The sequence below is a fragment of the Pongo abelii genome, chromosome 14, assembly GCF_028885655.2.
Source record: "Pongo abelii isolate AG06213 chromosome 14, NHGRI_mPonAbe1-v2.0_pri, whole genome shotgun sequence".
Classification (NCBI taxonomy): Eukaryota; Metazoa; Chordata; class Mammalia; order Primates; family Hominidae; genus Pongo; species Pongo abelii.
The window spans coordinates 100553117-100625205 of NC_071999.2; the positions used below are offsets into that span (position 1 = coordinate 100553117).

General features: G+C 40.3%; 1 protein-coding gene across 2 annotated transcripts; it reads right to left on the minus strand.

Annotated features, from left to right (window-relative positions):
* Positions 1-8279: 8279 nt before the first annotated feature.
* On the minus strand, positions 8280-49467 carry DCT (dopachrome tautomerase). 2 transcript variants are annotated; one of them, XM_002824362.5, is made up of 8 exons: positions 48865-49467; positions 38605-38904; positions 36423-36523; positions 35518-35684; positions 31913-32092; positions 29983-30118; positions 14230-14431; positions 8280-10871 (listed from the first exon to the last, which is right to left on the minus strand). In XM_002824362.5, exons 1-8 carry the CDS (start codon positions 49157-49159, stop codon positions 10693-10695), a joined length of 1560 nt encoding a protein of 519 aa, XP_002824408.3. In that variant the 5' UTR covers positions 49160-49467; the 3' UTR covers positions 8280-10692. The 2 variants fall into 2 exon arrangements, with proteins under 2 accessions (XP_002824408.3, XP_054385127.2); XM_054529152.2 differs by lacking the exon at positions 31913-32092.
* Positions 49468-72089: the final 22622 nt, after the last annotated feature.

A 72089-nucleotide genomic window follows, 5' to 3' on the forward strand; every position in this document is an offset into this window, starting at 1 on the left:
GAGATCTTGATGCCAACTGGAACCACCTGTACCTCAGTGACCCACCTGAGCACCAAAAAAATCACACAGGTTCTTCTGCCATGAATGAAAGAGCAATGAGCTTACAGAGCTAAGTCCCACTTAGCTTTTCAAATATCCTTACACACTGTGAAGAGCCTATATTTGAGTTCTGAAGCCAGGATTTCTTGTCTTGATCCATGAAATTTAACCTGCTGCACTGGATTTACCTACCAGGTATTCCAAAAAGATTTTACGAATAATAGCAACGTTTATAAAAGAAGAAATGCAAGTAGCCAACAAGCCAACAAACACATGAAAAAATGCTCAACATCACTAATCATTAGAGAAATGCAAATTAAAACCATACTAAGATATCACCTTACACTAATCAGAATGGATATATTCGAGATGGAGTCTCGCTCTGTCACCCGGGGTGGAGTGCAGTGGTGCGATCTCAGCTCACCGCAACCTCCACCTCCCAGGCTCAAGCAATTCTCCTCCCTCAGCCTCCCGAGTAGCTGGTTTTACAGGTACCCCCCACCATGACCAGCTAATTTTTTTTTTTTTTTTTTTTTTTTTTAGTAGAAAAGGGGTTTCACCATGTTGGCCAGGCTGGTCTTGAACTCCTGACCTCAAGTGATCTGCCTGCCTTGGCCTCCCAAAGTGCTGGAACTACAGCAGAATGGCTATTATCAAAAAGCCACACAACAACGATGTTGACTTGGATGTGGAGGAAAAGGAACACTTGTACGCTGCTGGTGGAAATGTAAATTAGTTCAACCTCTATGGAAAACATAGAGTATGAGAATATCTCAAAGAATTAAAAATAGAACTACTATTCAACCCAGCAATCTCACTACTCGGCATCTACCCAAAGGAAAAGAAAGCCTATAAAAAAGACACCTGCACTCAGATGTTTACCACAGCACTATTCACAATAGCAAAGTCATGGAACTAACTAAGAGTCCACCAGTGGTGGGTTGGATAAAGAAAAGGTGGTACATGGCCAGGGGCGGTGGCTCACACCTGTAATCCCAGCATTTTGGGAGGCCGAGGTAGGCAGATCACAAGGTCAGGAGATCGAGACCATCCTGGCTAACATGGTGAAACCCCGTCTCTACTAAAAATACAAAAACAACAACAAAAAATTAGCCGGGCATGGTGGCAGGCTCCTGTAGTCCCAGCTACTCAGGAGGCTGAGGCAGGAGAATGGCGTGAACCCAGGAGGCGGAGCTTGCAGTGAGCTGAGATCGTGCCACTGCACTCCAGCCTGGGTGACAGAGCGAGACTCTGTATCGGAAAAAAAAAAAAGAAAAGAAAAGGTGGTACATACACACCATGGAATACTATGCAGACATAAAAAAACAATGAAGCATGTTCTTTGCAGCAACATGGGTGGAACTGGAGACTATTATCCTAAGTGAGCTCAGAAGCAGAATATCAAATATCATATATTCTCACTTATAAGTGGGAGCTAAACAATGGGCACACATGGACATGAAGGAGGAGATAACAGATACTGGGAATCCAAAAGGAGGAGAGTGGAAGGGGAGGGAGGGTTGAAAAGTTACCCATTGGGTACAATGTTTAATATATGGGTGATGGGTACACCAGAAGCCCAGTCCTCGCCATTACACATGTAATATTCATATAACAAACAAGCATGTGTAACCCCAGATCTAAAACTTGAAAAAAAACCTAAATATTATTGAGCAACTTCTCTGTTTCAAGCTGAATCCCAAAATTCATATGTTAAAGTCCCAACCCCCAGTACCTCAGAAAGGAACCATATTTGGAGCCAGGACCTTTAAAGAGGAGAGTAAGTTAAAATGAGGCCGTTAGGATGGGTCCTAATCCAACCTGGCCAGTGCCCTTGTGAGAAGAGGAAAGTTGGACACACAAAAAGACCCCAGGCATGTGCAGATGCGCAGAGGAATGACTGAAGAGGCAGCAAAAGCATGACTACCTGCAAGCTAAGAAGAAAGGCCTCAGGAGAAACCAACCCTACCAATACCTTGATCTTGGATTTCCAGCCTCCAAACTGTGACAAATACATTTCCGTTGTTTAAACCACTCCATCTAATGACAGGCACTGTTCTGAAGAAGTTACATAGATTAACTCAATTCATTCTAACAACAGCCTCTGTGTGTGTGTAAATGGAACAAAAGGGGCATCAACATCCTTCTGCAGACAGGGCAACTAAAGTCCAGAGCAGTTAGAAAATACAAGTTAAAGAAAAATTACATGCTAAATAAATGATTGAGCTAGAATTTAAATGCCCGTTCTCTGTCTGCCTCCAGAGGCCATGCTGAACCACTACATGCTCCTGTTTCTGTATATTGCTGGCATCCTTCACTATGAATTGCTACATCACTCCGTTTCTTGCAATCTTTAAAGAACAAAGAAAAAAAATTTTTTTACTCACTTAAAAACCTGGAATATGGTATCTACAAATAAATAAGCAAGCAAGCCAATGCTTCTGTTTCCTCATATTCTTTTTAAATTCTCTGAAGATGAGTTCATTAGTTAAGATTATTTATCTTGTAAGAGAAACCCCCAACTCAAACTGGTCTAAATTAATTTTTTTAAGTGGCTACTTCTAAATTAAATTAAATTATTTAATAAGTGGCCACTATAAATCCTCTAGCAGGTAAGATGGCTGTTACATTTCCAGCCTTCGCATCTTCACATCATGTGACTCAGGGGTGAGATCTGGTCTTTGGGCCTCATTTCTCAGAACCCTCAGCAAAAGTGCCTTTCCATTATTTGGCTTTCGGTTTCACATTCATGGTTGAGACACCACGGCCAAGGGTCTGGAATAGAGTAATTTGTTTAAGACGTTAGATTCCCATCCAAATCACAGAGCTGAGGATCTCAGGATGGAGATGGAAGGAACTTCCCAAAGCCTTGTTGGAGGTTGCCAGAGGCTGGTGGGAGAAGGCATGGGGAGGGAGTTACCATTTAATGGGTACTGTTAAAGCGAACTAAATATGGCCTGAGAAGGACTGCGTACTTCTATATTTGAGTCCTTGTGGACAAACCTAACCTAGCTTAATAGGAAGACGAGATTGAAAACCTAACTTAGGAGTATGCAGCCTGTAACAATAGGTGAGTGTTGGCCAATTCTAGCAGCCATACTTCAGCCACTCATAGACTGCTGAGTGTTCAAACTGTGTTCAAATAAGGCAAATGCCAACCTGTAACCAATCCAGCTGTCTCTGTACCTCACTTCCAATGCTTGTACGTTGCTTTCCTTTTTTTGTCTATAAATTTTTTCTGACCATGAGGCACCCCTGGAGTCTTTCTGAATCTGCTGTGATTCTGGGGGCTGCCCGATTCACGAATGGTTAATTCTTCTTTTTGCTCAATTAAATTCCATCAAATTTAATTTGTCTGAAGTTTTCTTTTAACAGTACAGAGTTCTATTTGCGATGATGAAAAAGTTCTGGAAACATGGTGGTAACGGTTGTACAATATTGTAAACTTGCTGAATGCCACTCAATTGTACACTTCAAAAAGGTTCAGATGGCAAATTTTATGTTACATTTCTCTTACCACGAAAAAAAAAAAGCAAGAAATGAAAAGGAAAAGGAAAAAGAAAAAACTCCTAACATGTTTCACTTCCATGTCGGCTGAGGCCTATTCATATTTTATTCCCAAAGTGCCCCTTTATCATTGAAAATATCCCTTGAGAGCCCTCCCTGACCACAGACTCAGTGCTCGCTTCTACAGAGAAAATTACAGTTACGTCAGAGTGTGCTGAAACTAACTTGTCACTGGGCTCAGGAAAGACCATGTTATTGCTGGGAGCCAAGAACCCTTATCTTAGACTTCCAGAGATTTCCTACAGGGAGGTCAAGTCACTTATTGGTGGTTCAAGTAGAAAAAAATAGAGTGGGCTTTTTGATATTAATATTTTCTGGTGGCATTTTTAGTGTTCATTGGAAGGAACAAGTTCTAGTCGGGTAAGCTGACAGACATAAACAGGGAAGGAGCTGCCGCACCTAGAGAAGGATTTGTTTTCTCCTGGGACTGTGTATAGATAAGCACACACCCAGAAGCCTGGGCAAACCCAGAGAGCAGCAGGGGGGTTACCTGCTGACAAGTACAGCAAGGGTGAGCGGATTGCCCTATGATAAAAGCCGCTCAACTGCATCATCTCTCCAGCAAGGGGAAACCAGCTCTAAGGCAGCCATCTAGTTGCAAGGTGAGTTCACTGTGATTGCATGTTGTGAGTAGCTGTTGCTTAAAAACAATGAATTTACACCCATTACTCCCAGCGTCAACTTCAGAATGATTTTTATCACGCCTGCTTTTGTGCAGCTAAGCTGCAAAATGTGCGCTGTGACAGACTGAAGCAGATAAAGAACAAATTTGCATGTTACTGGGTTGCAAGAGCCCTTTGATTGTCGGAGAGGCCTGATAATGCTGTCAAGAGCTCGGCGGACTGAGCGGCAGCCGAGACGCACCAGATCTGCACTAAGTGTAGCTGACAGCAAATGATTTAGAGTCAGCACGAAATCAAAGGGTTGGAAATATCTCAAGTAAAAATGTTAAAAACACAAAGAAGCCTGCATCTTGATAAGAGGACATCAGTGAGGAGAGATATGCACAGAAAGAAAGAAAATGACCTTGAGTTTATAAAAATGCTACATGTCTCAGAATTGTAAAATGCCTAAAATGAAAAAGAAAATGGGCAGTTCAAATCAGACTTCAAGCTAGGAAAGCCTGAAAGTTGTGTGCTTGCCACAGTTGAAGAAGAGAAAAAGAAGCAATAGCTAACTGCATGGATTATTATAGAGATTACGTTTCTGTTTTCAAGACCAGTCATTTGCTCGTACAAATGAGCCTAATGACTTAAAGCACCAACACATACATGTTTCTGCTGTGTACACCTCCTTGATGTGAAACGCAAGACTCGAAATACAAAAATAATTTTAGGAAGGAAAAACTGATTGGTGGCAATAATCAAGACAAATCTTGCTATTTGAAAAAACAAAAATACTGGAAATGAAACCTTAAGTAGTATTATTAAATAATAATATCAGGCTGGGGCACGCTGGCTCACACCTATATTTCTAGCACTTTGGGAGGTCCAGACAAGTGGATCACCTGAGGTTGGGAGTTGGAGACCAGCCTGGCCAACATGGCAAAACCCCATCTCTACTTAAAGTACAAAAATTAGTGTGGCATGGTGGTGTGCACCTGTAGTCCCAGCTACCCAGGAGGCTGAGGCTGGAGAATCACTCGAACCCAGGAGGCGGAGGCTGCAGTGAGTCAAGATCTCACCACTGCACTCCAGCCTGGGCAACAGAGTGAGACTCCATCTCAAAAAATAAGAATAATAATTTAAAATAATAATACATTTGCTGCATTGGAAAATAGGTCTTCAGCAAAGTATGCTATATAGTGTATCATCAATAGGGAGTAAGCTAATGGTTCTTCTCAAGGAAAGACTGCATCTTCTGTCAGCATTTGATGTGTTTCAAATCAAACTCTTCAGTTTCTTCACGTATGTTTTTCCCTTTCCTTTCTCTCCATAAAAACAGTGACTATCACCAGGTCTGTAATCTTCTTCCAGAGAGAACCACCAGAAAAGAATAGCAGGTAGACATAGCTGGAAAATCGAAGCCCCAATTTTCTGACAAACAAAACTAGCCAGAATAAGCAAATAAATTACATGTGCAAGTCTTTCTCTTTAATCTTTACCTGTGCATTTCCCTAGAGAGGAAAGGTTTATAAAAACTAGAAAGAGGCCATGTTTTCTTTATCATTTGAGTTTATCAATCACCTAATATAAAGCCACCATGGGCTCCCAGTTTTGAAAAGTGAATTTTCCACACTAAAGGACATCTTCAGACACTGCTCACACCCACACCTGAGTTCAAATATTTATAGTTTTAATATATTGATCCAACATTTGTTTTAAAAAACTTTCCCCAAATTTTTCTTGATGACGGTTTTTAATAGAAAAAATAAGTTTCCCCAATTTCCAGCTGCAATGTGATCATACAAATAATATTTAACGAAATTATATTCTGTGTGTGTTTGCCAAGCCTAAAAGTGTTTTTGCCCAGTGGCCTGAAATATTCCTCTAAACTTTTCTGGCTTACTGGTAAACATTTAACATTTCAAAATAGATTAAACAGGGAGTTGTGAGAGCCTACGTAGGAAACTGTTTCTTTCTAAATATTGTGCTTTATCTGTTCTGATTTCTGAATTCATGGCAAATCTTCCACTCTGGGTAGACAATCAACCACTCTGGGTAGACAATCAACCATGGTAGAGGAAAATAGCTTTAAGAACTTTACTACATTGTGCAATTTTCTAATAAAACACAAGAGGGCAGGTTTTGCTTTATTGTAAGCCTAATTCCACTTCCCTGGTAATCAAGATCGGCCATTGGGCTGATTGCAAATTCAGAAACCCTCAATAACATACAAAGTGAAGCAATAATCAGGGTGCATAACTCTGGCAGTGAAATCTGTTGTTTTAATAAAGAAGGCCAAGCTCAAGCATCTCTACTTAGCATTATTTACAACCAGTACAATTATACTTGGGAGGTACTGTGATAGTTTTAGTTTGTTCATAAAATGCCAAAAGAGCAGAAAATGGCTAACAGAATGACCAAATTCAGTCCTATTAGATTTAAGAAGTCTGACTAAAGTTGATGGGGCAAATAACATAAGTGGGTCAATGGTTTCTATCAAACATGCAGCTGTGGTGAAAATTATACAGAGCGTGCAAGTATTGAATAGGAACCTTTTAACTTTGTTTTGTTTTAGAAAACTTTAACTTCTAGTTCACAGTATTCTTGTGTATGGCTTTCAAGATTTCATTTAATGACCTGCCAAAGCAGAATTAAATTCATACGGGCTTTTTTCAGCTTGAACTGCTGTTACGGCTAAAGTCAAAGTATTGTCATCTTTGGAGAGTTTCTAAAGCAATTGCTGCTTGAGTCCATCAGTGCGAGAGAGGCATTGGTTTGCCCGACTAAATAATTCGCCCACTAACTCCTTCCACTGAAACAAAGCTTTTAGGATATCAGACAGTGGAGGATCCTAAAGTGGCATGTGTGAGGACTTAGAGGAGAGGTGGGTGGAAATCTTAACTTCCTATCCTAGTCCCTAAAAATGGTAAAATTAAGGCCTGCCAATAGTAGGAAGAAGATACATCTAGAAAGAAAATACACCTGAAGAGTGTCTCCTTGTGTTAGGTTGCATACAGTATAACTCTACCTAGCATATGTGCAATTCAAAATCTGAAGGATAGGTTGTATGGTAACTTCATGGCAGGGATGGATCTTATGTTTTATCCAGTACATCTTAAAACAGATGGCAGAAGCTCTGAATGAAACGTTCTACTTTGAGGTTAGTTTATTCATTCACTTATTCATTCAAAGAATATTTATAAAGTACTCAGGATAAGTAAGGCACTATAGAAATAGGAAGAGCTTCAACCTTAGATTTTTGCCATTGCATTAGAGAAAGTAATTACCTCCTACTAGGGGTGAATTGGTTCATTTATGCACGTATATCAACCACCAACATTCTCTGAGTACTTAAGGCAAGGTGCTTTGATATAATGACTGTGTAGCTGTACAGAGGGATGTACAACCTGACCTTTAACTTCAAGTCTAGATGTGGAAGCAAACCTCACATAACCATTACCACATTGCTTCTAACTTTCTTCTTCTGGGGGTCTCCAACAAATTGACCCATCTTGAAGGCTTATCTGGGAGATTACCAAGTTAGCTGCTGCAGGACCTCTCTTCCCTGGTGGGTCACTTGAAGCAGCCACCTGCTTCCACCCCAGGATTAGTCACTAGACTGTGGGCATATCAAAAGTAACTTCATCTGAGGAAAGGCTGGCTCTCCTTTTCCTACCTGTTCAATACAGATTCAGAAAATAGCAATTGTTTGGAAACTCACCAGAAAATAGCATATCAGTTTAAGAGATTATTTTTCAGACTGAGGTTGTTATTATATATTTTACATGTATATATATTTCAATATACATGCCGAGTGCCCAAAAGATGGGAATTGATGCACACTACTTAAAAAACTATAATCCTCAAAAGACAAACAATAATCTGCAAAACAACATTTATTTTTAGTTTCCTTTTTAGTAAGTTTTCTACTTAATAATGAGATTAAAACTAGTCATTAAAAGTATTATAATTAACAATGTTAAATCCTAAGCAAGATACAAATGTCAATTTTAGAATTAGAAGGGAATTTAATGCACAAAGGAAAGATGTTATTGCATTTTATCCCATTTCTGAATGTTAGCTTTATAAAAAGCATTTCTATTAAAATCATACATGCAGTTTTTCTAATACTGAAGATATAAGCAGTAAAGTGATCTGGTCATTTTCTTCAAGGTTGAATTCTTCCCCCTATCATTGAGAAATATAACCCACAGTATTTGGTGACATTTTCTGAGTTTATTTGCATGATATTCAATGTAAGTAAATACCAACTTTTTATTCTATTGGTTTAGCCTACCTTAATATTTGTTAAAATGTATTCATAATTGATTTATTGTAAGGTCAGAAAATGCTAGAAAATTGTATTTCTCTTATATGAACTACAAAATTAGGAAATTCTCTCAGGAAGACATTATAAAACATAACAGTTATAAAAAGTTGCCCACACTATAGATAAAAGCAGCTAAGTATAATCGATTACTATTTTTTCCTACCTAAGACAGATCTGCTTTAACCAAGTCTTATGAGAATATGATATATGAGAATTCTGATATACCTGACAGATAAGCTAGAGGTGGTTATTTGCTTTATGAAATTATTCGTAATAGTTCACTTATAAAAAGTAACTTCTCCTGGTGCTTTTAACATAATTGATTTATACATAACTTTTCAGAAATATATGTACCATGCACAATTATATCTTCATTTTAATAAATTTCTCTTTTTGCTTAAAACCAAGATTTAAAAATGTGTTCCCCAACTATCCTGAGCTCAGAGCATAAACCTTCCAGAGTGGAGCATGTGAAAGACACAGTGCTGTATTTTCCATGAATATTGTTAATGGCAGGAACTGAGAGGTATGCATGTGGCTGAGGCTAAAAAGCCCAAGCAGGGCTTTACCCCCATGAAGGACTCTGGGCTATCTTGATCTTCACCACTGAGCCTGCTCTCAGATGCACCTGTAACCTTATGAGATTCAAATTCAGTTCCAACTGGGTTTTGTCCATTTCTCTGGCTTTAGCAGTCCTATTGCATGGGGTAAACTGGTTTTTGGTGAGTCTTGCACCCTCTAGGACCCCTTATGTTGAAGGCAGCTCCAGGGACCTCTTAACACCCATTCTTTACAGACATTCATTCCAGTAGAGAGGGGCCTGGACAGACAAGCCATGCCCTAGAACTTCAGTCTCACTCCTGATGCACAGAAACCAGATATGAGCAGATGAAAGTTGCCTGGAAATCTCAAAAGCCATTAACTTCTCTGAAGTGGGGTCCATCATGATAAGTCAAAACATCGTAGTAAAGATTACCTAATTCTTATTTCTCATGATCTGATGATTGCATAGCAGAATATAGCCACTTAATTCTGAATTGCCATGTTTTGTACAGATGGTTTGCTTTCAAATGATACGACTTAATTGATCAGCATTCATAAGTAACTGTGAGTATATGGGAACATTAGTGAATCTAACATCAATGCTTAAAAATAAGCCCAGTGCATTATGTGGGAATAATTTTTCATCTGAGGCTACCTAGTAAAGAAATTGGTTGAGGATCAGCCAAAGAGACCTCAGAGTAATGGGACTCAAGTCAAATTATCTCATGTTCAGGTTTATAGCCTCACCCGCCTTCAGTCAGCCTTCCTTGGAAAGAGTAAATCTGTATTTGTTAATAGGTTTACAGTAGTATATCAACTAACCAGGAAACTCTATAATTTTATTATCTTCTCTATTTATCACTATAGAATCAATGTGTATCCAGCTATTGAATCCTGTAATATAGGTCTACTGTTTAAAACTGCAGATTTTAAGTAAAATCCGTAAAATCTAATTTACACAATAGAGCGGAATTGATCCTTCATTTAGTCATTTTCCATCCTGTAAAGAAAACAAGGCTTATTCTCATCTTCTAAGCTGGAGAGGAAAAAGATAGAGAAAAGAAGAAAAAGAAGCTCAAGGAAGATAATCAGGAGGGTGCCTAGAAGCAGAGATGTTTATAGCTAAAAGGGATCTTGGAGATTCATTTAGCACCTACCACCTCCCACCTCCATGGCATTACCAATAAAGACACTGGGGCTAAGAAAGATTGATGCATGGTCTTGCCCAGGTCTCACATTGCACTGACCTGCAAATTTAAATGACTCCCCTGGATCAATGTTTTGGGATTTTGTTTTTTTAAATGCTTTCAGAAAAGGAGGAGGCTTAATCAATATGGGGGGGGGGTTATTATTAGATATCACAAATTGTCAGGTCTATCTTTATTTGAAGGTAGAGGTAGCCTCAAGCACTTTAGTTTGGGTTTGTTAAACAAGCAAGCAAAGTGGAAACTACAGCTAAGCATCTTCTGAATGAGATCATCATCACTATAGAAGAACCTATGTCAAAGATCTTCAACTCAAGAAGGAACAGTGAGGATTAGTTCCTTTATTGTCAGGGTCAGAACTATTGCTTGGCCAGCTTCTTCTCTTAGGTAAGGCACGAGCACCCTAGGCTTCTTCCGTGTATCTCTTGCTGCTTAAATGTGTCTCCATTAGGGGTGTATATCCTTTTCGAAGTCTTCTATATTGAAGAAAAGCCAGCAGCACAAAAAGACCAACTAAAGCCACCAGCGTTCCCATGACTAGCGAGAGGGTTGTGGGCCAACCTGGAGTTTCTTCAACTGAAACTAAAGCAGAAGAGAAGGGTCTACAATCAGGATTTTCATCAGCTGAATACTTTCAGAAGAGAAAAAGAGCAAGCGCACTTGCCTTTCACATGCTTTTTTGTTGATAAAGCAAAACTACTAGTGCTAGACTAAAATTTGTCTTCTCTTTTCTCACCATTTATCATATCCACAATTGTTCTTCTTGGGGAAGTCGGAACTGGCATCCCATTACTTAAATACAGCTTATTGCATTTTAAAAATTTGTTACGATAAATGCTTATGCAGAAGAAACCCTCTAAGGAAGAAGGTAACTACTTTTGTGAGTTAGAAACTCATTTGTAAAAGTGCGTGCTAAAATGGCATCTGGGGAGCGGCAAAATATACAACCCTCGGGAAGAGAAATCCTGCTATTGTCTCTACCTTTTTTATAGAATGATAAACCTGTGAGAGGGATCAGACTGGCTATTACACCAGGAGACATTCAATAACCAAGCAGATGATATTTATACCCATTCAAATAGTTGTGAATAAAATGTAAATCTCCCACATGATAAATCCAATCTTCTACTCTCATGTATTTTATAAGCACTATTCCACAAAATCAGTGGATTTCATTTTTTGGTTTTTTTTTTTAGATGGAGTCTCACTCTGTCACCCAGGCTGGAGTACAGTGGCGTGATCTCGGCTCACTGCAACTCTACCTCCTGGGTTCAAGCGATTCTCCTGCCTCAGCCTCCCGAGTAGCTGGGATTACAGGCACCCACCACCATGCTCAGATAACTTTCGTATTTTTAGTAGAGACAGGGTTTCGCCACGTTGGACAGGCTGGTCTCAAACTGCTGACTGCAGGTGATCCACCTGTCTCGGCCTCCCAAAGTGCTGGGATTACAGGTGTGAGCCACTGCACCTGGTCGAATTTCATTTTTAATATACATAGGCCTATTTGTCATTTATTTTAAAAAGTATATTCTTCTTGGCCAACTGTTCTTAAATTCAGCTCCTCTGAATTTGTTCTATACCTTACACTCACCTAAATATAAGATTATCTTTCTAGTCCTCTTTCTGCAATCCCATGGGAGGTCCTGACCTGTCCTGATGGGATTCCTCCAAGAGGGTTTTGATCTGTCTCCTCCTGCTTCAACCCAGCAGCACCTATTGCCAACTTCATCTTCTTAAAACACAGATATTTTGATTCTGCCATTTCTTTGTTCAAGACCAAAAAATAGTTGCCTTTTGCTTTTTTCCAAATCCTCTTAGTTTTTTTAAAAATTATGTTTTAGAAATTGTGGTAACATACATGTAACATAAATTTGACCACCCTGACCATTTTTAAATATGCAGTGCAGTGGCATTAAGTACATTCACATTGTTGTGTAACCATCGCCACCATCCATTCTCAGAATCTTTATATCTTGCAAAACTGATACATTGTGCCCACCAAACAGTAACTCCCTATTCTCCCCTCCCAACCCCTCGTAACCAGGGGTCTCTATGAATTTGACTATCTCATAGTCTAAATGGAGTCATGCAATATTTGTTCTTATGTCTGGCTTATTAAACTTAGCTTAATGTCCTCAAAGTTCATCCATGTTGTGGCATGTATCAGAATCTCCTTCCTTTTTGAGGCTGAATAATATTCCACTGTATGTATATACCGCATTTTGTTTATTCATTCATCCACTGATGGACACTTGGGTTGCGTCTACCTTTTGGCTATTGTAAATAATGCTGCTATGAACATGGGTGTGAAAATATCTCTGCTAAACCTTGCTTTCAGTTCTTTTAGGCATACCGGAAGTGTAATTGCTGGGTCATATGGTAATTATTTGTTCCATTTTTTTGAGGAATCCCCATTCTGTTTTCCACAGTGGCTGCACCATTTTACATTCCCACCAGCAATGCACAAGGATTCCAATTTCTCTATAGCCTCAGCAACACTTACTATTTTCTATTTTTTTGATAGCAGTCATCCCAATGGGTATGAGGTGGTATCTTATTGGGGTTTCTGCCTGGCATCTAAGGCCCTCTGTACCTAGGCTCTTTCATAAATTTGAACTTAATTCAAGGTAATCCTCTGCCCAAGCATCCCACTACAACCAGGCTTGAAAGACTCAGGTCAAAGAGAGAGAGACTGAGCTCTGAAATCATCTTGATTGCTTTCTAGGCTGAGACTTTAGGTAAATAGGCTGTGTGATTTTTCACCTTCTTGATTAATATTTTTTTAATTTTTGTTGTTGTTGTTGTTTTGTTTTTGTTTTTTTTGTTTTTTGTTTTTTTTTAACAGGGTCTCACTCTGTGGCCCAGACTGGAGTGCAGTGGCACAAACAGGGCTCACTGTAGCCTCTACATCCTGGGCTCAAGCGATTCTTCCACCTCAGCCCCCCGAGTGGCTGAAACTACAGGCATGCACCACTATGCCCAGCTAATATTATTTGAATTTTAGCAGAGATAGGTCTCAGTATGTTGCCAGGCTCCTAAGATTCTTTAAATGGTGTGTGGAGCCATACTGGGGCCTGGGCCAAAAAGAAAAACATGTGCCCTGTATATACTTATCAAAATATCCTCCCATATGTTGAACCAAGTGGGAAACGTTAATAAGAAATCTACAATCTTAAAACATGACTTTAAAAACAGTAACTAATGAAACATACACAGAGTCCCATGTAACCCAATCTGTTGGTAGACCAATCAATGTCAACCCTCATGAACCTATCCATCACGGGTGGTATAGGCTAAATTGGAAATGACTGATTCAGTTATAAGATGACGTGGGTGAGCAAAATAAACAAGTCTGCCTTTATTTAAAATTTTGATGGTGTATTATTCATGGTTAATTTTTTGCATTAACTTTGATTTTCCAAAATTTTGTATTATATTATTACTTACCTTGATTACTGAGTTTTCTGGCCTCCCCTTGAATTTTGTGCTCAAGGCAAATGTTGTACTTTCCTCACCCTAATCCCAGCCCTGCCCTCAAGGAATAATCTCTAAATCTAGCTAGTACCCGTACAGTGTGGCTAGTTCATTTTTATTTCATTGGTTAGAAATTTCAAAGAACCATAGGGAGGTTTTTATTAATCCAATTAATTCAGAGAGAATTGTCAAGTCAGGTGTAGAAGTAGATAGTTCATTTAATAAGATCTATTTAAAACTTTCAGTTTTCTAAAACAAGAGTCAGCTCATTAGTCCCTTTCTGATGTTTAATTGGTAGTTTAAAGGCTCATTTTGCTAAATACATACCTGCTAGAAAAATAGTCAATAAACTTAACTAGACCTGAAAGCTTCAGTAAAAGGTCTTGGTTTACATTACAAAGAAAGAAAGAAAGCTAGGTCCTTTAGAAGATGAATGAATCACCCATTTGGAAGTTGTGTTAGTTACCTGACAGATCGATGGCATAGCTGTAGCCAAGTTGGTCTGCAGTTAAAAAGAGTTCTTCATTAGTCACTGGAGGGAAGAAAGGAACCATGTTGTACATCCGATTGTGACCAATAGGGGCCAGCTCCTGAGGCCAGGCATCTGCAGGAGGATTAAATCTTTTCATCCACTCATCAAAGATGGCGTCAGTAAAGGAATGAAGAACCTGCAAAACAGTTGGACACAGCGTTTAACATAAATCAATCTGTTCCAATCACACCAACCTGACTGTTGCTTTCTCTAAAGTGGAATAACTTCTTCTTGACATGGGAACTTCTGTATACCCATGTGTGAAATATTCCCTTCTGTATACCACCATAAGAAAGCCCAAATCAACTCATATAGAGTGACTACGATGGTGAGGATCAAGATTTCAGGAAGAAAAACAGTTAAGTTTTCAATGATGTATGAATCTCTCTCTCCAAGCAGGATTATAAACCACTTTGTCAAGTGAGCAAATGAAAGTTCATGTTGGATTTAACATTGGTTGCAGATTGAACGTTTGAGGCCTTCAACATATATGTGTTAATTATGAAATTCAGAAAAAGGCAAGTATGATAAGATATATGTTCTAGTATTGAGATGATTTGGTTTAACAGGAGAGAAAGAAAAAGTTGTGTTTACAGGTTGAGTATCTGAAATCTGAAAATTTAAAATCTAAAATCCCCCCAAACCTGAAACTTTTTGAGTGCCAACATAACACTTGAAGGAAATGCTCATTGGAGCATTTTTGGATTTTTTGGATTTGGGATGCTCAACTGGTATAATGCAAGTATTCCAAAATCTGAAAAAATTCAAAATCCCGAACACTTCTGGTCCCAAGCATTTCAGATAAGTGATACTCAATCTGTATCAATATTATAATATAAAGGAACAGTAAATTTTTCTTACCAGGAATACTCTTCTATCTACTCATTTCATAAACTCTCAGTTGAATTCTTGCTGTTATGCCAGCAAAAGAAAGTCTAAAAATGTAATGTACGAAGTGCTCATTTACATTTTCTCAAGGAAGCCGTTAAAGTCCTTTTAAAATATCGCAATTACTATATGTTTTGAAATATTAACAGCACAATTTCCACATTGATAGCCCTGATTTTGTAACATGATACAAGTTTGAGAGTTCAGTCCCACTTTGATGGCAGTTGTTAGAGTTCCTTGCTCCTTCCTGATGGTAAGTTCAAGGAGCTCAGGGGCAGAGTCCTTTTATCATTCCCCCTGGATCCCCAGAGCCTGTCACCCCAGGGTGTCTCACATGGAGAAAGAGAGGTACTTATTTCAGTAAATACTTATTCAATGTATTCATTCCTCCATTCACCACTGTACCCTGTACCTCATTTATAGCACTGATTAAATGATACTATAACTTGTTATTTATGTATCTATGTCCCCTAACAAGATCCTATCTCCTTAAGGTATAAGATAAGGACTTTTCACCTTTAAAGTCTCAGGCTTAGCACACAACCTGGACGGAGTTGATGTTTACTAAGTATGTGTTGGCTGATGACAGTGTCACGCAGACACTTTATGCATACAGTGCAAAGCTTAGCATACAACCTGGACAGAGTCAATATTTACTAAGTATGTGTTGGCCGATGACAGTGTCATGCAGCTTTATTTACACAAACAGTTTGTGCAATAAACAGAGTGTCTAGGGATATACAAAAATATATTTTCCAAAGAAGGCCACACAATGTTTGTTTCTTGACTAACGTGCTTTTCTAGAATCTTGCCACTCCCTCATTGAAGTCTGGCTTCAACTGGTCTTCCCTTGAAACTTGGTGCGTTTCTGACTCTTTTATGACCAATAAAATGCAGCAGAAGTGACATTTTGTGACTTTCAAGGTTAAATCATAAAGTGTATTGCAGTTCCTATCTTGTGCCTGAGCCCTGAACCATCAAATAAGCAGTCCAGCTGTCCTGAGGCAGCCATGCCGTGAGAAAGCCCAAACCAACTCGTATAGAGTGACCATGATGGTGAGGCTCAAGATTTCAGGAAGAAAAACAGATGGAGGGCCAGTCCACAGGTGTCCCAACACCTATCACCATCTGACTGCAACTGCACTTGAAGATGCTAAGCTAGAACTGCCTAGTCAAGCCCTTCCAAAATTCCTGACCCACAGAAATGGTAAGAAATGAAATGGTCACCTTCAAGCCACTGAGTGTTTGGGTAATCGTAATCTGTTATGCAGAAATAGATAAGCACAACAAAGGAAAAAAGCCTGAGTAGGGCCTCACAGGCTCATGGTTACCAGCATGTGTAGGGAAGGGAGTTCCTTGGTCCCCTTCTCTTTTCTCTTGAGACACAAAATTTAATAGAAATTTTGTTTGTAGTTCTTACATTCTCAGTGTGAGCCAAATTGGGACCCGCTGTCCCATGCAGAAGTGGCCCATTCCTGGAGGCAGGGGAGAAAGTGTGGGGGGTGGGGGTGAAATGGAAAGAGCCCCATTCTTCCTCAGTGTTGGGGGGCTAGAGATGCCACCCCCTTCTCCTGGCCCCCTCTGGGTTCCAGGAAGGAGAAAAGATGGAATGTCAGTCCTAAGACTTCTCCTCCACACTGCTGCCCCCTGGGTGGGAGGGTAGCTAAGAGATCCAGACAGAGAATGAGAAGGCAGAGGTGGTGAAAGGGGGGTAGTGATGCAGCTTGAGATGAATAAAACACAGCCTGCGGAGCTGATGATCCAGGATTGAAGAGGTCTGTAAACCTCAACAGTGGACACCAATAACATGCCATTGAGAAGGTAGGGAAGATAATATATATTAGGCACCTAGCACACAGCATCTTTCTTGTAGGAAATGGTTATTTAATGGTTGCTGTCACTATGACTATACCATCAGTACTACTATTATTTTAACTTGGGACAAGGACTTATGGAAGAAGAATGAAGGAATTTGCATTTTGCAGGCAGGTGGGGCCTGCAAGCACCTCTGAAATCACACACACTATACATACAGCCAATGAGGAGCTGGGCATTTAGGAATGCATGTGGCACATGCCTAGCACTTTTTGATAAGTAAATTAGTGAATATTTATTGGTGTTTGCTCAATTACCCATAATGACATATTGAATCCTCAAAGCAGCCTGATTTGGTGGATATTATTTGTTTGCTCAGGCCACTGTAACAAAGTACTACAGACTGGGTGGCTTAGACAACAGGCATTTGTCTTACGGGTGGAGACCGTGTCTCACTTCTAGGCAGCTGGAAGTCCAACACCAAGATGTCAGCGGGGCTGGTTTCTTCTAAGCACTGTGAGGGAAAATCTGTTCCAGACCTCACTCCTACCTTCTCAGGCCTTGCTGACAATCTTTGACATTCCTTGCCTTGTAGATCTCTATCTTCATCCTCATGTAGTGTTCTCCCTGTGTGCAGGTGCCTATATCCAAATTTTCCCTTTTTATAGGGACACCACTCACACTAGATTAGGGACCTACTCTACTCCAGTATGACATTTTATGTTAATAAACTATATCTGCAACTATCCTATTTCCAAACAAGGTGACATTCTGAGTTATTAGCTATTAGGACTTTGACATATGAATTTTGCGGGGGACAATTCAACCCATACATTATTACCATTTTATAGATGGGGAATAAAAGGCACAAAAGTGTTAAGTGATTTGCCTAAGGTCACACAGCTAATATATGGTAGAGTAAGAATTTGAACCCAGGAAGTCTGGTTCTAAAGTGAGAGTTCTTAATCCACATACTCCACTTCCCCTACACCAGCAGTCCCCAACCTTTTTGGCACCAGGGACTGGTTTTCGAGGAAGACAATCTTCACGGACCAGGGAGTGGTGGATGGAAAGGGAGATGGTTTTAGGATGAAATTGTTCCACCTTGGATGATCAGGCATTAGTTAGATTCTCATAAGCAGTGTGCAACCTAGAGCCCTCTCAGGCGCAGTTCATGATAGGGTTTGCACTCTTATGAGAATCTAATGCTGCTGATCTGACAGGAGGCAGAGCTCAAGTGATAATGCTCAATTGCCTACACCATCCACCTGCTGTGTGGCCCAGTTCCTGAGAGGCCACAGACCAGTACGGGTCCATGGCCCAGGGGTTGGGAACCCCTGCTTTACACCACCACACTGTAGTACAACCTTCAGGACCAACTAGAATAAGAAAAATTGATTTTGAAGGCATATTCTCCAATTTTAACAATGCAGAAAGAGTATAGTTTGACCTATGAGTCCTAAACTAATCATGAACTTTTAGATACTGTCTGAGTTCAAGTCAGGGATCAAATTGTGATGACAGAAAGAGACAAGAGACTATCAGGACATAAAGAAGATGCAGAATCAGTGCTGTAAGAGGCAAATGACTTATAGAAAGTATCAGAATTCACCAAGGGAAAAATGTAAATAATAAAGGAGAAGACAAAACTCTAAGGCAATTAATAATCTGGAGAGATTAAAAAATAGGGGAAAATAATAAGGAGTAATTGAAATTGTAGCTCTCAGGAGGGCTATAACACATACAATAAATGCTCTAGTAAGGCTGCACACAGTGGCTCATGCCTGTAATCCCAGCACTTTGGGAAGCTGAGGCAAGAGGATCACGTGAGCCCAGGAGTTCGAGACCAGCCCCGGCAACAGAGTGAGACCCCATTTCTACAAAAATTTAAAAATTAGCTAGGTGTGATAGTGTGTGCCTGTGGTCCCAGCTACTTGAGGCTGAGATGGGAGGATCGCTTGAGCCCTGGAACTCAAGGCTGCAGTGAGCTATGATTGTGCCACTGCACTCCAGCCTGAGTGACAGAGCGAGATACTGTCTCAACAAAAACAACAACAACAAAGCTCTAGTAAGAACTATATACACAGTATCCAAATTATAGAATGTAAGTTTTTTTTGAAAAGACTGGTATGTGCTGAGAAAATGCAAAGAATCCAATGAACAAAATGCTACAAGCAATAACATATCTACAAGCTAAAAAGAGAAGTAGTAGCATCTACGGAATAGGTAGTTTTGTTAAAATTGTGGGCATTATTTCTCAATAAGATACCTTGAATTGCTCTTGAGAAACTAATTGTATCTTTGTTAAATACAAGTTAAAAATGAGCTCAGTTAGTATCTCTGTAAAGGGTCAAATGTCATTTGAGGGTAGGAAGCAAAAGCAGAAGTTAAATGAAAGTGTATCATTGGGCCGGGCATGGTGGCCCATGCCTGTAATCCCAGCACTTTGCGAGACCGAGGTGGGAGGATCACTTGAGGTCAAGAGTTTGAGACCAGCCTAGCCAATATGGTGAAACCCCATCTCTACCAAAAATACAAAACATTAGCTGGGCGTGGTGGCGTGCACCTGTGATCCCAGCTATTCGGGAGGCTGAGACAGAAGAATCACTTGAACTCGGAAGGCCAAGGCTGCAATGAGCGGAGATCACACCATTGCACTCCAGCCTGGACCACAGAGTGAGACTCCATCTCAAAAAATAAATAAATAATAAATAAATAAATTTGTATCATTGATGCCTTTCATCTGCTCAAGGGCTACATAGCTATGTTTTGGTATTAGAAATTGAGTACTTCAGAAATGAGGTTCCAAATTTTGGCATATAAACCTATTCTGTCTTGTTCCAACAAAATGAGGATAGGTACAGAAAAGGAAAAAAAAAAAACAACACTAAATTGCAAAGTAGAGGCCATATTGAAAAAAAAATGTGATTACACGGGCTTTCAAGGTAAAGATTTTTAATGTAACCCGTGCAGGAGAAAGTAATCAACCAACAAATATTGTACCTGCAGGCATAAAGAAAATAAAATACAAGAAAGTGTGCATTCTTTTTTCAAGATCATTGGAGGATAAAGTTACTATCAAAGGGCCTTAGCTTACATGACTATAAATTCAGATTCCCACCACACAGATGAAATAAGAAAAGTTTCTGCATCTGGAGAAAGAACCATGGAAATATGAGGCCGGCTGCAAAGATGTGTGTACATCATTAAAGACCAGCACAGTGTAGCTTTCACCACTTGAGTTTGTGTGTTACTGCCCAGAAGGCATCCTTTGTCATCAGACTGGATCCTATTATGGTGACATGCTATTGCTGTGGTCCTCTGAGAGTCAGAACTAAGTGACAATTCAAATGTGATCACTTAAAAGCCACATGACAGATATAAGTACACACTGACTTGTATAATAGCCTTGTATACTATATGTGTGTAAAAATGTATGCAATATACATTGTATACAAGCTCTAACAGCACACATACAAAAAAAAAATCAAGAGAATTAGAAATGCTGATTCTAAACCCTTGAGGAGAAAAAGCTTCTTCTTCAAGAATTAAACTCTGAACAGATGCAGAGGACTACAGAAAGACTCTGCTAGGTCAACTTTAAAAGAAATGATCAGTTCAACATGCATCATAAGCTGACATTACGGATTGGAGAAAGAGAACCAAGGTGATGCTAGAAGAGATTCTAGACAGAGACTAAACTACCTCTCAGGCCATTCTTGACTAAACAATCATGAAAACTCTAGGAGAGAGGAGCTCATCTCAATGCTAGAACCATCTTAGATTTGTATGCAAGTTGTGGTTTGTCATTATATTCACATTTTATCAGAATGAACTGGATGTAATTCATAGGTTTAGTTCTTCTCAATATAGGATGCGTTTATCCTTATAAATTCTAGAGTTGAAGAGAACCCATTCAGGTGACATTTAGCACCTGTGAAATTAAAGAAAACAAGCCAGCCCCCAGCCTAGTCCATAGAAACCCTGCCACCCTGGGGAACCAGAGAGGGGTCCAGCCACCCTCTCTGATACCTCAGCTCTTATAAAACTCATCAAGATGTTATGCCACTTAGGAGGTAGTAACTGTGTACCTGCTATTTAAAAACTAGTATTAAATAAGTAAATGTGACATTTAAAAAGCATAAATACATGCTCACAACAAAAGCAATGACTATCATTTCAAAAGCCATGCCAAATTAGTCAAATCTGTCCTTCACCAATTAGTGTTAATTCCTATTAATATGATCTAATGGGACTTAATTTCCTCAGCTATAATGAATGCAATTGTGAAGAGACTGAGTTAAGAATTGTCTAAACTGACAAAAGGCAAAATTATAGTTGAAAGATTGAACACGGGGAGATTTTTGAATAGGAAACTTTTCTTATAAATCTCTGCTCAGCCACTTACTGATTGGTGTGACCTTGACACATTTCTTAGCCTCTCTAAACTTTATTTTCCCTGTGTTTAAAACAAGGAGAGTAGTTTACTATATACAGATTTGTTCATTTAAGAGGTGAGCGTTGCATGACATCTCGCATAGGGGCCATCACAGAACAGATGTACAATAATAGGACATTCTCCTCACAAAAATGTACAGAACATCTACTAAGTGTCAGGTACTGTTCTAGAAGTTGAATATATTTTCAGTGATCACATTCATTTTCCATAAACTAATAAAACCTACAAAATACATCTTTACATGACCAGATTATTAGGTTTTCCAGGAAAATAAAATATTAAAAGAGAATGTTGTATTTTGTTACTCACATAGAGAACAAATTACTTTCACTAATTCTGACTTTTTGGAATATTTAGGGTTATTTTTTTCTTTTTCCAGAAGTCATGATCACAAACAAAAGTTATGAACAGACAGATCACAGAAAAGGAGGTGCAAATGGATTTTTTCTTTTTGAATGTCTGAAAAGATGCCGGACTTCACTTTTTTTTTATTTTTGTTTGAGACAGAGTTTTGCTCTTGTCACCCAGGCTGCAGTGCAATGGCATGATCTTGGCTCACTGTAACCTCCACCTCCTGGGTTCAAGTGATTCTCCTGCCTCAGCCTCCAAAGTAGCTGGAACTACAGGTGCCTAACACCATACCTGGCTAATTTTTGTATTTTTAGTAGAGACAAGGTTTCACCATGTTGGCCAGGCTGGTCTTGAACTCCTGACCTCATGTTACCCATCCACCTCAGCCTCCCAAAGTGCTGGGATCACAGGCGTGAGCCACTGCGTCTGGCCTGGACTTCACTCATAAGAAGAGAAATGCAAATTAAAACTTGCTAAAATACCTTTTCACCTATCACATTGACAAAGATGAAAAAGCGTGATGACACAGGGACAAAGAGCATAATGAGAGGGAATGATGGGGGAACTGTGGCTCTGACACATAGGTGACACAGAGGTATTAGGAGGGAATATTGTCCAAACTTCTAGAGGCAATTCTGTAACATTTATCAAATTTCAAATGCATTTTACCCTTTAAGCCAGGGATTCTATTCTCTTTACTTACCTTACATGTTCAAGGACGTTTGTTGTAGCATTGTAAAGCAAAAGATTAGAAATCACCTAAATGTCCATTAACAGACAATAGTTTAAAATCTTAAATTTAAAATTAAAATAATACATTTCAGGATAAATCCATGCAACAGAATACTATACAGCTATAAAAAAAGAATAAGAACGCCCTTCGGAACTGAAATGATTTGAAATAAGTTTAAAAAAAAAGTGGGGGGAAGGCAAAGGGACAGAGGGGTCTATAATATGCTATCATGTAGATAAATATATAAATATATTTGTGTATTTATAAAATATATCTGGAAAATTAGAAAAAAATGTATTGTTTTCTGGAAGATGGTAGTGAAAATATGAACTTCATTTCATAGATTTTATATTTTGAATATTTTATGTGCACTAAGATTTTAAGGTGAAAAAATTTAGAAAACTATGCAACAACCTAAAAATTAAATAAATTAAGTGATAATGGGATATTATATGTAATAGGTGCCTTATACAGATGGTCCTCTGTATCCAATTATAAGTAATCTAGACATGATCTAGAGTATACAGAAGGATGTGCGTACCTTATATGCAAATATAATGCCATTTTATATAAGGCACTTGAGTAGTCACAGATTTTGGTACCCATGGTAGGGGGTCCTGGAACTAATTCCCTCAAGATATTGAGGGATGACTATAATTGCAACTGCATAAAACATATGAGAATATGAAAAGAAATAAGCAAAAAAATTGAGATGGAATTACAGGCATTTAAAAACTTTTTTCACCAACATTTCTGTAATTATAAATAATATAAAAATCATAAAACCACTAAAAATAAAAATTTCACATACAACGTTATTTTAATTTTTAAAAATATTAGTCTAATTATGATTTTTCTTATTTAAAGTAAAGCAAAATGGATCTATCTTTAAATGCTTCACTCTTGGGAAGAAAACACCAATGCCCTATTGATATGGTTTGGCTGTGTCCCCACCCAAATCTCATCTTGAATTGTAGCTCCCACAGTTCCCACATGTTGTGGGAGGGACCTGGTGGGATGTAATTGAATCATGGGGGTGGGTCTTTCCCATGCTGTTCTCATGATAGTGAATAAGTCTCATGAGATCTGATGGTTTTATAAATGAGAGTTTTCCTACACAAGTTCTCTCCTGTCTGCCACCATGTAAGATGTGCCTCTCGCCTTCCACCATGATCGTGAGACCTCCCCAGCCACATGGAACTGTAAGTCCATTAAACCTCTTTTTCTCTATAAATTACTCAGTCTCGGATATGTCTTTATCAGCAGCGTGAAAACAGACTGATACACCTATCCTTCTTTTTTTAAATTTCAACTAAACTCACTCTAACTCAGAATTATTTATACCTGTAATTGTGAGCTTTTGATTTCACTAACTTTGTTGTAGCCTAGAACAGCAGACTCAGAAGGGCTCTTTCTTACAGGGTTAATTTACGGTAGTCCATCAGCTATGTGTGGTTTTAGAAATTCATTTTCTCCTCCTGCACATTTCTAAATTAATGAACCCATTTTATACACTGATTAGTAATAAGACTACTGTATGTTGTATTCCATTTAGAATGTCAACGTACAAGGTAGAAAACAGGCATGAGCTGTTTAGTATTAATTATGGAACCTATGGACCCCCCAGTCACTGAGGAATTGAAGGAACTTAGAACTCACCAAATGTACTTTCTAAAAGGATAACATCCAAGTATACTCTTAAGAATAGTATCTTTAGGAATTGGGAAGGAAATTACCACTATGTAACATAGTTTCTTTCTTGGCATTTAAATAACTTTACAGTCTGTTCATTTCCTTTTTTTTCTCTTTTCTGGACTATATCTAAATTTAATATTGAAGACAGCACTTAGCATTTCTCTGGCCTAATCTTATTTTCCATGATAAATGTGTGCATTTGCCTCAATTACCTTACGAATTACTAGAGATTGCTTCAGAGTTTTTCCTGCACTTTAATGTTCTGCCTTCTTTTGCTCATTATTGTGATCACATACAATTTTGTAGCTCTATTGCTTGAAGAGATTTCACAAAAAAAAATTTTAATAAATGTCATATGCAATATATTTGCAAGAATTACCTCGTGAATTTGAAATTCCAGAAGCTATAACTCTGTTAACTGAAATACTTTAACCTGGATCTCAATATGTGAAAAATCATTTAAGGCTGAATTGGCTTCAGCATAAAACTCTTTGAAAATAGCCTAAAGTAATTGTGAGTTCTGGAACTAGGGCCAAAACATTATTCATTCTGTGCCTTTAAAGAAAGACCGTGGCTTTTTGTTTATTTATATGTGTATTACACATACTACTAAAGAAAAATAAAATTTTAACATTAAGTACATTAAAAACAACAAAGACAAAGATGATTAAATGTCTTCTATCTCTGAACCACGTTGAGTCAGGGGATTTCTCACCCATCAAGTCACAATGTGAGCTTCCACCCTAAAGCAGAAGGAGAGATATGACTAAAGGGAAATCCCTACTACAGGCCAGATATGGTGGCTCACCCAGGGTTTTGGGAGGCCAAGGTGGGAGGATTGCTTGAGGCTAGGAGTTCTGAGACCAGCCTAGGCAACATAGTAAGACCTCATCTCTACAAAAATAAAAAATTTAAAAAGCTGGGCATGATGGTACGTGGCTATAGTCCTAGCTACTTGGGAGGCTGAGGCAGGAGGATCACTTGAGCCCAGAAGTTCGAGGCAGCTGTGAGCTATGATCACGCCACTGCATTTCAGCCTGGGCAACGGAGAGAGACTGTCTCTTAAAGAGAGAGAGAGAAATTCCTACTATCCTTACCACAAACTAATACAAAGAAGAAAAGTGAATCCTTTACACCACAGGTTGATAAATTAAAGCCTGAGGGCCAAATAGAGCCTACAACCTGTTTTTGTAAATAAAGTTTTATTGGAACACCACATTCATTTGTTTATGCATGATCTATGGCTGATTTCATGCTACAGGGGCAGAGTTCAGTAGTTACAACAGAGAACATCTGGCCTCCAAAGCCCAGAATATTGGCTACCTGGCTATTTACAGAAAAATGTTGCCAACTTCTGTCCACTTAGTGGGCTTGTTCAAAAGAAGGAGATAAGGTTTAGCAATCCTGGAGACTTGGGATGCAGAAAATCAAATTACTAGCATCACTTTTAATAGTAGAGAAAGAGTTGGGGTATAATCCTTAATTTATCAGAGGATTCCGCTGTTCTACTTATAATATATTGGAGTACTGGATAAGGAGTATTGTGACATTTTTCCTTATGAATATGAATTGTGTGTATAAATTGTACAGTTGACAATGTATGCTTTAATAAATACTTAGAGGCGTGTAGTATAGATAAATAGATGTACAGATATATGGCTGAGAAAGAAGACACCAGAAATGCTTGGCATAAGCTATGGCTGAGACGATAGCCAGAAAAAATGATCTGAACTATCAAGTTAGAATCATTGAACAAAGCAGGCACTCTAGAGAAAAGCAAAGATCGCTGTGGCAGCGTCACAGATAATGGCTGGGACCATTAATTCAGACTTCTGACAACCCCTTCATTTATTGCTACTATGCAAAGATGAGGAAAGAAACATTTTTTAAAAGGAAAGAACAACTCTACCAACTAATTCCGTCTCAGGATTTCTTGAAGCTCGCCTGACTATGCTTTAGTCTATCTAGGAGCCCCAGAAAGCTACTTCACACCCATCAGGCAAGCTTAGAGTCATTGAAAGCTATACCTTTACTCTCCCTCTTCATAGCTCCTTTTTTTGTACCCTAGGTTGAGTAACAATAATAAATCACCTGTGAAATACTTCTGACTTTGTGCTTATTAATAAAATGTCTTAGGGCATGACTGTCTGCTTTGGAGAACAAGATAAGAAATATTAATTAAGGTTTGAAAATCTAAACCTAACATATGGTTCTCTAATTCTGACCATTATAAAACATATTATTATTTTTATGATAACATTTGTATTATACTTGACGGGCTCTAGACTGGCTTCCTATTGTCCTAATCTACTAAGAGTCACTTCACTGAGAACAACATTTTCACCACCAGATCAGGTCAAGAGACCCACACTTTGCAGAGTGGGAAGCAGAAGCTCCATGTGGTTCAATTACATTCCCAAGATTGCCCTGGTCTGTATCAAGTAAAACTGATTGACTTGTAATCAGTCATGAAGCCTCCCAAAAGTCCAGAAAAACAAACTTCTGACTGGGTGCATTGGCTCACGCCTATAATCTCAGCACTTTGAGAGGCCGAGGCCCGAGGATCACTTGAGGTCATGAGTTCAAGACCAGCCTGACCAACATGGCGAAACCTTGTCTCTACTCAAAATACGAAAATTAGCCAGGTGCAGTGGCACGTGCCTGTAATCCCAGCTACTCGGGAGGCTGAGGCAGGAGAATCACTTAAACCCAGGAGGCGGAGGTTGCAGTGGGCCAAAATCATACCACTGCATTCCAGCCTGGGTGACAGAGCGAGACTCCGTCTCAAAAAGAAAAAAGAAAAGAAAAACAAACTTCTATAAACTGATGGTTTGATGATGCATTATAAATGCTATATATGGACTGAATTGTGTTCCCCCCAAAATCCATATGTTGAAGCCTTAACCCACAATGTGACTATATTTGGAGATAGAGCCTAGAAAGAGGTAATTAAGGTTTAATGAGGTCAGAACAGTAGGGCCCTGGATTAGTGTTATCACAAAGAGAGGCATCAGAGAGTTTATTCTCTCTCTCCCTCCACTATATGAGGACGCAGCTAGAAGGCTCAGGAAGAGAGTCTTCATCAGGAACCAAATCAGCTGGCATCTTGGTCTTAGACCTCCTGGCCTCTAGAACTGTGGGATATAAATTTCTGTTGTTTAAGCCATCCAATCTGTGGTCTTTCGTTATGGCAGCCTGAGTAGACTAAGACACATTGCTAAGATTAACATTAAGGTGAGGAAAATTCTAGAAAAAAAAAAACAGAGAGTTTTTGGATACCATACAATCTAACTGGATAACAATATAAACTCAAAATACTGGCAAAATAAAAAAGGAGAAGAGGTGAAATTTCTTCTTGTAATTGCTCCAAAACTATCTATTCAAGCCATACAACTCAGAAGACACACAGACAGGGTTAAAATAGACGATGGTGAGTTGAGTATCTGTAAAGCAGGAGCACTGTTGGGGATTGGCTGCTGAAACATGAATGTGTATGTTGTCTAAATCTCTTACGACAACTTGAGTGACCTGTACTTAGAAAAGTAGCCCCTGACATTCAAGAGCTGGCCTGGCGCTATCAACCAGGCCTTGATGTCCCCCTATCAGACATAAACAATTTCGTAGAACATCGACAGCAGACAAGGCCACTCTGCGACCACGACGGATCAGGACAAAAACAAGAAAACCCCATAATGTCTGAACACAGACAAATTATGAACATTGTCCAAGACGCAAGATGCATGACATCCCCTTTCCCGGCTAATATGAGCATCTGCTGCTCTTTTACCAGTTATGGCTTTAACCTCAGTCTAGTCTGCCCCATATACAGATATAATTACTCTATCAAGATACCCAATCATAGAATCAGGAAGTATACCCCTGCTTCCTGACAACATCTGATTCAGAGCAAAGCTTCCAAAAGTCCTCCCCAAATCACCTAGCACAAGCCCAAATCCCTTCTATCTTTTCCAACACCCACTGGCTGAGACTCTCCACAGTCCTCCATTCTCTCCCTGCAAGGAGTAACAGATCAATGTATTCAACTACACTGTGTTCCTAGAGGGCACAGACTGGAGAGCATTGACTATGGTAGCTGAACAGTGTGGCCCTGACTTGTACTTCCCATTTTGTTTGTCTTAGAAAAGTTCACCAGGGGATGAACATACTTTAAAAACTAAAGGCTGGGCCCAGTGGCTCACGTCTGTAATCCCAGCAGTTTGGGAGGCTGAGGCAGGCAGATCAGGAGGTCAGGAGTTCGAGACCAGCCTGGCCAATATGGTGAAACCTTGTCTCTAGTAAAAATACAAAAATTAACCGGGCGTAGTGGTATGCACCTCTAGTCCCAGCTACTTGGGAGGCTGAAGCAGAAGAATCGCTTGAACCCGGGAGGCAGAGGTTGCAGTGAGCCGAGATAGCGCCACTGCACTCCAGCCTGGGCAATGGAGCAAGACTCCATCTCAAAGAAAACAAAACAAAAAACACTAAAAAAGCTCAGAATTGTAAAACTTATACAATCCTTTGTCAAATTTTATTCAGTTTGTTTTTGTTTTTGAAACAGGGTCTCACCCTGTTATGCAGGCTGGGGTGCAGGGGCATGATCATGGCTCACTGCAGCCTCAACCTGCCAGGCTCAAGTGATCCTCCCACCACAGCCTCCCAAGTAGCTGGGACCACAGGTGCATGCTACCATGCCCAGCTAATTTATAAAGTTTTTTTCGTAGAGAAAAGGTCTCACAATGTTGCCCAGGCTGGTCTCAAACTCCTAGGCACAAGTGATCCTCCTGCCTCAGCCTTCCAAAGTGCTGAGATTACAGTCATGAGCCACCATGCCTGGCAGTTTTCTTTTGTTTTAAAGTGAGACAGAAATCAAACTGATATACCAAAGGAGTTCATCACACTGAAATTTAAACAACTGTGAGCCTCCTGCACAGTCAACAGCAATCCTATTTACTGTCTGTATATTACATGTCAGAGGTATGAATCAGATTAACAAATTAAATTGCCTCAAATGTAAGTTTTTGTATTAATGCCATCGGTGAAGGCATTTGTCATTTTTTGCTCATATTAGCCAAGAAAGGGGATGTCATGCATTTTGTGGCTTGGAAACTGTTCATAATTTGTCAGTGCTCAGACACAGTTATGGAGTAGTCTTATTTTTGTCCTGATCCACCATGATCAGAGTGGCCTTGTCTGCTGTCGATCTTCTACGAGATTGTTTATGTCCAACAGGGGACATCAAGGCCTGGTTGATTGCACCAGGCCAGCTCTTGGATGTCAGGGGCTGCTTTTCTTCTTTCTCAAGTAGAGCTCACTCAAGTTGGAGTAGGAGGTTTAAATGTCCAGCACACCCTCTCCATTCTCCTCCCCTTTTCTGGCTAACAGAACCTCTCTTTCCTGCAGGTAACACATTGAAGGTGGTTTGTGTGGACTAATGAACCTCAACAACACTCATTTAGCCAATGAAAAATCATTTATTATTATGCAAATTTATGAATTCACCAGTGGAATTGTAAACTCTTGTCTAAGATCACCCAAAAGTGAGCCATCCCTGAAGCATGGGTTCTGATTAGGGCCTTCAAATGCTACCTAACCATCCCTATGGTATAGATTGAAATTAATTTATATTTGCACACATCACATTGTTCACACAGAGAATAAAACACCATCAAACCTTAACTGTATGGAAAAAAATAAATGTGACATATCATCTAGAAAATTTTCATGCATTCTGAGTCTTTGAACATACCACAAAAATGGGATCATTGGCGGCTGAATGTGGCAAAGCGTTTGTCCCGTTCAGGAAGGAATGAACCAAATTATGAAGGCTCATCACTTGAGAATCCAGAGTCCCATCTGCTTTATCAAACCCTTCCAAGGCATTCCTGGGAGAAACAAGTATATCAGTGACAACAGACAAAGATTGATAAAGGTCTCTCTTTTGTTGTTTTCAGCCTAGATGATAGTTGTCTAATTTGAGATTGGGTAGGGATATGAGAAGCTCTGTCATAGCAAATTGACCAAGAATTAGCCCCAAACTTTAATGATAATCCTCTGTAACGGGAGAGAACTCCTAATCAATGCTATTTCTGAATTATATCTCTTTTGTGTACTGTATGACAACCTTCATAGCTGTCTCTCATACGCTTGGAGAGCAGGCTCTGTGTTTTCTTCAGATGTTTATTGCCAGGGTTCAGTACCATGCCCAGCAGATGGTCTGTGATCAATAAATTTTTTTATTTAACATACAATCTGATATTTAAATTTCTCAACTAAATAGACCTTCAGCTTGACTGAAGGTCCAGCTACTCAGGAGGCTAAGGTAGGAGGATCACTTGAGCCCAGGAGTTTGAGGTTACAGTTAGCCATGATTGTGCCACTGCACTCTACCCTAGGTGACACAGCGAGACCCTGGCTCTAAAAAAAAGAAAAAAGAAAAAAATTTTCTACCACCATAAAAAGACTTTAAGAATTATGAGAGATACATTTATAAATAAGATTTTAAACAAAGATGGGCCCAAAAAGGGGATGGTAGATATTAAAGATCTTCTCCAAAACTGGATTCTCTCTCTGTCTTAACTGTGTTTAAAGTAGACAATTTGTATGGGCCCAGGGCAGGGCAGGCTGAACTCAAATGTAGAGGTTGTGCTAAGTGTAGCATGGCTCAGAGTCTGCTGAGGTTGGACACAGCCTTCAGAGTAGCGTCAAAGGTGGGGGAAGGGTAACATTTAAGGTTGTTTTGAAAAGGAAGATGAATTAGTTTTTCATTGTGACAAAAGTGCTATTAAAATAGATTGCATTTTCTATATGTTTGAGTTAGGGGAGTTGTTCTCAAAATGCAGTGCTCAGACCACATTAACTGGCGTCATTTGGGATTTGGTTAGAAATGCAAATTGTTAAGACACAGCCCACACCTACTAAATCAGAAACTCTGGGAGCAGGGCATGAAATATGTGTTTTTCTTTGGTGATTTTGAGATTTGCTTAAATTCTAAGCCCACCTCTACAGGTATATACCACCATACCTGGCTACTTTTTTATATTTTTTTGTAGAGACAGGATCTTGCTCTGTTGCCCAGGTGGTCTCAAACTCCTGGACTGGACTCAAACTCCTGGTCCAGTCCTCCCACATTGGCCTCCCAAAGCACTAGGATTACAGGCATGAACACCATGCCCAACCTGTGGTGGAAGATTAATAGTTGGTATTTAAATGTTAAGTATTGTAATGTCATTGCTGTGTTGATTTGAGTTGAATTTAGTCTGCAATACTCCTCTGAGATCTCAGACCCCACTATTAAGTTCTATGGCTGATAAATTTCTAATATCGACATTTTTAAAAATAAGAAAGGAAAAGAAAGAGCATGGACATTGAAAAAACACTGTATTTAATGAAGTACCCTGGTTCCAAAGACTAGACCTATTGATGTACTGCAATTAGAAATACAAAAGATGGTTTTGAACAGCTAAGTTAGAAGGTATTAAAACCACATTGTTAGTCATAGTAGATGGGTAAAGACTTTCCTCACACCAATCCCTTGCTAACTTCTCTTATTAGGCCTCTCTCCATCACTTAGCTTCGTAGACAACCCCCAAAACCTGGGTTTCCTTCCAGTTCATTACAATCACAGGCATGAAAACCTGTACTGTACAGGCAGGTCCAGCAGAGCTCCGAGCACCCACCTGAAACTGAAGGTAGAGTTCTGGAAGAAGGGAGGATTGTCAAACTTCTGGAGAGACAGGCAATCTCGTATGTCTTTTAAGGTTGGCAATTTCGTGCTGTGTCTTCCCATTTGATTTCTTCTCAGCAAACCTTCATAGGTTCCATTGCATAAGGTGACCCGGTGGTTGTAGTCATCCAAGCTAAGATTTGTAATAAGATTTAAAATAATATATGTTGGCTGGGCGTGGTGGCTCATGTCTGTAATCCCAGCACTTTGGGAGGTTGAGGCAGGTGGATCCCTTGAGGCCAGGAGTTCGAGACCAGCTACGGCACAGCCCTGACTCTACTAAAAATACAAAAATTAGCTGGGCATGGTGGTGTGTGCCTGTTGTCCCAGCTACTCAGGAGGCTAAGGCAGGAGAATCGCTTGAACCCAGGAGACAGAGGCTGCAGTGAGTAGAGATCACGCCACTGCCCTCCAGCCTTGGTGACAGAATGAGACCCTGTCTCAAGAAAAAAAAAAAAATCCCCCAAAACAAAAAATGATATGTCTTAACTTGTGGACAGTATTATAAATTTGGGCCAAGCAAACCAATCAGCATCACAATCACGGTAAAATTGTATTACAATTACTTTACCAGAGTTAACAATATGTGGTAAAAAAGTACTATACCTGAAAGTCATTATGGGTCGAGAAGTTTCAAAAATGTAGATGCACAAAATATGGACATGGGCATAAATATGAATAATCATTACCATTCTGTTGGAAAGACAGTGAGAGGCTTTACAAGGCAAGATGACTCCTATTGTGTGCATTTGAATCTCGAGTAACTGAAGGGAGAATAGGGTGGTTCATATTATGCTGAGCTAAGCCAGTTTTGGCAGAAGTGACATGTAAAGTTACCAAAGCATTTTAGGCAAACCAAAGGCAAACAGAGGAGGTCAGAGTAAAAGCAGATGAAAGTACACAAAGGGGAGATATTAGAAGAAACGCTGTGTTGGAAAATGTTTCAAGGTAGTGGAGTATCAATAGTTACGTGCTCAGCATGGGCTGAGAAGGTCCCATGTCCATAAGACATTATATCCTACATGCCTGCTATGGCCTGGATTCCACCATCAGAATAGTATTTCTTTCTTTTTATTTATTTTTTCTTTTTTAATTTAGAGATAGGGTCTCACTCTGTTGTACAGGCTAGAGTGCAGTGGCATGATCACAGCTGACTGGAGCCTTGAACTCCTGGGCTCAAGCAATCCTCCCGCTTCAGTCTCCCCAGTAGCTGGGACTACTGGCTAACTTTTTTTTTTTTTTTTTTTTGAGACAGAGTCTCACTCTGTAGCCCAGGCTGGAGTACAATGGCACACTGAACCTCCACCTCCTGAGTTCAAGAAATTCTCCTACCTCAGCCTCCTCAGTAGCTGGGACTACAGGCACATGCCACGATGCCCAGCTAACTTTTGTATTTTTAGTAGAGACAGGGCTGTCAGGCTGGTTGGTTACCATGTTGATCAGGCTGGTCTCGAACTCCTGACCTCAGGTGATCCACCTGTCTCGGCCTCCCAAAGTGCTGAGATTACAGGCGTGAGCCACCGTGCCCAGCTAGGCTAACTTTTTTAACTTTTTGTAGAGACAGGGTTTCACTATGTTACCAGGCTGGTCTCGAAGTCCTGGCCTCAAGTGATCCTCCTGCCTTGGTCTCCCAAAGTGCAGACCATTATTTCACTGGCAGAGATAAAAATTTAAAGATGTTATTGTGAGGGTTTTCACGAATTAGGGATAGGACTGAGTATGTGAGGATATAATCAGCACATCCACAGGGATGAGAGAGGCCAGGACCTAAACACTAAGCTGAAAAAGGTCTCCAAGGCCTCCCAGGCAGCATTTCCCAAAGTGGATTCCAATGGGATGTCTGGTGAAGTAAGAGTTCCAGGGTTAGGCTCCTCTTGAAAAAGAATATCACATTTATCTATGGAAAGCTTGAAGACATTCTAAAAATTTAAAAACCTTTTAAACTCAGCCTTCTCTAAATTTACTTGATGACAGAAATCTCTTTTCACATACCATCCACTACTATTCCAAGGTACGGTGGGAAATGGTGCCTGATGGAATTAAGCTCAGTCACAGAAAAGGCACTGATGATGTCCCTACTCGTGGAGCACTGTTCTGAGCACTGTAGGAAATGCATAGGATGTGGAAGACAAAGTCCCTGCTAGCTGGGCATGGGCCCCTCAAAATGCAAACCTACACAGGCTCAGGGTGTTGGCAGTGAAGGCTGGGGGCTGGGGGAGCCAGAGCTCTGTGCCCTGGAGCAGTATAAGGACCTGGGAGGAAAGACAGAGCAGTGGGGTTAAAAACATGGGGATTTTGAGGCTGGGTGAGGTGGCTCACACCTGTAATCTCAGCACTTTGGGAGGCCGAGGCAGGCAGATTACATGAGGTCAGGAGATCAAGACCATCCTGGCAAACATGGTGAAACCCTGTCTCTACTAAAAATACAAAAATTAGCTGGGCGTGGTGGCGTATGCCTGTAATCCCGGCTACTCAGGAGGCTGAGGCAGGAGAATTGCTTGAACCGGGGAGTCAGAGGTTGCAGTGAGCCAAGATCACGTCACTGCACTCCAGCCTGGTGACAGAGTGAGAGTCCATCTCAAAAAAAAAAAAAAAAAAGACAGATTTTGGAGGAAAAAAAATGAATAAAGGAAGGTGAGGTGAGGAGCCTCTTGGGAAATTTTTTGCTGAAATGTGTTCCAGGACAGAGAAGCAAATTCAAGGAGTCTTTGAGGACAGAACTCTTCATGGGCTGCAGGCCAGGCCACTGATCTGTGTATATAGTCTTTAGTATGTCACAGATCATCCTTCCCCAGCTGGCCCCAAGCCCCTGTCCTCCTCAACTCACCAGCATCCTGTGACCCAGCCATACCAGGCTGTTTCCAGAGAATTATCTAACTTCACACATGATGTTCCCTCCACCAAGGACTCACCCACTGCCCTCCCACACTCCCCTCACCCTTCTCTACACCTAAGGTCTGTGCCCCTTCCCTTCTCAGAGCCATCATCTCCGCCTCTTGGGGACTTGCCCAGACTCTCTTCTTGTCTTTGTGTATACATCTATTACAGTACTTCTCACACTCGATTGTAATTTACTTACAAGAAATCTATCTCGTTAATACAAGGTAATATCCAAAAGGGAGGTTTTATTTCATTCATCTTTGTATTCCCGGCAGTACTACATCACATGGGATATGATTGGTGCTTAGCAAATGTTGATTGAATGCAAGAACTACTCTTAATTTGATTAGGTTGGTGCAAAAGAAATTGTGGTTTCTGCTATTACTTTTAAAGGCAAAAACCGTAATTACATTTGCACTAACCTGATAAAACTAACCTGATCTCAAAATGATGGCCAAGCATAATCAATTCACAAATGTGTTTTTGATATATTTATTTTTTTAATTAAAGAGCTTTGAATTTTTGAAATCCCACCTCCCACAGGAAAACTGTTTTTAGAAACATGTAAATAGGACACCACATGCATAAGAAACAGAACTATGAAGTGACTTCTCCTCCATGTCTCAGACATCAGAAAAGACTCCCTCTGGATACCACTGCAGGTACAGGAGCCATTACCTATCACAGACAGTTTCCCAGCTGGAGAATCTTGAGTTCCGACTAATCAGAGTTGGATCGTCTGGTCTTGCTGCCCCAAACAGCTGGTCTGTACACACATCACACTCGTTCCTCCCAGTGGCAAAGTTCCAGTAGGGCAAAGCAAAAGACTCATTGCCAATGAGTCGCTAAAAGCAAAGGGCAGGCCTAGTCATTTAATCCATGCCATCAGATACAACAAGAAAGCATATAAGGCAAAGACTGATATGTATCTGAACCAAATGTCTACCAAGACAAAGAGTACCGGATGGATAAATGAATGAAGAAACTGTGACATAAATCAGTGTGTGTATATTTTATATATATATATATATATATATATACACTGTGTACAGTGGAATATTATTCAGCCTTTAAAAAGGAGACCCTGCCATTTTCAACAATGTGAATGAATCTAGAAGACATTGTGCCAACTGAAATAAGCCAGATACAGAAAGAAAAACACTGCACTATCTCACTTATATGTGGAATCTAAAGAAAAGAAGAAAAAAGAAAAAGAATGAATACATAGAGAGTTACATAGTAGTTACAAGGGACTGGGAGAAATGGGAAGACGTAGGCTGAAAGGTGCAAAGTTGCAGTTATGTAGGATAAATAAGTCTAAAGGTCTGAGACTATAGTTAACGTTGTATTGTGTACTGGTGATTTGCCAAGAGAGTAGACCTTAGGTACTCTTACCACACACACACAAAAAGAGATATCTCTATGTGATGCTGAGTGTGTTAACTTGCTTTAGTGCACTAATCACTTATCTTATCTTGTATGAATATCGAGATAAGTATATCAAAACTCACATTGTATGCCTTAAATATATACAATAAATTTTTTAAAAAATTAAAAGAACTAAATGCATAGTTTTGACCTACCTGGAGATCTCTTTCCAGACACAACAAATGGTACCGGTGCCAGGTAACAAACGCAGGTCCTTGATGTGAGAAATCTATGGCCTTGTAGGGGCGTCCTGGTCCTGAAACAATTGGGAAGCATATTAGAAATGACAGAATAGAATTTTTAAAATGTTAAACCTTACCTGGGCTGTATCTATAGAGCCAATAAGTCCATGATGTTTTATAGTAGTAAGAAAAAAAAGTTTGTTGTTATTTATCTCTCCAAAAGCAATAGTAATGACATGAATTTCAGAAGTAACTAGTACTTTTAGGATAAACCCTCCTTTATCTCTTAAAAGGTTGATTTCTAGCAGAGATCCAGGAAATTCAGGTGACTTTCAGCATTGGGAGCCCCTGATACATATTTAATTTGTAAGCAACAATCCATTCAGGTGAAATAGACTATCCAAAAGAATAGATCATTAAGACCTAAATGAAATATATTTTTTAAAGGCATTTGCTAACCTATGCTTCACAAAGATATAAATTTAAAAGGGAGGGATAAATTAATAATAATATTACTGCACTTAGTCTTAATGCAGTATTTATGTAACCAAAAAGAACTTTCACGTATTTTGCCTCACCCATCAATCTGTTATAACTACTAGCTGACAAGCATGGTCACTGAGACCAGAAGAGAGAAAAATACATTCTAGCCATTTAGGCTGGACACTGGAACTGCCAATTTTAGTGAAAAGCTCTGGATGATTTAATGACCTCCTTACTGCCTGGTCCATCCTTCTTCCCTTTTTCATAACAGCTTTGATGGTTATGTGGAAACTTTAGCTAACTTTAGTTCTTGTTCAAAATACCTATAACAACTTCGGAGAGCTGAACAGACATGAATATAAATTTAATTTGTAGCTATGACCAGAAACTATGACTTTCTTTTCCTCTTGAGAGACTACCCTCTCATAAAGCAATAATTCCTCAGAGTGATAACAGGAAAACTATAAAGGTTTATAGCCAAAAGAGTCTCCTTATCTATCGATAAAGAAAGACAGGTGCTTACCAGTAAGGCAAGTTTTAAAAGACTCACACTGAGAAAAGCACTGCTGTCCCTGATGTTGGCTACACAGCCCTTTTTCATGTTCAATCCAGAGCAAGGTTTCAAATTCTCAGAATCCAACAACAAGAGGGTATCAAGTGAAGGGGAACAAGTGATGAGCAGAAGGATGAACCTGTCTAAATCAGAATCTTGCTCTTCAAAGTGAACTTGATGTCTTCATTCATCCTGACCCCAATGAAGGAGCCCAAAAATGGGGACAGGTGCATATACAGCCATGCATTCAAGGACTGCTATGAGAAGAATCTAGGATGGAGTCAAGCACTCCTGGAATACATTGGTGTCTATGGCTTTCCTTTGACTGAAAAATAAGGTCGAAGCTGAACCTACTTGATCCATGAAGTTTGTAACAGACAACCCCCTCATTCCAAGTCCTACCCAGACCCCAATTTTTAAGACTTGGAAGGGCAGGTCACCAATTTCTCAAGCATCCAGCATGACTGTGTTGCAAAGAGCTAAGCAGCAGAAACTCTACATTGCTGTGGCTAAGCTTGTACTTTTCCTTGACAATAAAGCTCCAACAAACCTGGGGATTCCGGACCATGCAGGAGTACCATAAATGATTATCTGAAAGTCTATCATGTGATGGACTGTCTAAAATTCATCCAAAGTTGATCTATCATGTGAGTTTAACAAGATGCCCACTCCCAACATGAGCACTCTAATTCTGCACAAAGAAGCTTCATGTGCCTTAGCACATGTTCAGTTAATTCCTCTAATTTGGAGAAAAGGTCAGAGAGGGCTTCCATGGCCAGATTCACAAATATTTTCTTCTGAAATCAAAAGGAATTTGCCTCCACCTCACCAACTCACACCTTTGATGATTAACAGCTTCACAGAGAAGAGTTTACACTTTGAACCAAGAACATACAGTAGAGGAGAGAGAACATTTAAAGTGTCTGCGGCCAATGTGCAGGAAGAAACTGCTTCTTTCTAACTCCAGGCAGTATTTGATAATTCTACGACTTTCATAAACCTCAGGCTGCCTTGAGGTTGCTCTCTTAATTAACTTGCATGAAATTACTTCCCACTGCCATACCCTCAACCCAGTCACAAACCTGTAATAATATACCTTCAGCCAAGGAAAAAACCCACCTAATAATGTATCTCTAACAGAATAATAATGGAGCCACACAAAAAAATCATAAACACTGCAGTTGGCAAACTGCGGCTGGGTTCCATTGGGCCCAAGCAGGCCCAGCCAGTGTTGTGTGGTGATCACGTAGTCGGGGTGTACACTCTTCTTCGCGAGATCTAAGGCACCCAAGAACTGCTCTCTCTCCTGAGGACTCAAGGAATGGATGTTCTGCCGAATCACTGGTGGTTTCTTCCGCTCGCAGTTGGGACCGGTCCAGCCAAACTTGCAGTCTCCACAATTATAGCCGGCAAAGTTTCCTAGTTCACAAAACAGAAAGATGGAAAGGAAGTGGGTTTATGTCGTTTGGAAGAAATTTCTGAATTTGTACTCTGAAATTTGAATGGAAAAGAAGATGAAGGTGCTTACACAAAGGCAAAGAAAGTCAATTTTCCTCCTATGGTCTCCTCTTAAATGTTTCTATCTTCAAGTGGACTAAGCACTAGAGAGTTTCCTAGACACATTCCCAGCAAAGAAACAGGACATGAAATACATTGTATACTGCAATGAGCTAAACCGTGTCCCCCAAGTCCTAGCCCCAGTATACCTCGTATGTGACTATATTTGGAGATAGTGTCTTTAAAGAGGTAACTAAGGGTAAATGAGGTAATTAGAGTAGGCCCTAATCCAATACGACTGGTGTCCTCAAAAGAAGGGAAATTTGGACACAGTTTTGGAAGGAAGACCACATGAAGACACAGGGAGAAGATAGCCATCTGCAAGCCAAGGAGAGAGCCCTCAGAGGAAACCAACTCCCTGATCTCAGCCATCCAGCCTCCAGAACTGTGGGAGGGTGAATTTCAGTGTTTAAGCTGCCTAGTCTGTGGGATGTTGTTATAGCAGCGCTAGCAGACTCATGCACACATTCCTTCCTCCCAGGATCACAGGGGTATCTCCTCCTGCGCCCGCTCCACGCCCACAAAAAGGGATGACACAGAACAGTTCACTGATTTAGAGAAGGAAGAAAATACACAGCAAGCTAAAGATGAAACCAAAATAAATACATGGTTTGGCCCGGTGGCTCACGCCTGTAATCCCAGCAATTTGGGAGGCCGAAGCAGGCAGATCACTTGAGGTCTGGAGTTGGAGACCAGACCGGCCAACATGGTGAAACCTCGTCTCTACTAAAAATACAAAAATTAGCAGGGCATGGTGGTACATGCCTGTAGTCCCAGCTACTGCAGAGGCTGAGGCAGGAGAATGGCTTGAATCCGGGAGGTGGAGGTTGCAATGAGCCGAGATCATGCCATTGTACTCCAGCCTGGGTGACAGAGCAAGACTCTGTCTCAAAAAGAAAGAAAAGAAAGAAAGAAAGGAAGAGAAAGAGAGAGAGAAAGAAAGAAAATAAATACATAAATTAACTGATTTCCAGGAATTTAGAAGAAATCTCACATTTAAAAAGCTGACTTATTTCACAAAGTTGACAGCATTGAGACAAAATCAACAGAAGCTGTCAAGTCCTCAGGGTGAATCAGTAGCCATGATGTCAGGAAGCACAAACCACCACAGGATTTCTGTCAGCTGCACAAAGCTCCCTGCTTTCTCAAAGCCCAGGGAAGGAGAACAGGACTAATAAGATCAAGCTCTGGGCATCTCTCTGATCAGCATCTAAAGTTTACATCCTTGTAGCTTGCCCCAGACTTTTCCCTTCTTAGCCTTCCAACTTATTGCTTTGGGTATGACCAACATGTCATTCCTTAGGTTAGAGGGTAAAATTTAAATATCATTAGAGAACAAGATTGAAACAAAAGGGGATGATAATGCTTATCTCCCAGAAGATTAAAGGGATTACATAAAGCATTTAAAAAGGGTGACCAGCTCACTTACTCCTCCTCCTCTACCTCATGCCCTAGGCCTATTTGCTTGCTTTTCCTTCTTCCTGGAACACTTTTCCCTCACTGTCTCCCTAAATTCCTCTTTACCTGTGTGATCCATTTCTCCTTTAAACTTCACATTGGTGCTCTCTAAGGTCATTCTTGATTCCACAGGTCGGGGTTTGGGTCAGTTACTTCCTTGCACCTCATACATCCCCTTTCTTCACATTTATTTACACTGATTGTAAACATCACTACACTTGTTTCAGCTCCAGGCAACTGTAAGGCTGTGAACTCACTGCCTAGGCCTGTGCTTAGCCTTGTTCAAAACAAACGTGTGTTGAGTGAATAACAGAAGTATCGAGCATGTAGCAGATGATGCCACATACGTTTTCTCTCCCTGTTCTGTGGGTTTGCAGAAAAAGCAGCCCCTATAAATAATTTTGGTAAACTACAAGTAGCAAAATAGAGGTAAGTAAAAAGTACTATGACCACAGGGAGGGAGGGTTATTTGGATCTCTAAAGGAAAGGAAAATTTTCCAACAGCATGAAAACAAAATGATTAACAGCACTCTGTAAAGAAAATGCACAGGCTTCCTTCTCTATAGTGGATTTTTTGATAGTTAAAGAAAATTTCCTTAAAACTATCTCTAGGGAGAATTTTTTCTAATTGTAATCGGTTGAGTTTTTTGTTTTTTATAATATATCATATATCCCACCTTTTATGTAGCTCAATTATCTGTATTTTTCTTTTACAGCACTCTATGAGAACATAAGTTAAAATATTGAAAAAAGGAAAAATTCTACTCTTCCCAAGTCTAAAAATCATGTTTTTGAATAGTTTAAGTTAAACATTAAAATGTATGTTGATTCCTGGAGATAATTAAATACAAACTATTTATTTAACAAATATTTATGAAGCGGCTACTATCTCATCAGATGCTATGCAAGATGCTTAAAGTCTCACGGACCTTGAAGTCTATTTTCCCTGGGGCAACCTTACTAAAACTGTACGTATTAAAAACAGATTTGATTAAAACATATCACCTACTCTGGCAGTATAGGAGTGGAACATTGTTTTGAGAACCGAGTGAACAAAATGTTGTGTCTAAAAAAGAGTAGCTACCCAGATTCAAATTCAGTCAAATTTCCAGCTGCCTATCTATAGCTGATTGGAGGTAAATGTCTAGTCACCTCTCTACAGTAGAAGAGTAATTCCTTGCTTTGTAATGCTGAGAAATTTGGATGATAATAATGTCGGTAGAGGTTCATTGATTGTAACCCTGGCTTGCGGATGTTGCTAGTGGAAGATTGCAGAGTGTGGGGGAGAAGGTAGATGGGAATTTTTTGTACTTTCTCCCCAATTTCGATGTGAACCCAAAACTGATCTAAAATAATAAAGTCTCAATATTTAAAAATATTAATAACACACCTAAAATTTATAATAATAATTTAATACATTCTTATATTTAAAGACATAACACTTGTTTTTGAATTGGGGGTCTGATTGTTGAAATTGAGTAATTCATAACTTATGCCATGAATTTGAAGACTACTCTACTTTCTTTGCCACGATTCTTTGTAGTTGGCAGAAACAAAATAATTGGCTCTCTCATGTATTTATTTAACAAATAATTTATGGAACACCTACTATCTAAAAGGTAGCCAACACTAAACATGTACTGACAGCGAGGGAGACGTGAATGTGTGGGGACAGGGGGTTGGCAAATCTCTGTACTTTTGACTCAGTTTTGCTGTGAACCTAAAACTGCTCTAAAGTCTATTAAAAAATACAACAATCAACATGTCTTCCTTTATGCTACCATAGCTTTTAGGTTATAAAAACAAGCACATTAATGTGGAGCACATAGAACTACATCTGGTATACAGTGAGTTAAATATATACATATATACATATATATACACACATGTATATACATATATACACACATGTATATACATATATACATATATACACATATATACATATATACATATATACACATATATACACATATATATATACACACATCTTTTTTTTTTTTTTGTCAAGACAGTCTCACTCTGTCGCCCAGGCTGGAGTGCAGTGATGCAATCTCAGCTCACTGCAACCCCTGCCTCCCAGGTTCAAGCGATTCTCCTGCCTCAGCCTCCCTAGTAGCTGGGATTACAGGTGCACGCCACCATGCCTGGCCAATTTTTGTATTTTCAGTAGAGACGGGGTTTCACCATGTTGGCCAGGCTGATCTTGAACTCCTGACCTCCGGTGATCTGCCTGCCTTGGCCTCCCAAAGTGCTGGGATTACAGGCGTGAAGCCACCGCACCCTGCTGTAAGTTCTATATTAAGTGTTATTATTACTAGTATTATAGAGACAACTTATCAAACAGTATAGCAATTGTTTGTCTTCATATCTGTCTTACATATCACTATACTGTGCACATCTTAAGAATCATGTCAGTTTTCCCCCCTCTCTGTATCTGAAGGGCCTAGTTGATGCTAAATAAATGTTGGGTGGATGGGTGGTGAAAGAATCAATGAATAATTAAATAAAAGGGATCAGACACTAGTGAATACAAATACAGATGGCCTCTGACTTATGATGGTTCAACTTAAAATTTTTCAACTTTAGGATGGTGCAAAATCAATATGCATTCAGTAGAAACTCTACTTCGAATATCCATATAAGTATTTTGGTTTTCACCTTCAGTACAGTATTTAATAAATTACATGAGATATTCAACACCTTATTATAAAATAGGCCTTGTGTGAGATGCTTTGTCCCAACTGTAGGCTAATGTGAGTGTTCTGAGTGCATTTAAGGTAGGTTATGCTAAGCTATGATGTTCATAGGTTAGGTGTATTAAATGCATTTTTGACTTAACAGTATTTTCAATTTATGATGGATTATTGGGATGTAACCCCATCATAAGTCAGGGAGCATCTGTATAAATGAGGCATAATACCTTAGTCTAGTGGAAATGAAGGACAAGTACACAATGACATTTCAACACAAGTCAAACTGTGGGAAAAGTGAAAACAGAGGAATAAATCAAGCTCCATTGAATGACAAATGACAAAATGATTAATCCTGATTCAGAATATCAGAGATGCTTCACAACTACAGTGAACAAGAAACTTTAATGTAACCAGAGTTGCCTCCAAAAGGCAATGTATAAGTTCTAATAAGAAAGCTTTCAACACCTGTGAAAAGAATGGGAGTGGGGGGGAGAAATAAGAAAGCTTGTGTCTGTTTTGGAGCTCATTTATGACCCAGAAATTTATTCAATTAAAAAATTCCTTTTCCAAGATGTCTCAGAGAAATTATTCCAAAGCTCTGCAGTTGGGTCCCTTTCATTTCTAAATGTATAGACCTGAACTGAAGAATTTGTTGAAACGCTGGAGATGACTGAAAACTGTAACAACATGAAAGCCTAGCAGACAAAATGTTTATTTCCTTAATTTAGTTTTCCTAGTAGCATCTTCCATCAATTTAACATGAGTTAGTTTTTTCTTCTTAATCTACCAATGCAAAAAATATAAGAAGAGAAGCATTTTAGAAAGAACTGTGTTATCTTACTGGGAAACAGAGAGAGAGGAAAAAAAGTGATTCCTAGATAATATCAATCTATCGACCATTGAGTATGTCCTTCAGTGAAAATTAAATTTAAAGAGTCAAAGTCTCGTGCTTACAAAGGACTAGGATAAAAATGGAAAAAGAGTGAGATCATCTAAACACCACACATTCCTACATGAACTGCATCAGCTCAACCTCAGAAAGCCATTAGACTAAATAAGCTTAAAGACCACTGATTAGTGAATTTACAAGGAACTCTAAATAGCCTATTCCTTTTAATTAGAGATTCTATTATTTTAATAACAATACTTTATACTTACATAGGTCCTTTCATCTACAGAAATCAAAAGGATTTTACAAGTGTGGTTTCATCATTATCCCCATTTCAGAGATTGGAAAATGGAGGCAATTAGTCACTTGTACAAACAAGAAGTTCGCCGTCAACTGTTCAAAAACTATTTGGTGCGCAAGTTTTTCAGAAGCTGAAAGACATAGCTGCAAATAGCATATTCTCATAAAGCCAACTGGCAGGTAAGCCTTATAAGGTGAATAGCAAATTCAAAGTCTCCTGCAATTCAGCTCTTCCTGACAATTAAGCTCAGTGGCTTTTTTGTTTCCATTTATCCCTACAGAGACTATAGAGAAGCTCTCTACAGAGAATTTCACCATAGAATTTAGAGTTTTAAAAAACAAATCCCAGAATTTCTATGTGTTTCTACTTATTAGGCTGAAATTACTTTACCAGCTTCATGACTATGGAAACTATGAGGTGTTTATTTTCCAAAGAATTAACAACATTCGGGGTCATCAATAGTCTGTTACAAGACACTAATCTACATCTCTTCCTTGAGAAATTTTGGATCATCCCAGGAGTGCCCCAGTGACTCCATTCACAAAAGAGTCATCAGGCTACTGTAGAGGATGTTCTTTGGGAGGCTCAGGATCAGGTTTAAATTCCAAAGATTGCCCCACAAACCATAAAAAAGCTACCCTAGGAAGGCTAGCAACTTACTCTTTGGGGAAGAATTAATTGAAGGACATGTGTCCTGCTTTGGGACACACGGCTCATCACAGAATGGTAATTATGACGTACACAAAATAACTTCCCAGCTCAGTCACTAAGGACTTAGTCTCATGCCCTGAGATTCAAAGAAGAAGACCATCTAGCAAGATAAGTAGAGCCATCCAAAGTTGGTATGACAATACAATGGAATATTATTCAGCCTTTAAAAAGAAAAAAATGCTACCATTTGCGACAACATGGATGGACCTGGAAGACACTTGTGCTAAGTGAAATAAGTCAGTCTCAGAAGGACAAACTCTGCATGATTATTCTTATATGAGGCATCTAAAGTAGCTGAACATAGAGAAGTACACGACGGAATTGTGGTTACCAGGGGATGGGGGAGGGGCGATAGGGAGTTGTAAAGTTACAATGATATAAGATGAGCAAGTTCCAGAGATTTTCTGTACAATGTAGTGCCTATAGTTAACAATAAGGCATTCAGTACTTAAAAATGTGTTAAGAGGGCAGAACTCATGTTAACTGTTCTTACCACAAAAGCAAAAAATAAACAAAAACAAAGAACCACGAGGAACCTTTGGAAATGATGGATATGTTTATTATCTTGATTGTGGAGATGGCAACACAACTGTATAGGTATGTCCAAACACCATATTGTGCACATTAATTATGTGCAGTGTTCTGTGTAATAATTATGCCTCAATAAAACTGGGAAACATTAAAAGTCTAGTAAATTGAATTTATAGATACAGTAAATCTTAAGTTACCTTTAAAAAAATGTAGGTGTGGAAAGAGTTCTGTTCCTGATGAGCTTGGACTGAGCAGATCTTGGGGGGGAGGTGAGTCACAGCCTGGAGATGGGGCCTTAGGGCCAGGCCTGGCCTTGACAATGGCTGGAGAGGCAGACCATCTCCCTGGAGGAAGTCCTGCTTCTTTGGACTGGCTTATGTACATGGGATTTCCCTACAGCCTGGACTTAGAAGAACAGGCCCCATTCATTTCTGGCCCAATGCCTTTTTAGAGCAGGGGATCCTTTTTTTTTTTTTTTTTTTTTTATTTTGAAAGTAGGTCTCCGTGATCCTAAGTTCCTGTTACTTCTAGAGCAATATTTATAAACATTTCCTCAGCAAAGGGAAATAGCAATGATCCCTTCTATTCTACCATCCTCTATTCTTTCTATCCCTACCTAAAACAAAACAAAACAAAACAAAAAAAACTTGCTAGCCATGGCAAAAATATGAAGAAGCTGGTAACAAAAAGAGTTAATGGTTATATGTGACTTCCTAAAGTCCTCTGCCCCAGGATTCTAAGCAATGCAGATTTACAACTTTTGAAAGTGTTGGCACTTTTTTTTCCCCCTTGAGACGCAGTCTCGCTCTGTTGTTGCCCAGGCTGCAGTGCAGTGGCGCGATTTCAGCTCGCTGCAACCTCCACCTCCTGGGTTCAAGTGATTCTCCTGTCTCAGCCTTCCGAGTAGCTGGGATTACAGGTGCCCATCACCATGCCTGGCTAATTTTTGTATTTTCAGTAGAGACAGGGTTTCACCATGTTGGCTAGGCTGGTCTTGAACTCCTGACCTGTCTTGGCCTCCCAAAGTGCTGAGATTACAGGTGTGAGCCGCTGTGCTTGGCCAGCACTTTTTCATTGATTGACATAGAAATAATTGTTCTAGAAGTATTTTGGGGTTTTGAACAAAGAAGTTATTGTGTTAGTGTGGTTTTCAATCACACTAACCACACCAGCAACCTGCTCCTCATTCGTCTAAAAAACCATGATAATTTTGAGAGAAGGTCTATAGAAGCAAATGCTTAAATAACTTAGAAAAACTGGATAATATATATCCAATATGTTATTGAAATTTTTGTCATGATTAATACCCAGGGCAAAACTAGGACCTAGATATTCTTCTGAATGACAGAATTAAAAATATTACTACAAAATTATTATAAAGCCAGAATTTTTTTTTTTTTTTTTTCCAGACAGATCTCACTCTGTCACCCAGGCTGGAGTGCACTGGCGTGATTTCTGCTCACTGCAACCTCCGCCTCCTGGGTTCAAGCAATTCTCCTGTCTCAGCCTCCAGAGTAGCTGGGATTACAGGTGCCTGACACCACGCCCAGCTAATTTTTGTATTTTTAGTAGAGACAAGGTTTCACCATGTTGGCCAGGCTAGTGTCAAACTCCTGACCTCAAAGTGACCCACCCACCTTAGCCTCCCAAAGTGCTGGGATTATAGGCGTGAGCCACTGCACCAGGCCTAAAGCTAGAACTTTTAATGTGAAAAAAGAAATCTAATGTCTGGGCACTCATGGACATAAAGATGTCAACAATAGGCACTGGGGACTGCTAGAGAGGGGAGGGAAGGAGGGGGCAAAGGTTGAAAAACTACCTACCAGGTGCTTTGCACACTACCTGGGTGACAGGATCAATCATACCTCAAACCCCAGCACTGTGCAATATACCTATGTCACAAACCTGCACTTGTACCCCCTGGATCTAAAATAAAGTTGAAAGTTAAAATTAAAAAAAAAAAAAATCGAATGTCATTCCTACACCAACATCACAGGCCTTTGTATGTTCCCTTAGTAATACCTATTCAACCCCTTATGAAGCTCAATGACCTATATCCTCCTATGTTCCAGCATCCTATGAGAACAGAAGTAAAAAGTATTTTTAAAAGGAAAAAGTCTTCTGCAACCACCCAGCCTACAACAGTGCCCAAGGGCTTTCCTGAGGTTGCCACTTGTGTTTTTTATATTTCAGCGGCCCCCTGCCAGGCTTTGAGTGTTTATCCCCGAAGGGCATGGCTGCTGGAAACTGGAGGTGGGAAAGATTGAAGAGGATTTGAAAAAGCCCCAAAGAGCTAGAGGAATGAGAAATGCGCAGAGATGTAAAAGCAACAAGTAATGAGAGAGACCAACGTCTAAAGGAAGGACACTGAGCAAATTTTGTGATGTCCGGATCAAGTCCAGAGAAGAGTGACAAAAAGCCATTGTTATCTAATAACAACCCTCCCTGCCCTAGCTCCTTGAGAAAGCTCCGTGTTGCCACGTCTCGACAATTTTGTCAAAGTTACAACCCAGTCACAAGCTTTAACGAGAAACATGCACCCTGCTGAGGTAAGGAGTTCGGGACCAGCCTGGCCAACGTGGTGAAACCCCGTCTCAAAATACAAAAATTAGCCAGGCATGATGGCAGGTGCCTGTAATCCCAGCTACTTGGGAGGCTGAGGCAGGAGAATCACTTGAACCCGGGAGGTGGAGGTTGCAGTGAGCTGAGACGGTACCATTGCACTCCAGCCTGGGTGACAAAGTGAGACTCAGTCTCCAAAAAAAAAAAAAGAGATCTGTTCAAATCATGAGAAATGCTGAGACCAGAACACCCACCTTTGACTCCTGTCTTCTAAATGCCAAGCCTCACCCATCCCTTTTCAACAAGTGCAAACCCATTTCAGGAGAGGGCACCAAATCCATCTTGAAAGGACTTGCTCCGAGTTTCAAAGCTAACGCTTTTAAGCTCTTAAATTCCCCTTCCAACAAACAAGCCAATAGTATGTTGGCATGCATTCATATAAGCAGGCTTGGCCCACGCCATATTTATTTAGTCAACATAACTAGATGTACTAGAGGGTGTGAAGAATAAACCAGCACATCAGCCTTATTGAATATGCTTCCGACCAAAACCGTCATTGGTTTGCCTTTCAAAGCTTAATCTAAGAGTCTCTGTCAAGAGTCTCATCTCTTCCTTAGAAGGAGCTCTTTTCCCAGCTCTGTCCCTCCCCACCAAGCTTGGAGCATGGGCCTCACCTGTGCACTTGCAGGTCCGGTGGAAGAATTTTCTTGGCCACTGCTCACGGTCATCCTGGTTTCGTAGGGTGTAGGGACCACTCCAGGGCCTTGTGTCGGCTCGCACCTCTGTGCACTGCCCCCGGCCTTGCTGAGAGCCACAGACATTGGCCGACTCTGCACCCAGGCGTGGGCAGCACTCCTTGTTCACTAGGCTGTCCACCGTCATGCAGACTCGGGGGAACTGAGCCTGGGCTCCTGGCAGGATTTTGCAGCCCAAGCAACTGAGCAGAAGCCCCCACCAAAGGGGGCTCATGGCTTTATAATTGGGAGAGCTCTCTCTCTTTCTCTCTCTTACTTTCCGTGTATCTATCCCACTTTTCTCCTTATCTTCTACTCTTTCAGTCTTTTTTCTTTTCTGTATGTCTTCTTTTTCTTTGCTTTCTATTCCTCTCTTCTTAAAAAAATACCCACGAGAATCACAGAGGTTATATGTGTGTACATGTGTACATGCACACACAATTTTATGTGATTCAAACAACTAACAGATTTAATTTCCTTAGAAGCGCCTCTAACAACCAAATTTAATGAGGGTAGCGCTTCTCACCATCTTCCCCCGTTAAATCAGGCTTTGTCTAATTGAGTTAATTTACAGAGCACCCAGTCATACTACTTATTATTCTGGTATTTCTAAACCCTCTCCCTCCCTCCTTAGCTCTTGACTTTAATTGCCTTGAACTCAGTTCAAAAGCCAAACACCATGCTGCTTTTATTCTCTCTGGCTTGCCAAGCCACGGGGCCTTGTGGGCTTGTGTAAGGGCTGGGAGAAGCCTTCATTAGGGGGATTAGTATTAGAGAAACCCTCATCATTAGCACATGACCCAAAGTGCACAATAAAGGAGATCATTTCTGGCTTTGTTTCAGGAGGGCAAAACCATCTTCTTTATCTGGGCTCGTGCTCCAGCCAAACTTGTGACCTCAGACATCCTGGGGAGTCAGTAGATGCCGTGAGCTCTTCGTCAAAGACCCTTTACAGAGAAGCTCACATTGCTAACTACAATGCACTCATGGCTGCTTTCTGACATGTGTGCAAAAAAGACCACAACAGGGGGTCATGCAACTTCCAAAATAAAGAAACATTTATTTAGAACCAGGGTACAAGGAATTGCTTTGTTCCACAACTGGGAATCCTCTTCCCTCCAAATAATAACTTACTCTTCTCCTATTCAGCACATCTATGCAGCAATTTTTAATTACATGAAGTAGCATGCCACCAGAAACTCACAATTGTCATTATCTGATGGTATGGAAGGCACTGGAACCATATGGAATGAAGGCTTGCAAGCAAATCTTTTTGATTAGACTAAAGCGAAGCACGACCGAGCTTCAGTCTAGAAAGCAATGCCTCCTGGTGCTTCTGGGGAATGGTCAGGTCAGCAACGGTGGCCACCTGTCAGAACATCCATTTATTTTTTCACAGTGGAAACAGGACTGTCTTGGTACCTGTTTCACGGTGGAAACAGGACTTAGTGCCACAAGGATGCGAAACGGCTTCAGCTAGTTTCTAAGAATATACTTGAATGTAAAGACACATATTGTTATGTTTCAAAGCAAATTCCTAAGGTGAAAACAATTACACAGGTATTCCCACCCCCTGTACCTCTGTGCCACCCCTTGATGTTAAGTTGTTGTGACTAATTAAATGGCAGTTCTTATGTCTGGCTCTACACCAGTATCAGCCTGTACCACAGCCCTACTGAATCAGAATCTCTGAGGATGTTCCAGATACCAACCAACCTTTGTCAGAAAATATCTAGGCAACTCTAATGTGCAGCCAGAGTTGAGAATCACTGAATCAGAATACAGCAGAGCTCCAAAGGAAATATTGCATCAGCATCAGCTAAAAGAGACCATGTGTAACAGTTTCCTGAGGCTTCTGTAACAAATGACCACAAACAGGATGACTGAAAACAACAGAAATCTATTTTCTCACTGTTCTGAAGCCCAGAAGTCTAAAATGAAGGCGTTGGAAGGATTGGCATGTGTCAGCCAGGCGGTTGCACTCTCCCTGGAGACTCTAAGCTAGAATTCTCATTGCCTCTTCAAGCTTCTGGCAGCTGCTGTCAATCCTTGGCTTGAAACTGCAGCTCCAATGTCTGCCACAGCCCCAAGGCCTTCTCCCCATCTGTCTGTGTTTTTCCTCCACGTCTGCTTCTTATAAGGACACTTATTGGATGTAGAGCCCACTCAGAAAATCCAGGATGATCTCATCTCAAGATTCTTCACTCAATTACATCTGCAAAGAAGACTCTTTTTTCCAAATAAAGTCATATTTACAGGTTCTGGGACATGGACATATCTTTTGGGGAAGTCACCATTCAACCTAACACATCATGGGTGGGAAGAAACTTGGGGTTCTAAAATCGCAAAATCTCAGGGGTTTTTGAAACCTTTATTTTGGAGCTCATTCATTCATTCCATGTATATTTATTGACTGCCACTTCATGCCAGCATTGTGACACTTGGGAATGTTATTCCAGGTTTTTGTGAAGCCTTGGGGCTCCATAAATGTTAAGATAAAATTTCTTGGATGTTAAAACTGATGGAGTCAATAATTCTTATGTCAGAATGCCCCAGGCCTAAGTCCTAGGATCTCTTTTCTTTCATTTCCACACTTGCTAGATAACTCAGCTAGTCTGAGGCCTTAAATGCAGGCTATCATGACTTTCCAAAATTACAACTCTGACTTTGACCTCAGTTGTGAGCCCCAAACTCATATTATCTGACTTCCTACTGGCCCTCTCTACTTGAAGGATTAGATATTTCTCACTCAAGTTGAGAACTTTTGCTCTCTCCTCCCAAATGTGTTCTCCTTTGGTCTTCTCCATCTCCACAAAGAGCAGCATCACCACAACCCTACAAGTGATCTTGGAGTCTTCTCTTTCCCACCTCCCCATGTGTGCTTTCCAATGCACTTCAAGAAAAATCCAAGGTGCTTTGCATGTGCTACTCAAAGTGTGGCCAACAGATCCGTGAACGGTGTGTTCCTGGTTTACATCAAGATAAGAACAATAAAAACAGAAATTGAGAGTCAACAATGGGAAATTTTCATAGCAATTTGACATTGGGATAACATTCAGGCATACGATCGGTAGTTTCATTCAAGAGGGGAAGAGTCCGGCTGTGAGGTTGCCAAACGTGCATGGTGATGATCACAGAGCACAGGCTGCATGCAATGAGTCATGTGCAGCTGGATCACATGTTAGTCTGTGGCTGGAATATTTTTTTTAATCATTTATCATGGATAGTTTGAAAACTAGTTTAAAAGATCCTCCATGATTTTTCCCTCGCCTGCCTCTCAATCTCTTCTTCTGGATGGCAGACTACTGTAATCGCTATTATTCAAACATGCCCCCATTCACTTCACCTTGGCCTTTGTCTTGCCATTCCCTCTGTCTGGAATAATCTTGCTCAGAGCCCTTAGCTTCTCAGAGAGGCCTTCCATGACATTTTAACATGTCTACATCTAGCCACCTTCTCTCTACCACACTACCTTATTTTATTTTCTTCAAAGCACTTATCACCATCTAAAGTTATCTGACTTATTGGTTAGGTGGCTGAAAGATTGTCTCATCTACTGGACTATAAGCTCCTTAACCCTGCTGTGTTTTTCCAACATGTGCAACAGTATTTGGCAAATAGAGGCTACTTGATAAATAGTTGATAAATAAATATTCCCAATTCAAAATTGTGTGTTCATCCAAAGGGCCTCATTATTATAGTGACTGGTTTTATACAAATTAAATGCTTTTATTTTGAATATATAAAACACGTTTAGGCTAATAATGACCATTATTATGTTGGGGGTTTCGTGTTAGGTTTTATTAAACTGCTGCAAATGTTTGAAAACCACCAACCCAACATCATCACTACAACCCATGAACTCCCTCCTCAGTATTTCCAACAAAATATCACTAGCGAGGAGGTTCTCACAACATTTCAGGAACAGTTCTAAGGGTGAGGAAATTCTTCCTTTTAAATAAGTTTTTGGCCTGGCACAGTGGCTCATGCCTTGTAATCCCAACATTTTGGAAGGCCAAGGCAGGCAGATCACGTGAGCCCAGGAGTTTGAGATCAGCCTGGGCAACATGGTGAAACCCCATCTCTACTAAATATACAAAAATTAGCTGGGCATGGTGACATGCACCTGTAGTCCTATCTAGTAGGGAGGCTGAGGCGGAAGGATTTCTTGAGTCCAGGAGGTCGAGGCTACAAGTGAGCCGTGATTCCACCACTGCACTCCAGCCTGCACAAAAGAGTGAGACCGTGTCTCAAATAAATAAACAAAAAAAAGTTATTAACATTAAGTATAATTTCAATGTAAATTTAAATATAAATGTTAAATAAAAATTTCCTTCCCCAATTCTTTCATCAAAAGCCTTTGGTAACCCAGTCAGGCTCCATAGACCGGGTACAGTCCATTTTCCACAGGCGTTTCTCCCTTTCTTTTTTTTCAGACTAAATATTCTCCATTCCTTTCCATTTTCTTTCATATGACTTAGTTTGTTTTTTGTTTTTGAGACAGAGTCTCGTTGTGTAACCCAGGCTGGAGGGCAGTGGTGCAATCTCGGCTCACTGCAATCTCCACCTCCCAGTTCAAGCAATTCTCCTACCTCTGCCACTCGAGTACCTGGGACTACAGGCACCCACCACCACGTCTGGCTAATTTTTGTATTTTCAGTAGAGACAAGGTTTCACCATGTTGGCCAGGCCGGTCTCGAACTCCTGACCTCAGGTGATCCTCTCACCTCGGCCTCCCAAAGTGCTGGGAGTTTACAGGTGTGAGCCACCATGCCCAGCCCATATGACTTAGTTTTAAATCTCCCCATCAGCATGGTCTTTTTTATGGACAACACAGTTCACGATTTGACTTCTGAATGCAGGTTTCCCATAACTTAATTCAACGTTCCTGCTACGATCTAAGCAAAGATAACTGAAAAAGAATTACCTTGTAAGCTTTGCTAGACAGTCACATCACCTCATCAGTTTTGTCTACATCCACTCAGGCTAACTCACGCTGCAGTTAAGACCTCAAAATGTTATTTGGCTTATAAAAGAAATGTCTATTTCTTATGCAGCTGCACATCCACCACATGTCAGCTGTGACTGTGCTGTACACTGTGTTCACTCCAGGACTCAGGGGAAGCAGCATCTTTTCATTCCTTTCATTCTGCTAATTTTGCGTCAAAGTAGAGGTCAGTGATGGGCCACTACTTGGAAGAGGTCCACCTTACTCATGTCTGCTCCCACCCCATTGGCAAAAAGCAAGTCCATGGGCAAGACAGCTGCTCTCAAAGACAGGGGTTCTGTGAGGATGGCCTCTTTAGAGAGAGTCAAGAAGTATTTTGTTTTTACTGCATTTGAAATCAACTTAAAGCCTTATGTCATTTTCATATAGCTTTCACGCGGCTGCCTTAAAGTCAGATGCCTCTCCTATGTCCATCTCCTCTTCTATTCGTATGGAATTGCCTTTTGAGGTCTGCATTAGTTTGCTTTGGCTTCCATAACAAAATGCCATAGAGTAGATGGCTTAAACAACAGAAATTTACTTTCCCACAGTTCCAGAGGCTGAAAGTTCACGATCAAGGCGTGGGCAGGGTTGGATTCTTCTGTCAAGGCCTCTGTCCTCGGCTTGCAGAGAGCTTCCCTACTGCTGCCCCGTGCCATGGTCTTTCCTCTCTGCACATGCACTTCTGGTGCCTTCTTGTGTGTCTAAATTTCCTTTTTTTATACGAACACCGGTCAGATTGAGGCCCATCCTGACGACTTCATTTTTAACTTAATCTCCTCTGTAAAGGCCCTATTGCCAAATACAGTTATATTCTTGGGTGCTGCAAGTTGGGACTTGAACATAGGAATTTTGGGGAGGATGAAGTTCAGCTCCTAACAGGGTATAAATGAAAGGGTTTATTTTGCCTCTGTCCAATGCTGTCATATTAAATGGGTGTGATAAGCAATGGGATTTCTCTCATTCCTGCCTTTGTCCTAACTACACATTTGGTTGACCCGTGTTTATTGTCTTCGTAACCCAGTTCATTGATGAAAATGACTGAATGTCAAGGTCCATGGCAGGACTTGAGACATGTCACTCAAACAAAAGCGTCTCACTCTGGCACTCTGCTGGGGGGCAGTGGGGGGGGTGGCCACAAGAGGAACTTCAGGGGGATCTTTGAACATCCTGAAATTGTGAAGAAAATTTAGCATGGGTCTTTTTCTGTTAAGAAGATTCATAGATTTTGTTAGCTTCTCAAATGGATTCATGACCCTGCCCTTGAGACTTTAGCACAGGTAGAACCTTGGAGGGCTCTGTGAGAGAACTTAGAGACTCTCAGCATCATCAGTGTTTCCAAAGGATGTCATGGCCATTAACCACCAGTCTGCTTGTCCACAATGGAGGCGCCTGTATAGTTCACTGCCTTTCTCCTAGAATGGCAGAGCCCCTGAGCTTTCCTGTACTCACCTTGTCTTAGAAGAAAAGCCTTAAATACTTAAAGGAAAAGGCTTAAACAAAGCTGCAACCCCATCAGCCTTGCACAGATACAATGTCTGGCACATAAGAAGCACTTCAAAATATCTGTTGAGTAAATGAACCGTCATCTATAGTATCCTCCCCAAATTCACAATCATTCCTAATAAAGGCAGGTCACTCTTTCTCTCACGGAAACACCCAGTTTGAGGTCCCATACCTTGAAGGAGAGCAGAGAAAACAAAATGGTACAGGAAGTAATAATACTAATGCTTGATACGTGAGAAAGGACTAAAAGTATTGATTATTTAGCTAGGAGAATTGCTAGGGAGTGACTGATTTTCAAAAAGATAAAGAGATTTACTTTGGATTTGGAAGGATAGGGCTGCAGGTGATCTATACGTTGTGAAGTGCTCAATGTCATTGGGTTTGTGGTCTTTTTCAGTTCCTATGTGTTGCTCGATTGCATGATTTTAAAAGTAAGAAAGCAGCCTAATGTATTAAGTCCCTACTATGCTCCAGGCACTAAGCTAAGAGTGAGTATGTGATGTTTCTAGTTATTTATTCACTGGTTATTATCCTCATTTTACAGAAGAGGAAACAGAGGCTGCCAGACCTCGGGTAACAAGCCCTGTGACAGAGCTGTGTTCTCCTGACTCCAAAGTTGTGGTCTTTTCACCATGTTGAGTTGTCAAACTCATCATTTTCTCTGGGGAAGTCAGCACAGTGCCTCATACGAAGGGACTGATGGAAACTTACAGTCTCTTATCTCCTACTCCATGCCAGGTACTATGCTAAGCTTGCTTTCCTTACCCTTTGATATCTCATTTAGATTCCAAAAAAACTGCTGCTTGAAATTTTAGTATTTCTAGTTTAAGTGAATTGATTTAATATTGCTACCCTACATGGAAGCCCTAAGCACATCAGAATAGAATTAAGAAATCCTTATTCTGATGGAGGAGATTGATTGAAGTTGAGAATAAGGGTTGGGCTCCTCCTAGCCTTGCATTAACTAAATTACCTTTTAGTATTAAGCCATCAGCCTGCATTAGGGCATGATTTGGAAAAACATCCTGTGAAACTTGTAAGGTATTTTTAATATCATCAAACACATTTCCCAATGTCATTTTATGGGGATCCAGAGAGAGATTTCTAGCAGGCTTCAGTATCCAGGTAAGCTGTACTTCCCCATAGAAACTAGCTTATCCAGGACTGTTGGACCATGTGAATCTTAGGATGGTGTTTCTTTCTTTACCTTGGCCAGTTATGAAGCTTAGAGCCAAATTTGCAGCCCCCACATCAAGCAACTGTGTCACGCAGTATCTACTTTAATATTCTCCTTCCCTTATGTTTCTGGGTTCTGGGATTCTTATTTTATCCTTTTGCAAATTTATGTATTTCCCTAGCTTGTCTCAAATCCTTTGAGAAATCAGACAGACACACACACACACACACACACACACACACACACATTTCTGTATAAGTGCAAAGGTAATAAACACCCAGCCAAGTTGTTGTTTACAAAACAGGGCTTAGATAAGAGTTCGAGAAGAATCCCTAAAAATTTGGTATAAGTGAATACAGATCTAAGGACATAAGCTAAGAAGATCTCAAATCATAAGTATGACTGTAATTAAACATTGCATTATTTGCAAAAGAGAAAGTCTTTGTTAGAAACTGAATAGCAGAATCCAAGAGGGGATATCTCATGGGTGTATTGAGACCATTGGTTACCAATGGAAGCCATCGAATCAAGGACTGTTATAAGGAATGTTCTGAAACCCAGTAAAGACAGGCAGCTGTGTATCATAGAGCTTAATAGTCTGAGAGTAGAAAAGTGCCTTATTAGAAAGCAATTCATTTTACTCTCTCTTTTTACAGCTGAGGCAAGACTAAGTGAAAAGGGATATTCTGCATACTTTCATTTTGCATGCCGGCACCTAGCACCAACTTGCACATAAGAAGGACTCAATGTATGTTCATGACACACTGAATTAGATACCTTAGAGAATTTGTAAGTGGATGATGCAGGGCAGACATGCATAACTTTGGAGCTAGGATGCCAGCCTATGCCGTCCTGTGCCAATCTATGTGTTCAAAGGAGGAAGAAATGGCTCAAAGTCTGGGAAGCAATTGAAGAGAACAGTAGATGTGTTACAGCCATGGCTAAGATTAATACAGAGAAAACATATGCATCTTTCTTCTGCTTGCCAACGAGTTGCCTGCTCTTTACTCCTGTACCTCTGAATATGAAAATCCTCCCCGCTTTTTAGCCCCGTGCTCACCTTCCCTGTCTGATGCTTTTTGATCTATTCTTTGCTGCCTCATCATGGGGAAAAGAGATTACTTTTTTCCCTGTGACCAAGTTGTTTCCTAAATGCTGGACATCTGTCCTGATAAGGGTTTTGCTTTCTACATCTAAGAGCCTTTTTTCTTCTTGGTGGTATGAATTGTTCTTCAGAGGAATTAAGGGTTAGAAATAGGATGTGTGGTCTGTTGTTTCAGTTGAGTGCATTTTTTTCATCTTGAATGCATTTTTTATAGTTCATCCTTAAGTCTGTGTTTATACACCAAGCACTTTTTAATTTCAGATTTTGCATCATTTATCTTTATATTAATCTTAGTTCTTTGTTATGCACACTGTGCCCTCTAATTCTTATTTTATCATTGTTTTTTATGCTTCATTCTGGTACATGAGTATTCAATTTGGATTTTTATGTGTACCCTTATAATTTAATGACTGATTTGGGTAAGCAATAGAGCTACTCCTTCTTCAAAATACAGTTCTGTGGGAGGCAATAACTCTCTTCCTGCTCAATTCTGATCAAATCCAGAAAATACCACCTATACATTTGTAAGAGGTTGTATGGGCTGAAAAAATATATATATTTTTAGACAACTTTAGTGCTAACAGATCTACCAGGGTTTATAGATGTACAATTTAGACTGTTCAGGGTCTAGAAGGATTTCCAAAATATGTTGTCTGCCAGGCACAGTGGCTCACACCTGTAATCTCGGCACTTTGGGAGGCTGAAGCAGGAGGATCACTTGAGCTCAGGAGTTTGAAACCAGCCTGGGAAACATGGCGCAACCTATTTCTACAAAAAATACAAAAATTAGACAGGCGTGGTGGTGCATGCCTGTAGTCTCAGCTACTCAGGGAAGCTGAGATGGGAGAATAGCTTGAGCCCAAGAGGCAGAGGTTGCAATGAGCTGAGATCGCATCACTGGACTCCAGCCTGGGTGATACAGCCAGACCTTCTTGTCTAAAATATATATATATATATATATATATATACACACACATATATATATACACACACACATATATACACATATATACACACACACACATATATACATACATATACACACACATATATACACATACACACACGTATATACACACAAACACACACACACATTATATAGTCAAGAGAAAAACATAAGGTATATAGCTATGAACTCACTATGTTTATGCTAACATGTACATGTGAGGGAGTGGAGGCAGGGAGTATGTCTGTGTCTGTGACTTGTCTGTGTCTATCTGCCCATCTGTGTGTGTCAATGTGTAGAATAAACACAAGAAACTGGTTGAGTGCTGTCCGGGGAATGGGCCTAATGGGGTGAGGAACAGGAGCAGAAAGAACAATTATTTTCATTCTATATTTTTGTACATTTTGAATTTTGAACCATGCATGTACAGTAGTTGGTTTAAAAAATTCGTTAATAAAAAAATTCAAGTTAAAAAAATTTGGAATGATGAGTACTTGTGAGGATGACATTACATAAAGGAGGAATTTCCTGGGAGTATTAAAAAGAGTATAACCCAGTCAAAATCCCAGCAAGTTACTTTGTGAATAAGGACAAACAGTAGAGGTTTATATGGAGAGGCCAGAAACTTACCAGTTCTATGACCCTGGACAAGTGGTTATTCTCTCTCAGCCTCAGATTCCTCATCTGTAAACCCAAGATGAAGATATCTACTTAATAAAGCATAATTTTAAAGATTAGATATGGCATTGGATATAAATTGCCTAGCAGAATCTGGTACACAGTAGGTACTCAGCACATTTTTATTACTTCCATTAAACAATGCTTCAAATTTCTACACTGGCAAACCACTGGTCTGACCCATTATACTACTATTTGTTTGAAAAATTACTACCTTCATAATCAGTAGCCCATATGACTCTATTTCAATGGACAGCCAGGAAGGGGTAAAAGATCTTGCCAGAGTACTGAAAAATCCTCTCCACTGAGAAAATTTTGATTCTAGGAATGATTAATACACACACACACATGCACATGTCTAAACATCTAATTATAAGTACTTTTAATAATTTTTTTTCTGGAAACTAAATAAGTATTTATAACTCACACATAGAAGATATTCTTGTCTGTAATGCAATATTACTACCGAGAAATGAAGTTAACTGTTTCCTTCTTAGATTCTGCTTGGTCAAATGATGATATGTTACGTTTACGGCTATGCTATTCTGTTAGCCTTGGAACTTAGGAATCTTCATCACTAATTATGACAAATATAGGTGGAGGCAAGGTTTAAAGAAGTCACAGAGAATGAATAAACCAGATAGGAGCCCTCTTATTAATTTCAAGAGCTGACAAAAATAAATACTATCATTAAAAGTAAGGAAAAATATCTTTTTCAAAAATGTCTTGACCTGAATCTGGTGCTTTTACACCAAGTTCATTACTTTATCATTTCTGTCAAAAACCAACTAACCAAAGCTGGGCGCAGTGGCTCATGCCTGTAATCCCAGCACTCTGGGAGGCTGAGGTGAGTGGATCACCTGAGGTCAGGAGTTCTAGACCAGCCTGACCAATATTGTATAACCCCGTCTCTACTAAAAATACAAAAATTAGCCAGGCATGGTGGCACATGCCCGTAGTCCCAGCTACTCATGAGGCTGAGGCAGGAGAACTGCTTAAACCTGGCAGGTGGAGGTTGCAGTGAGCCGAGATTGTGCCACTGCACTCCAGTCTGGGCAACAGAGCAAGACTTGGTCTCAAAAAAAAAACAAAAAAAAAACCAACTAACCATGGTGTCTGTGTCTGGTGTCTGTCTGACATTTGCTTTAAAAATGGCTCTTCTCATTGAATCTCATCTGCACTCGTTCAGTTACTTTTCATGGACACATATGCATGCACACACACACATACACAAAGCTAAAAAAAACCTCCAAACTTTCATTTCATAATAGAAAAGATATATGTACTTACAAATCATAGCAGACAGCTGCCTAGTAAATGTAAATTTTGTTGTCATGAATTTTTCATTTCTAAAAAGTATTCTAGTATAAGAAGGAAGACACAGTGAAAAGTAGTAGAAAACAAGATAATTTCTTAGAGGTTTCAGTTTACCTTCAATTATGAGTTTATAATATGTAATATTTTTGTAATGACAAGATCTATTGAGTTCAGGAAAGCTACCTATTTATTTATGCCATGAAATGGATTTCACCTTGAGCACCAATGATTCAAAGGCCAGGTTGGAGCTCAGCAGAAGAGTATGTAATAATGGAAGGGTGAGCAACCTTCTTGTGGAAACATTTAGTCCTCACCGAAGACCAGAAAGAATACAAAGATGTCAGTGAACAAGAAAAGTCAGGGCACTTTTAGGGACTGGGAACCATAGAGGGTAAAGAGTTCAAGAGTAAAGCTTCCACAAACTGAGTGACTCAAACAATAAAAATTTATCATCTCACGGTCCTGGGGCTAGAAGTCCAAGATCAAGGTGTCAGCAGAGCCATGCTCCCTTTGAAGTGATAGGGGCGTATCTTTTCCAGGCCTCTCTTCCAGCTTCTGGTGGTTTCTTGGTAATATAGAACTCCAATCTTAATATGATGTTCTTCTTGTGTTCAAGGCTCTGGGCCTGAATTTCCCCTTTTATGAAGACACCAATAGATTAGATTAGGGGCCCATCCTACTCCAGTATGACCTCATCTTAACTAATTATTATCTGCAATGACCTGACTCCTAAATAAGGTCACACTCTGGGTTACTCAGGGTTTGGGCTTCAGCATATAAATTTGAGAAGGACACAATTCAACCAATAACGGATAATAAACGGTGAAACTGGGCATCAAAACTCAAATACTCATTCTTTTTTTACAACCAAGTCATCCTGAACACATCCTCAAACTTTTGGGTTTAGAAGGAGAGTTGGTATGGGTCATGTTGTATGGAAGAGAAACTGAAGAGAAGTGGGTCACCATCATTAGCTGCTTTCTGGTGATATGAAGAATTCTGCTTAATCTCATTGAAGTGCCAAATTGGGTGTAGGGGAGTCTACTTCTGCAAAGGTTAGCATTTGTCAATCAGTACTGGAGCTCCTCTACAGTTAGTCCTACGCATGGTCTCTGTGAACCATATGATCTCATAAAGTTTAGATCTGGATGAGAAGTTAAAGATCATTTAGACCAATACTCTCAAGTGAGAAAACCAAAGCCCACTCAGAATTTAGAATAACTCATTCACGACCATAGAGCCTCAGCATCCTGATTCATAGTGCAGTGCTCTTTTCTCTCACTGGACAACCAAGGGTGAGTAAAACATGAGATCTCTCTTACCTGTTATGGACACGTTTTTCTCCCCTCACCTTTGTCTCAAGCATCTCATTTGTAAAACTCACTCTTAGCTCATCGTTCTCCCAACTCAACAGTTAAAGGCAGATACATAGAAAGTGCTCAATAATTATTTAATGAACTTATAAATGACAGCAGAGAAGCAGCCAGCCTTAAGGATAAACTCTTCAACTGAAATATCCAGGTGGCCTCTTGAATCACATGCTCCTCCCTCTCTACAGAGGGGTCCATAGAGCTCTTTTGCTTCTTCTAAGTTGAAGGTGGTTGGGTCTTCTCCTCATAGATGTTTCCACTGAACTGAGTTTGAGGTTCCCAGAATGGCAGCAGCTCCTCTTCTTGCAGGAGATTGGACACCTCTTTGTGTTCCAGGGCAACATGACTGGCTAGGCCTGGGGGCTTCACTCCCTGCCTTCTGTTAATATTTATATCCAATATCTAACACAGTGCCTAGCACAAGTAACTGAATGATAGATAATGACTATTACTTGGACTACAGGATCCGAGTTAGTTGGGGATGGGAACTTATTCCAAATTACTTGCTAATGTCTTCCAAATCAAACCCCCAAATTTGAGGTTTAATATAATTTTGTTCACATTATTTATAAGAAACACATTCATTTTAGAAAAACTGAAGAACACAAAGATGTACAGAAAAGAAAATGTAAATCACTCATAATCTCACCATCAAGAAATTATTCTAATTAATCTTTGGGTGTTTATCATTCCAGATGAAAATATTCATTCCTTCAATAGTTCTTTAAAACCTAATTGGAATTATAGTATATATATTTTCATAGTCTACATTGACCCCCGATTGAAGTACATATTGAAAATGCTTTTTCCAAATTTGCAGTTGTCAAAGTACAGAGGAAAGAAGTCTGAAATCTTTGCTCAATCAAAACATGGCAGTCATAGAGAATGGCAGCACCCAAGGCATCCATTGTGCTTGGAAGGTTCATTGTATCCGATGGTGAAAAATGCTTCACATCTGTGCTCAAGACAAGAGAGATTCTTTTGCAACATGACCCTGAAGAACACTGTGGGCTATTTTCAGATCTAATATACTTTATAAGATGGTTTTTGATATTAGGGCACATCTCTAATTCCATATTATTAGCCGTAATCCTAAGACTTGCCAGCTTCTCGAAGTTTAGACTTCTACAGGATCCAAGGGAAATGCCTGCCCCCCATGACTTATGCTGAGTGAAAAAAACCCTGACAAAAATAGTACATATGATCATTTATATAAAATTCTAGAAAATGCAAACTAATCTCACGTGATAGAAAGCAGATGAGTGTTGGCCAGAGGACAGGGTGGTAGGTACGGCTGTGAGAAAGGAATTCCCAAGGCATATGAGGACTATGACAGATAAACATTCATTACCTTGAGTGTGATGATGGTTTCACTGGTGAATTCTTAGGTGAAAAGTCATCCAATGGTAGGCTTGAAATATGTGCAGTATATTATACATCAGTTATACCTCAGTCAAGTTATGGTGACACGCACAAAATGACATGGACAGAATAAAATGTATATTGCTAAGTAAAAGAAGCCAGTCTGAAAGGGCTACATACGATATGATTCCAACTACACAATATCCTGGGAACATCAAAACTGTGGAGACTGTAAAAAGATCAGTGGTTGCCAGAGGCTTGTAGGGAGGGAGGAAAAGATGAATAAGTGGAATGCAGTGGGTTTTTAGGGCAGTGAAACTATTCTGTGTGATACTGTAACAGTGAATGCATGTCATTATACATTTGTCAAATCCCACAGGATGTACAACACAGTGAACCCTCATGTAAACTATGGGCCCAAGTTAATGATTGCATCAACAGTGGAAACAGTGGGGCAGTAAGAGGCTGTATGGGAACTCTTTCTACTTTCGGCTCAATTTTTGTAAAGCTAAAACTGCTCTAAAGAATAAAGGCTATTAATTTTTTTAAATGTTTAGAGATGCCAAAAGCTATAAAATTAGGAGATTCCACCTAAAAGTCTGTATCTCAAGCTCATCCCAAAAGGCAAGAAGCTCCAGAAATCCTGCATTAAGCCCACTCATGGCTCCCCAGGATCTCACAGCTAGTGCTCCTCATCCCCATATATTGCCACCTGGCCCTGCAGGCCTCACAGCTTTTAACATCTGCCTTCTGTGCTTGGCCTCCCCGATCCTGGCTCCTAGCCAGAGCCCAGGAAACAGTTTCCTTAGAGGGGCGCTTTGATTCCTTTGTCACTATTCCCCAATCTGCATCCTTTCATCATTTTGTTTGGGCTCCTTAAGACTATTTTAGGTGTGTAATCCGCCTTACTGATTTCACTAGGGGTTCTCTGAGACTAGTTTCTCCTCTATCTTCAGGGATTTCTCAGGCAGGGAACGCCTAATTGATATTATTTGCTGATCTCCTCTTCCTTCACTCAGTTTTGTCTCATTCCTGCTGTATACCCATTCTCCTTGCAACAGCAAAATTAGGAAGTAAATGTGTGGAATTTTGTTTAACCCTTTACTCTCTAGCCTCCTGCAGGTCTTCCCTAGCACTAAGTTATCATTTACTCTGAAAACTTTCTATAATATAATGAAGGAATGATTCACTGCATTATAGAAAGTTTTTAAAGTGTTAAAGAAACAGAAGCAGAAAGTAATTAATCACTACTCCTTCACTCAGAGATAACCACAGCTTACATGTTGATATTTATACATTTAATCTTTATTCTGTGCATATACATAATTGAAACAAAATTATGATATTACATTCTGCATAATTTTTTCCATTTAATAATACGTTATACATATTTTTCTCATATGATTTTGAAGGGTTATAGAATACTCATTGTATAGTAGATAATTATGATGTCATGATTGATTTAATTTCCCTGTTTTTGAATATTTAGCGTTATTTACAGCTTGTCACTTGTATTAATAATTCTGCAACAAACATCCTTGTCAAATAATCTTTACCCTCCTCTATGATATTTTCCATGAGTTAAATTCCAAGAAGCAGACTGTTCAACTACATGCTTATTTATATTTTCTTTTTTTTTTAAACAGGGTCTGGCTCTGTCACTCAAGCTTGAGTGCAGTGGTGCAATCTTGGCTCACTACAACCTCTGCCTGCCAGGCTTAAGCCATCCTCCCAACTCAGCCTCCTGAGTAGTTGGGAATACAGGCATGTGCCACCACACCTGGCTAATTTTTGTATATTTTGTGGAGACAGGGTTTCATCATGATGCCTGGGCTGGTTTCGAACTCCTGAGCTCAAGTAATCCACTCAGCTCGGCCTCTCCAAGGGCTGGGATTACAGGTGTGAGCCACCACAACCGGCCTTACATGCTTATTTTTAATGCTTTTGTTATATGTTCCCAAACTGCCCTCCAGAAAGAATGTACCCACTTCTACTCCCAAAAGCAGAGCACCCAAGACATAATTTCATCTTTAAGCCAAAACTTCAAATAAAAAATGTATTCCATGTATCATCAAAGTTTAAATTTTAGTGAGTGTAGGAGCACTTGTCAAAATGTAAGATGCAAAAATTCAAAGAGAAAAGAAGAATATAACATGCTACCTTTTTGGAAGATGTCATGACACTAATATTACAATATTTCTGTTAAAATATTAATTTTTACCCTCTCTCCAACTGTATTAATCATTCCACAATTGTGGAGGATGTACTATCTCAAAGGGAGAGGGAGACATGGTTTAACTGTATAAGCTTTTTGGAGTAATAAGAAGTTGAACAAAATAACATCATATTTCAACTATGAGAGTTTTCTTTTAAACCTGGTTATAAATAATTTGATATGGCACCCCCTTAGAATTCATGAAGGGATGGCTCTGCAGGGCTAGTGAAGCTGCATGGTAAGTCTGTTGCATAGAAGTGTATAGAGCAGGCTCTTCCCAGAAAGGAACAACGTGCCTCTGATCATTGCCAATTGACTCTTCTCTGCCTTTCTCTGCCCTATTCATTGTGTCATCAGTATTCACTTATTGTCAACAACATGCTGATGTTACCCAGCCCTTTCTTCTGACCTCATTCTGAACCTTATAAAGTGTGATCCAGCTTAATCAACTCAGAGATTAAGAGCTGCAGTCAATACTTGTTTTTGGAATGGATCTTGGCATTATTTATTTTTATTTTTATTTTGAGATGGAGTCTCACTCTGTCACTGGGCTGGAGTACAGTGCCATGATCTTGGCTCCCTGCAACCTCCGCCTCCTGGGTTGAAGCGATTCTCCTGCCTCAGCCTCCTAAATAGCTGGGATTACAGCCACACACCACCACACCCGGCTAATTTTTGTATTTTTAGTAAAGACAGGATTTCACCATGTTGGCCAGGCTGGTCTCCAACTCCTGGCCTCAAGTGATCCACCCACCTCGACTTCCCAAAATGCTAGGATTACAGGAGTGAGCCACCGCACCCAGCTGGCATTATTAACATTTCCACTCATCTCAAAGAACTCACAGTGGCATGTACAGACCCTGTTGATCTTCAAGTATGGGCAGGTGGTAAGGGACATAATTTGGATATGCTAAGGCATAGAAAAATGAGACGTGAAGGAAGATATTTATGTGTGGTATAGTTTGCATTTAATAGGTTGAGGATCCCTTTTTAACTGCTAAAGCACTAGAACTGCAACATGCCTAACCTGCAAGTTCACCATGGGAAATGCACAACAGCAGGCTGCAACATGCTCCTAGATACCAGGACTTCAGAGCACAATGGATACTCAGCTTCTGCAGGCTCTGGAAAGAGTGTCTAGTGGGCTGTGAATACACCTGGAGCAGAGGAGAGAGAGGAAAGCTGCAGGCCTCAGTGCTCCTTGCTGTGCCCACACAAGTGCTGGACGTCCTTCAAGACTCACAGGGAACACGTTAAGAGTTGAACTAAATTGTGTCTCATAAATGTTCTTCAGTTGAGCCTCTGGGAAATCTGTGTTGGTTAATTTTATGTGTCAACTTGACTGGGCACCCAGACATTTGGTTAAAGATTTTTCTGGATATTTCTGCGAGGGTATTTTCTGGATGAAATTAACATTTAAATGGGTAGGCCTTAAGTAAAGCAGACTGCTCTTCATAACGTAGGTGGGCCTCATCCAACCAGATGAAGGCCTGAATAGATCAAAGAATGACCTCCCCTGAGCAAGAGGGAGTTCTGCCAGCAGACTGCTTTCGGACTTGAACGGTAACCCTTCCCTGGGTCTCCAGCCTGCCAGGCTACTCTGCAGTTCTTGGACTTGTCAGCCTCCATAATCAAGTGATCCAATTCCTTAAAATAAATCTGTCTCTCTAGGTAAATAACAGTTGACCCTTGAACAACATGGGCTTAGGAGCACCAACTCCCCATGCAGTCTAAAATCCAAGTATAGCTTTTAACTCCCCCAAAACTTAACTACTAATAACCTACTGTTGACTGGAAGATGTACCAATAACATAAATAGTCAATGAACACATATTTTATATGTATTATGCACTGTATTCTTACAATAAAGCAAACTACAGAAAATAAAATTTTACTTAAAAATCATGAGGAAGAGAAATATATCTACTATTCATTAAGTGTAAGTGGGTCATCATAAAGTTCTTCATCCTCATCTTCACATTGAGTAGGCTGAGGAAGAGGAGGAAGAAGAGGGGTTGGTCTTGCTGTCTCAGGGGTGGCAGAGGTGGAAGAGGTAGAGGGGATGGAAGGGGAGGCAGGAGAGGCAGGCATGCTCCATGTAACTTTTATTGAAAAAAACTCCATGTACAAATGGACCCGTGCAGTTCAAACCCATGTTGTTCAGGGGTCACCTATATATGTGTGTGTGTGTACACACGTACATGCACATATACATCTTACTGGTTCAGTTTCCCTGGAGTACCTTAATATGTCTGCTCTGCACTTTTCAGTGGAGGATATTCTCAAAAGCAAAGAACAAGCTACCTTTTGGAGGCCTAAGTAAGAGCTGCTGTCCTCAGGAAGCAACTTAGAATCGAGGACAACAGCCAGACAGAATCCTAAACCTCTACTCCCTCAGGAAGGGAACAATCTTGGATGAGTGAGATCCTCAAAGTTGGTGTGTCAAGAGTTGCATGTGGATAAAATATGTGAGGAACCCACTAGATGAAGCGCCCTGTCTACTCCATCAGTGAGGGAAAACAGGTAGACCAAGCATAATGAGAGGAACTTTTACAGATTTTCTCCTCAATCCCACAGTTAAAATTGTCAAAGAAGTGAACAAATATATTAGAGCTGAGCAGAAAATCTTTAGGAGCTGCTAGGGACTGAATATTTGCATCCCCTCTCCCTGCTCCAGATTCATACTGATGCCCTAATCCCAATGGGATGGCATTAGGAGGTGGAGCCTTTGGGAAATGATAAGGTCACAAGGGTAGAGCCCTCATGAATGGGGTTAGTGCCCTAATAAGAAGAGGCCAGTGAGAGCTTTCATCTATAAACCAGGAAGAGGGCCTTCACCAGGAACCTGACCCAGCTAGCACACTAATCTCAACTTCCAGCCTCCAGACAGAACTGTGAGAAATCAATACTTGTTGTTGAAGCCACCCAGTTTACAGTAATTTGTTACAGCAGCCTGCACTATGACAGGAGCTGTGTACATTTGAGAGGTGAAGCCAGCTGGACTTCCTGGGGCGAGTGGGGACTTGGAGAACTTTTCTGTCTAGCTAGAGGATTGTAAACGCACCAATCAGTGCTCTGTGTCTAGCTAAAGGATTGTAAATGTATAAATCAGAACTCTGTAAAAACATACCAATCATTGCTCTATGTCTAGCTAAAGGATTGTAAATGCACCAGTCAGCACTCTGTAAAAACACACCAATCATTGCTCTGTGTCCAGCTAAAGGACTGTAAATGCGCCAGTCAGTACTCTGTAAAATGGACCAATCAGCACTCTGTAAAATGCAACAATCAGCAGGATGTGGGCGGGGCCAAATAAGGGAATAAAAGCTGGCCACCCCAGCCAGCAGTGGCACCCCGTTCGGGTCCCCTTCCACACTGTGGAAGCTTTGTTCTTTCGCTTTTCACAATAAATCTTGCTGCTGCTCACTCTTTGGGTCTGCACCACCTTTAAGAGCTGTAACACTGGCTGCAGAGGTCTGCAGCTTCATTCTTGAAGTCAGCGAGACCACGAACCCACCAGAAGGAAGAAACTTCAGACACACCATCTTTAAGAGCTGTAACACTCACCGTGAAAGTCCACGGCTTCATTTTTGAAGTCAGTGAGACCAAGAACCCACTGGAAGGAACCCACTCCAGACACACATTTAGCTTCCTGATTAAAACTTGGCATAAACATTTAGCATAAAGAAGACTAAAAACATAAAGATATATGCTCCCATTCCCAAAGCAATAAAAGGACCAAAGGAGTGTGCATGAGTGTGTGAGAGTGTGAGAGTGTGTGTGTGTGTGTGTGTGTGTTCCCTCCAAAGCACCAAGCAGTGGATGTTGATGGCAGTATAAAATAGATTTCTCTTCAGGATGTTCAAAAGCAAACCTGGCAGCATGAATTAGGTGGCCTAATTTTAAACATACAAAACACCTCTAGTTCTTAATGCACAAATAAGCAAAGTGCACCATCAGTGGCCTAGACACCATTTCAGTTTTACACTGGAATCAATAAGTGAAGTTAGGAATGATTTGACTCCCACAGCTAGCCTCAAGTTCAAGCCATGGAGAATATTAAACTGACCTCCCCTCATGACTCTGGCCAACCCTGTGTTCCAGCCCTTCACTCTCTCCACAGGAGAGGGCTGCACCCCCACCACGCTCTAACCCAAAGCACAGCTGGCCTTCCCTCTTCTCCTCAGCTTTATTGAGGTTATAACTGACAAACAAATATTGTATATATTTAAGGCATACAATATGAAGTTTTAATATACATATATGTTGTGAAATGATAATCAAGCTAATTAACATACCCATAACATATAGTTACCTTCTTTGTGTGTGAGAGAACAATTAAGATCTAGTCTATGGGCAAATTTCAAGTATACAATAGAGTATAGTTAAGTATAGTCACCGGGCTATACAATAGATCTCCAGAGCTTATTCATCCTACACATCTGAAGCTTTTACCCTTTCATCAACATCTCCTCATTTCCCTCACTTCCCATCCCTGACAACAACTTGTATTAGTCTGTTCTCATGCTGCCGACAAAGACATAGCGGAGACTGGGTAATTTATAAAGAAAAAGAGGTTTAATGGACTCACAGTTCCACATGGCTGGGGAGGCCTCACGATCATGGCGGCAGACAAGAGAGAAAAATGAGAGCCAACCAACAGGGGGAGCCCCTTAGAAAATCATCAAATCTCGTGAGACTTATTAACTACCACCAGAACAGTATGGGAGAAACCACTCCCATAATTCAATTATCTCCCACCTGGTCCCTCCCACAGCATGTGGGAATTATAGGAGCTACAATTCAAAATGAGATTTGGGTGGGGATACAACCAACCATATCACTACCATTCTGCTCGCTGCTTCTAAGAGTTTGTGTTTTAGATCCCATATATAAGTGAGATCATGCACATTTTGTCTGTCTATGCCTGGCTTATCTCACTTAGCATAATGTCGTCCAGAGTCATCCATCCTGTTGCAAATGACAGAATCTCCTTGCTTTTTAAGGATGAATAATATCCCATTGTGTACCACATTTTCTTTGTCCATTCAACCGTTTATGGACACTTAGCTTGTTTCCTTTTCTTGGCTATTGGAATAATGCTGCAGTAAACATTGCTCTTCACTTTGTAAATATATTTTCATTTTAAAAAATCATTCAGATAGGCAAACGGAACAAAAGCAGAATAGCACAATGCACCACTCTGCGACAACCCCATTAACATTTGGTGACGATCCTTCCAGACTTTTCTACCACTGCCATCCTCACACAGTGATTTTTAGTTTCTTTTTTTTTCTAAATAATTGTTCTTTTATAGGTTTTAAAAGAATTTGGCACTTTGGGAGGCTGAGGCAGGCGGATCACGAGGTCAGGAGATCGAGATCATCTGGCTAACATGGTGAAACCCCATCTCTACTAAAAATACAAAAAAAAATTAGCCGGGCGTGGTGGTGGGCACCTGTAGTCCCAGCTACTCGGGAGGCTGAGGCAGGAGAATGGCGTGAACCTGGGAGGCGGAGCTTGCAGTGAATGGAGATCGTGCCACTGCACTCCAGCCTGGGTAACAGAGCAAGACCTCGTCTCAAAATAAATAAATAAATTAATTAATTAAAAATAAATAAAAGAATTTGGAAATGTTCATCTCTCTGAGCCTTTATTTTCAGTTTATAAAAAGTGGATGGTGTTCATAATACCTCTCTCTGATCAGGCTGTTGGAAAAATTAAAGAAGTTAGTGCCTCTAGTACATAAAAAGCAAGTTGTCCTTTCTACTCGCCATCTGTTCCTCCTTTCTACTTTCCTTCCTTTTTGACTTATTCCTTGAACAAATGTTTATTAAGCACCTGCTGTATGCTTGGCCCTGCACTAGGCACCAGGCTCACAAGGATGGGGAAGAAGACAGCCATGGATCTTGCAGTCACGGCACTTATGCAGAGACAGAGAGAGAGAGAGAGAGGAGAGAGAGGAGAGAGAGAGAACGAGAACAGGCTTGCAGGAACTCCTGGCAAGACCACCAAACCTGAGAGAGTGAGGGAGGGTGTCCCAAGCAGAGGGCACAGCATTACAAAAGCCACATCATCACAATGTGGCACACTAAGTGCAAGAAGGGAAGAGTTCATGAGAGACAAGGCTGCAGACTGAGCAGAGACCATGTCAGGAAAGCCCTCGTGTTTCAGCTTAAGGAAGCTGAAGGCAGCCCAAAGTTCGCTAACTTGTAGGTATTATTGTCTCTCTCACTCTGCCCTTGCTGGGTCTCCCACTGTTTCCATAGCCTCAGCCCCCACTTCTGAGGCTCTGCTGAGGGTGCCTTCACTGTTCCATAGCCCTCCCTGCTGTCCCCCTCATCCCACGAATTTTGCCCCCTTCTCTCACCATCATGTTCTTCTGTTGCCTCTGCCATTTCCAGTTGATTCTGTGGTGAGGAAGGACACAGACCTTCCTCCAGCAGGTACTGCCATAGTTCTCGGCTCACTTTCCCAGCCAGATTATTCGGGAGAGCGGCCT

Coding starts and splice junctions, on each gene's coding strand:
- DCT (XM_002824362.5), bottom strand. CDS start 49,159: ATGAGCCCCCTTTGGTGGGGGCTTCTGCTCAGTTGCTTGGGCTGCAAA. Junction 14,432..29,982: donor CCAATGATCCCATTTTTGTG/GTATGTTCAAAG, acceptor ACTGTTTTGCAG/GTTCTTCATTCCTTTACTGA. Junction 10,872..14,229: donor CTATGCCATCGATCTGTCAG/GTAACTAACACA, acceptor CTTCTGCTTTAG/TTTCAGTTGAAGAAACTCCA.